Source organism: Eurytemora carolleeae, unplaced genomic scaffold (assembly GCF_000591075.1).
Source record: "Eurytemora carolleeae unplaced genomic scaffold, Eaff_2.0 scaffold76, whole genome shotgun sequence".
Lineage (NCBI taxonomy): Eukaryota > Metazoa > Arthropoda > Copepoda > Calanoida > Temoridae > Eurytemora > Eurytemora carolleeae.
The window spans coordinates 21,645-88,147 of NW_019396128.1; the positions used below are offsets into that span (position 1 = coordinate 21,645).

General features: G+C 33.4%; 3 protein-coding genes and 1 long non-coding RNA gene across 4 annotated transcripts; 2 read left to right on the top strand and 2 right to left on the bottom strand.

The window, feature by feature from the left end:
* Positions 1-9,360: 9,360 nt before the first annotated feature.
* LOC111695770 (U1 small nuclear ribonucleoprotein 70 kDa-like) lies at positions 9,361-9,891 on the bottom strand. The gene has a single exon (XM_023465208.1). The coding sequence runs from the start codon at positions 9,854-9,856 to the stop codon at positions 9,446-9,448; it is 411 nt and encodes a 136-aa protein (XP_023320976.1). The 5' UTR covers positions 9,857-9,891; the 3' UTR covers positions 9,361-9,445.
* A 39-nt stretch (positions 9,892-9,930) lies between these two features.
* LOC111695787 (uncharacterized) lies at positions 9,931-35,079 on the top strand. Its single transcript, XM_023465228.1, has 30 exons — positions 9,931-10,251; positions 10,389-10,603; positions 10,947-11,383; positions 11,507-11,581; positions 12,208-12,434; positions 13,578-13,815; positions 13,981-14,119; positions 15,934-16,162; positions 16,479-16,601; positions 16,960-17,043; positions 17,758-17,823; positions 18,518-18,616; positions 18,791-18,855; positions 19,253-19,300; positions 19,427-19,527; positions 20,269-20,359; positions 20,918-20,987; positions 21,700-21,805; positions 22,241-22,379; positions 24,294-24,401; positions 24,978-25,034; positions 25,468-25,601; positions 26,458-26,563; positions 28,406-28,462; positions 28,659-28,744; positions 29,144-29,364; positions 30,369-30,518; positions 31,408-31,530; positions 31,893-31,948; positions 34,121-35,079. The coding sequence occupies exons 1-30, from the start codon at positions 9,931-9,933 to the stop codon at positions 34,287-34,289; spliced, it is 4,140 nt and encodes a 1,379-aa protein (XP_023320996.1). The 3' UTR covers positions 34,290-35,079.
* A 721-nt stretch (positions 35,080-35,800) lies between these two features.
* On the top strand, positions 35,801-36,653 carry LOC111695771 (uncharacterized). The gene is made up of 2 exons (XR_002763936.1): positions 35,801-35,842; positions 36,486-36,653. It is a non-coding gene; the product is annotated as an uncharacterized LOC111695771 (long non-coding RNA).
* Positions 36,654-48,893: 12,240 nt separating this feature from the next.
* Positions 48,894-59,840, bottom strand: LOC111695788 (WD repeat-containing protein 60). The gene is made up of 11 exons (XM_023465229.1): positions 58,871-59,840; positions 58,109-58,188; positions 57,521-57,599; positions 57,231-57,365; positions 57,088-57,104; positions 56,936-57,023; positions 56,172-56,431; positions 55,048-55,737; positions 53,471-53,551; positions 51,085-51,150; positions 48,894-49,062 (listed from the first exon to the last, which is right to left on the bottom strand). Exons 1-11 carry the CDS (start codon positions 59,774-59,776, stop codon positions 48,963-48,965), a joined length of 2,502 nt encoding a protein of 833 aa, XP_023320997.1. The 5' UTR covers positions 59,777-59,840; the 3' UTR covers positions 48,894-48,962.
* Positions 59,841-66,503: the final 6,663 nt, after the last annotated feature.

A 66,503-nucleotide genomic window follows, 5' to 3' on the forward strand; every position in this document is an offset into this window, starting at 1 on the left:
GGGGGGGGGGGGGGGGGGGGGGGTTTAAATATATACACCCCTGTTAAAGCTACAGGCAAGTAATCAGCTCTCCCTCATCCATTCTTATTATATTTTCTTCTATTTTAGAACATCCCCGCAACAGATCCCAGACCTGTTCTAAAGCTGGCAAACTTCGCTGTTGACCCAGGGAGTGCAGGGAGCGGTCAACCCACCCTGAAACTAGCAAACTTTGCTGTTGATCCATCAACCAATCAGGAACACGGTAAACTAGAACTTCACGCGATCATTTTAAGAGAAGCATGTCCGATTTTCAAGGGTACCATTTTAACCGTTTATTATATGATCAATAATGTGGAAGATAGCGTCGTTCTTCTAGCTTGAAAAGTTTTAATTTTTACAATTTCCTCTTTTTTTTCTGTAGCTTAAATCCGAAAGTCATTTTTTAAGAGAAATCGCTTATGAAAATGATCAATTTTTACATTAAAAAAACATAGTTACTCAGTATACATTACTTCTTGATGATTAAAAGCTCTCAAGAGTACATTTAGTAATCGGATATGCCTATCCACAAATGAAGGGTCACTTGAAATTATCTAATATCTATACACCTTGTAAACAGTTCCTTTAAAGGGACTGTAAGCGTAAATTCAAGTGATCCTACATGCAAAGATGGCAATTCCAAAAATTAAATGTTAAACGTAGGATAATTTTCCAAACCGTTTCAGTGTCAACTTCTTATTGTTGTCAGTTGTCAGTTGTCAGTTGTCAGAGTCAGGTCTTTATTTTAGTTTTATACATGTCAAAATTGAGAGTTTGATTGATTACCTCCGGTGGCATATGATCTTCAATTCCCTTTTTCTGTCTAAGAAAATAAACTCTTTTGTCTCTAGGACCAAATTCTGAAGAGAGTTCAAGCTGGCATTCTCAAGATGGATCCCAGCAGGGGCACCACCAGGACCTCCAGCAGGGGCACTACCAGGATCCCCAGCAGGGGCACTACCAGGAACCCCAACAGGGGGGACAACTTTTCAATCAGGGGAGCAATCAATTCCAGGGGCAAACTCAATACTCTCAGGGCACAAATTCTTACCCAGGACAGTTTCCCCAGGGGCATCAGCAGTTCCCTCAGGGGCACAGTCAGGGGCAGCAGTTCTCCAGGGGGTCCTCACAGTTTCCGCGCCCCTTTCCACCCCACGCTCAGGGACAGGTAGAATTTTGCAACGTTTTTCAAAATATGCAATATATTATTTATGATTTTTGACATGTTGTTGTTAAAAGATAAATCGATTTATTGATTCAATAAACGATTAATTGATTGAATTAACGATTGATTGATCAGTTGATTGTTTGAATGATTAATTTATTGATTGATTAAGTGATTAAATATAACAGGTTGGTCCTATGGGCGGGAGTAGACCTCTGCCACACCCCCTCTCCAGATCCGCTTCTCCTCATACAGGGGGCGGAGCACTATCTCCCAGGGTAGCTGGGGGCTCACACTCCCCTGCTATATCAGGGGGCGTTCCCTCCCCTCACATTCAGCAGGCCACTCCCCCTCCGCAACAGTCTAGTCTAGCGTGCTTTGGACATTTTGAAAGAGAATTAGAATATCGATACTGTTTCAGGTAAAAACTATGTTGAAATCGTTTTCTTCATAATTTCGTGGATTTTTACGAATAAATCTCCGCCATTTTCAAATCAGACAACATGAAAATTCATTCTCGCAATGTTAAATTTTTATATTTTTTTTCTCCAAAAATTAGATTTGATCCATATCTTGATAAAAAAAATTGGCTTAAATTCTTTCTTCAACAGTGGTCGGCGTTTTTATTAAAATTTTTGTTAGCAAGCTTTTTCTGAATTACAAGTTTACAAGTAAACAAGGAGAAGCTGTTATTTGATTGCTTTACTTTGTTATCATAATATGTTTATCCGATATCCATGCTGTTTAATAGCTTGAAAGCTAAATTAATATCGAAAGTCGTCTTTATTGTATTGATATTTTCGACGACGAATGTATAATAATAAAAGTTATTCTGGCCAAAAAAAAATCTTTGATGAATCTTGGTCGCTGAAATTTTGTAATACCAATCTATGAAACTATTAAGCAAGTTCTATGCATTGCAGAAGATTTCTATCCAATCTATGCAAAAATTACCTTAACACAGATCTTGGTAGAAATTTATTTTCCATTGCAAATGATTGTCAATTGTTTTTTACAGGAGGGGGCAATGATTTTTTATCAAATAAATTAAAAGTATCAGAGCATTTTGAAAGATCATAAAAATGTTGAAAATCAGTTAATATATATAAATACAGGGGTGTACATTTTCCCCAAAAAATCATTCCCCCTCTTTTGAAATTCATTTTTTTCCAGAAGTTATGTATATTTTTTAGGGGTTTGAATAATGAAAATTAATAATTTTTTAGGGGGAAAATAAATTAGTTGCTAAATCAATCAATCAAATAGAATGAAAAAAGTCGCCTTTTAGTGAACACTGTATACAATATTTTATTTTTTATTCCAAATCATCATAAATCAATTCTGAAAAATATAAACCACTGAAATATATATAATTGTATACTTGTAGGACATCTGACTGCCGTGTATTTAACGGATACGTAATATTTTCATCTCTTGACAATGTTTATGTCAAGCTTTTTGTACACGAGACAGGACTACAGGTAGTAATTCATTTATTGTTCATTTATTCATTTATTCATTTATTCATTTATTCATTTATTCATTTATTCATTTATTCATTTATTCATTTATTCATTTATTCATTTATTCATTTATTCATTTATTCATTTATTCATTTATTCATTTATTCATTTATTCATTTATTCATTTATTCATTTATTAATTTATTCATTTATTCATTAGTATTTAGTCATGCAGTCATGCAGTCATGCAGTCATGCAGTCATGCAGTCATGCAGTCATGCAGTCATGTAGTCATGTAGTCATTTAGCCTTGTGTGATCAGCCTTGTGTTTAGCCTTGTCAGCCTTGTGTTCAGTCTTTCATTCGTTTATCACCCATTTATTCTTTCTTTCATCCTCTCATTATTCCGTTTATTCGCTCTTTTATCATTTATAATTTATAATTTCATTCTTTTATTTATCTTATCTTTCATAATTTCATCCTTTTATTTATCTTATCTTTCATAGTTTCAAACTTTTATTTATCTTATCTTTCATAGTTTCATCCTTTTATCTATCTTATCTTTCATAGTTTCATCCTTTTATTTATCTTATCTTTCATAGTTTCAAACTTTTATTTATCTTATCATTCATAGTTTCATCCTTTTATCTATCTTATCTTTCATAGTTTCATCCTTTTATTTACCTTATCTTTCATAGTTTCATCCATTTATTTATCTTATCTTTCATAGTTTCAAACTTTTATTTTTCTTATCATTCATAGTTTCATCCTTTTATCTATCTTATCTTTCAGAATTTCATCCTTTTATTTATCTTATCTTTCATAGTTTTATCCTTTTATTTTTCTTATCTTTCCTAGTTTTATCCATTTATTTATCTTATCATTCATAGTTTCATTCTTTCATTTATCTTATCTTTCATAGTTTCATCCTTTTATTTATCTTATCTTTCATAGTTTCATCCATTTATTTATCTTATCTTTCATAGTTTCATCCATTTATTTATCTTATCTTTCATAGTTTCATCCATTTATTTATCTTATCTTTCATAGTTTCATCCTTTTATTTATCCTTCCTTTCATTCTTACTTTCTTTCATTCTCGCAATCTTTTATCCTTTCATTTATCCTTTCATATTCCTTTCATTCATTCTTTCATTCTTTCATTTATCCTTTCATATTCCTTTCATTCATTCTTTCATTTATCCTTTCATCCTTTTATCATCCTTTCATTGATTGATTTAACTTATTGTATTGCAGGGTTTGCCCCGGAATCCATTAACCTGGCAGAGTGTATACTTGAAGTTTGAAAGTGAACAGCAGAGTACTTGGTGTTTTCTTACATTTAGAGTTCAAAACCAAGACAAAACAACAAACCAGATTACTGTACAGGTAGCAGGACGTTTAGAAGGACGTAGTCTCGCGCAATTTGAAATAATTTAACGTAATTTGAAATAATTTAACGTAATTTGAAATAATTTAAAGTAGTTTGAAGTAATTTGAAATAATTCAAAGTAATTTGACGTTATTTGAAATAATTCAAAGTAATTTGACGTAATTTGAAATAATTCAAAGTAATTTGACGTTATTTAAAGTAATTCAATGTAATTCAAAGTAATTTGACGTTTATTTGAAATAATTCAAAGTAATTTGACGTAATCTGAAATAACTCAAAGTAATTCGACGTAATTGGAAATAATTCAAAGTAATTTGACGTAATTCAAAGTAATTTGGCGTATATTGGATGTAATTTGCAAGTAATTGCAAGTAATTTTAATGAACGCTTTATGCATAATAAACTCGATGACTGTAGAGGTAAGAAAACGTCGGATCATTCCATCCTTTTAAGCTGAGTTCTTCAGTGACCGTAAAATAAAAGTGGGATTTGAAAAATGTAATTGATTTGGGATGATGTTCAGTGATATACAGAATGTTATGCATCCATTAAGAGAATATCTGCACGATGGTATGTGGTGCCCTGAAGGCAGTCTGGGGGTTCCACTTTGGGTTCCATTCCAGATTTAAATTTGATTGATTGAAACACGGAATGATATTGTTTCAGCGAAACGAAACAAAAAAACTGTTGAAAATGAAGACGATGTTAAATAAATTTTATTTTAATTTGATGTTGATATAATCCTAATAGTTTTACCAGTAGTTGAAATCAATATATTTGGTAAAATTGTCTTTTGACTACAATGCAAAATTGTCGATAACAATCGTAAGCTATTTCCGCATTTTTATGGACCTACGTACACTGTACAAGGTACATAAACTTTATAATAATAAATTTTGTATTTAGGCTGAAGTACCCTCGGACTATCATCATTTTTCAACTCTTATTCAAAGGTGAAATGTTTTTATCAATCAATCAATTAATTCCAATTTTTCAATTTTGAATTTTACTGGCCAACATTGTAACCTTTCTGGTCACTCCTTATCAAATATGAAACCCTTTATCCTTGAATCCTGTTAAGTAAACTCCTGAACTTACAGGAAACTTAATGAGAGATACTTCATCAATAAGTTCAATACACTAACCAAGGGTTAGAATAAGAAGAAATAGTTTAAACCTAATATCTACATATATTACTAATTTTTTTCTTTTTATTAAAAATATGAAAAATTGTTTAAATATTCTTGTGTTCTGTTCAAAGTTTGATAATTTTTTCATTATATAATTGGATTGAAACATTTCTCTTAAGAGGCGAAATTGTATTTAGTTTTATAATTTTTTAATTTCATTTCTATTTGTTTAGAAAACTGATGTTTGTTTTGTCACAAACCCGGCTCAACAATCTAAACCAGGGAGACCATCATTATAAATATACTTTTTACCTTACTGTTTAATTTACTAATATTTTTGTAAATCCGTATTTTAAAGTATGTCTCAATCTTTCCAAATTTTTGGGCGTATTTGCCGATCTTTGAAAAAACCTCCTAATTTATTAGATTTGGTATTAAAATTTCAAGAAATGTCCCCCTCCCCTACCGGAAATATGAATATGAAAAATGAATATAATAACAAATTTGACTGATATTTTTATATTTTACCCTTTAAAATATGTTTTTAATATGTAATAAATGTATGATCTAATGGTAGGAGTGCATTAACCTTTTCCAATCAGAGCTCTCCCCTTCGTTTTATCATGTTCAGAAACCTCAAAAATTTCTCAGGTATGCATTTTATTAAAAATTCACCTTTTCAACTTTTTTGTAAAGAAAGGGTACACATTACACAAAGGATAGACAATTAAATCGTTAAACTCGGTTATTAGTTCAGCTTTTTTGAATTGCCGGATTTTGATGCTGGTAGTCAATTGAAATATGATTTTTGTAGTTTCAACTATGGTTTCTAGCGACTAAAGCAAACTTTCGAGGACTTTTGATCGAAAACGAATTTTGCGGAATCCTGCGTGCTGTTCTTGTTCGGAATTTTTTCCTTGCAATTTTATCATTTTTGTATTTTCGCACAATGTTTGCGCGGAATTTTCGCATTTTTTGCGTACAACGATTTCACTGGAAACCTTAGTTAAACTCAATGTAATGTTTTAGATTTTTTTTTAACAATGGTCGCATTTCCAATTCTAGCTTTATAAAGCTTGAATTCATTTTTTTTGTTTTAGAACAAATATCAACAACTTGGGAAACGAATGTATAAATCCGAATATATCTCAAGAGAACCGTCAGACCGCGGTCAAATGGATCAACGGTCAGCTGAGTAAACATACAAACAGGAGCTTACCAGGTACAGATTATAACAGATTTTTTCTAGATTTGTTTCCCCTCGTTTTTTGTTGTTGTTTATCTGATCATAAATATCTAACAAGGTCAAGGGATTAAATCCTTTAATAAATAAATGATAATCGTTATCTATAATTGTGTTTTTTTTTATAAAGGTATTTTAGTCAATTAGGCAATTAAGTCTGAAAATGGATAATACAACTTAAAGTTACATTTTGTGGTTTTGTTGTTACTTGATTTGAATTTATATTTTTAATATTTTTTTGTCAGGTCGAAGCAGTCATATTGAAAACCAAGTGTATGAACGGTTTTCACGGAATGGACAATTCCTTTTCCGGTTTATTCATCAATACTACGCGGAAATCCGGAAACAGATTGCCGCGTTTATCAATCAGGGAACAATATAACACATCGCGCATTTTTTATAGATTAGCATTACAGTTAGAGTCGCAAAGAGCCACAAATATTTGAATTATTGGATCCACAGTCTGGACTAGGTCAGAATAAAGCAATGGCAGGTAAGTGATCGTTTCCTTATTTTGAATTGTTTATAGCAAAGTTAAACTTTTTTCAGAATTATTTTCACAATTGATTTAGTAAAAACTTCTATTCAGGAATGCTGGGGAATCATCAACCGCAGAATAATGCCCCTGGAGGTTTACTACGGAGTAATTCCCCTGGGGTACAGCGCCCCCCTCCCCTAGGGATGCATGGTGGGAATACAAACGCGATGTTGAACGCTGGGAAGCTTCAGGGACTTCCCAAACTACCTCCAGGTAGAATATTTCTAGAAGGAGGGGGGGGGGGGGTGAGGATTCTGGTTTAGTCAATGTTGAGCGATAAGCATTAAATGTTAAACTTTTAGGATTAAGCGTATAGTTTTAAGCGTTTATGTGTATAAGTGTTAAGTGTAAAGGGGTTATTTTTAGCATCCCAACTAAACAGTAAAATAAAAGCACAGATTTCTTCGTTTAGCGTTCAGCCTTCAGCCTTTAGCAATCTACGTTTAGCATTTATGATGTTCATTGAGCGTTAAGCGTTGAGCATTTAGCATTCAGCGTTTTTAGAATTGCATCAGTTGATCAAGTTTCAGTGCAACATGTAGACGAAATATTAAGAATAAGATTGGTAAATTTGGCATAATTTACATGAATTTGAAATATGATTTATTTATTTATTTAAAGAGAATCGCTGGGGTTGTTCCTTGCCCCAGGCAATCCCACCCCTCAGCACTCCCCCTAATGATACGTGTAATCCTCACGCCTGAGGGAATCTGGTTAGTCCGCTTAAGGCATGTACTATTTTTGAACCCTGGATGCAAGCGTACCCGGTTGAAGGGATATCAGAACCCTTAGTGTTCTGTAGCCCCAGGCCACCATCCTTGGCCCCCCCTAAACTCTTGGTTTAGTATGATCTTTAGCATGGTACATGATCACCTTATCCATTTATCTTTCCAGGCTATATTAAAACCCTGCCTTTATTACATTTAATGTTACTCCGGGTCCCTCTCATACCACAATCACTTGTTTACAGTAATGAATTTTAGGAATAACAATTCAACCTCAGAGTAAACCTGATCCCCCAACCTCTGATCTCGGCGGAGTAACAATTAAAACAGAGAGGACGGATCCTCAGGATACACCTAGATCTGTAGTCAAGGTGAGTGAAACCATGGAGATATGGTTTAAAATAGAAAAATTAAATTTTCTTGTTAAATGGATGGTGCAATTGCTTCAATAATTATAACATACAATTTTTTCGTCTTGTTCAAGAACAGTTCATGAAAATTGGTTTCACTCCTCCAGTGGGAGGGGGGATGTTATTTTACGTTGCTTTTTGTTATTAATCTATTCTTTATTATTACTATTATTATCTTATTATTTTGATTTTAAAGGTTGAACGTTCTGATCCTGACTCCTTTTCCTCCTCCTCTCCTAGTATCAGCTCACAGATGAGCTCAACTCAAAGCAGCAGAGTTTCATTGTTCAACAACGGTCAGATTTCCATTACAAGTCTTCGTTCAGAACAGCAGCCCGCCCCACAGCAGCAGCCAGTTCAACAACAGCAGAATCCGTTGCTCCGTCAACAGCTTCAGCTACAACAGCAAAGACAGCAACAACAAATTTTGCAGCAGCAGAACTCTGGGTTCGCTCCTCAAGTTGGCAGTAGCAATTATCATCAGCAGCAGCAGATGCAGGAGCAGCAGTATATTCAGCTACAGCAGCAGCAGCGCCAACAGCAGATAAATTCACATTATCAACAGCAGCAGCAGATTAAGCAACAAGCAGAGCAGCAGCGTAGGATTAGGGAGCATCAGGAGCGGGAGAAACAAATGAAAGAGCAGCAAATTCGTGCACAACAAGAACGCTTGCGTGCACAGCAGCAAGAGGCAATGAAGCGGATGCAAGCAGAACAGGAACGCAGAAAACAGGAACAATTGATTGCTCAGAGGAAAAAACAGCAAGAAGAAGCAATGATCTTGAAACAGCAACAGCAAATGGCATTTGTTCGGCAGAAGATGGAGCGTGAACGTCAGATTCTTCTTCAACGTCAACAACTTCAGCAACAGCAGTTTCAGGAGAGAGAAAACCAGCGCCTTCGCCAGGTATAAATCATATTACTATCAGAACTTCTTTAAGCAATAAGAAATTCAAATCCCAACCCTTGTCCGAGGTGAAGTTTAATGAAAGTATAGTTTAAATTTTTGGTTATGAACTGTAAAGACTAACATGAACCTTTGCTCTCAAACTTGAACTCTGTAGCACAAAAAATTGGTTTTGAGTCTTGGTAGTACAATTACTATTTGATATTCAGTAAATCTTGTCCCAGGGAATATTGTAAAAGATAAATTTCATTTCCTTCCCCAGATAACAACAGATCTTATGCTGGTATTAACAATAATTCCAGACCTAATTATTTTACTGCTCTCTGATGCCCTTGATTATTTTCAAATCCTCAAAGCAATCACTTCCCAAATGCATTGTTTCATTGTTCTGAGCATTTTCCTTTCCTAACTCATCTTGTACCTTTCCCTACTCATCTGGTTCCTTTCCTTACTCATCTTGTTCTTTTCCCTACTCTATTGTTCCTTTCCCTACTCATCTTGTTCCTTTCCCTACTCATCTTGTTCCTTTCCTTACTCATCTTGTCCCTTTCTTTACTCATCTTGTTCCTTCCCTTACTCATCTTGTTCCTTTCCTTACTCATCTTGTTCCTTTCCTTACTCATCTTGTTCCTTTCCCTATTTATCTTGTTCCTTTCCCTACTCATCTTGTTTCTTTCCTTTCTCATCTTGTTCCTTTCCTTACTCATCTTGTTCCTTTCCTTACTCATCTTGTTCCTTTCCTTACTCATCTTGTTCCTTTCCTTATTCATCTTGTTCTTTTCCTTACTCATCTTGTTCCTTTCCTTACTCATCTTGTTCCTTCCTACTCGTCTTGTTCCTGTTCTCCTTCTTTTTCCATTCATTTTCCTTTCTTCCCAAACCTTGTTTTTTGATTAATCTCTATCGTATAATCTAGGAACACGAAAACTATGAAAAAATGGTGATGGCACAACGCCAACAAGAGCAGTTATTACAACAACAAAAACAGCAGATGCAACAACTTGTTGACCCGGTGGAAGAAAAGTACGCTGATACTCTTCAACAACAACAGCTTCAGCAGCAACAATTACAACAGCAGCAACTTCAACAGCAACAGCTTCAGCAGCAACAGCTTCAGCAACAACAGTTGAGGCAGCAACAGATGCAAGCAGAGCATGCTCGTCAACAACAGATTCAACTTCAGCAGCAGCAACAACAACAGCAGCAGTTAAGACAGCAGCAGCTCCAACATCATTCTAGCATAGAACAACAACACGAAGTGAAGTATGCAGATGTCTTGCAACAACAGCATCAACAACAACNCAACAACAACAACAACAACAACAACAACAACAACAACAACAACAACAACAACAACAACAACAACAACAACAACAACAACAACAACAACAAGAGCAACAAGAGCAACAAGAGCAACAACAACAACAACAACATCAGCAGCAACAACATCATCAACAGCAGCAGCAACAACATCAATATGAAACACAAGTGACACCTCAAGAGCAGAAATATGCTGATGTACTTAAGCAACAACAAGAAGAACAACAACAGCAAGAGCAAGAACAGCAACATCCGGCAGTAACGTCAGAGGAGGAAAATCTGTATTACCGGTTAGTTTTTTTCTTCATTTATTTAATTCATTATTTCAGTTTTTAAAAACCTTGAAATTACAAGATTGTAACTATTTGTAAATTTCATTTTTTATCAGTAATTGTTGAAAATATCTACCAAAAATCTAAGAGTTCATTATGATATTTTGTCTAAGAATGTAATTTCTTTTCCGCAAAATTATTAAAAAATCTAGTGAACCATGGTAATCTGAAGTAAAACTGTGCACAGTTAAATAATTAGTGCACATTGCAAAATAGTTCTATTATGATGTGCATATTGTACAATGTACTGTACATACAATATACAAGGTGTCACAGCTAAGGCTGTATAAAACTTTTGTAGGTACACCCAGCAGCTGTATCAGCAGCCTGCTGAAAATGAGCAGCTCCCTGCTGCCGAGCAGAGCAGTTGTATGTATCAGAGCAGCAGTGGGGCGGAGCTTAAGTACTCCCAGATATTGGAGCAGCGTGGAGAAGCAGTACAACCTGAACCTACCAATCCAGAACCTGAATCGACCCAGGAGACTAAATTTTCACATCTACCGGAGTTCCAACGCCTCTCAACTGAACACTCCGCTGTCCAGCAACAACCAAGCGTAGAGGAGCCTGCAGTTGAGCAACAGCCTGAGGAGGAAACTCACACAGCGGCTGTCAACGTCAAAGAAGAGAGGGCGGAACGGCAAAGCTGTCAGTTTGCCAACCAACCCCAGTTAACAGTTTCAGTGGCTCACAGGGAATCTTCAGACTCGACAAACGAAGAACCACCGTCGTCTACAGCAGGCAAATATTTCTTTTTTGAAGGATAACAGTCAGTATGGTTTGTTAAAATTATTTCTTTTCACCTCAAGTTACAAACAAGAATTTATGTCTTGAAGAAAAAATTTTACTTTTGAAATCATTCAGATGTGCGGATCAAGAGAGAAAAGTTGGACGAGGATTCAGGATCTATTGCCGATATTCCTACTCCAAGATCTTTAGGTAATCACTTCGGAATGCTTTGCGACAACCTTCCATTCAGGGAACAAAAGTTCCAAACCGTGATTTGGTCCAGACCTGACACTGAGTGTCAGGTTTGGAACATAAAGAACAATTACAATATTTCGTCCCCTGCAATTAAACACTACGATAGTAAAAAGAAAATCTTCAAATCCTTAACTCAAAATTTAAACATTGCTTTGATTCAAAATCCAAATTTAAATATTTAATTTGTCTTATCCCTACATTTGATAGATTCCAAATTTCACCGCGTAAAATCAAATATTTTTATTTATTATTTATTTATTATTTTGGAATGTGGATGGGAGTGGGAGTTCCTTCATGATCTGTTTTCATATCTATTTAAAATTAGGCCTATAAAACTGTAAAGAAAGAAGACGACAGTTTGATGATAAATTATAGTAAATAAACAAGAAACATCGCAATTGTTTAATTGATGCACAGCCACATTGATGCATAACCTATATTGGTAAAACTATTTACAACAGCATGCAGTACAACATTTACTTAAATGCGTCTTCCTACTCTACAGATTTATGGTTCTCACAGTATCGCATTTGACCCTGAAAAAAATGGCAGAAAACAATTTACTTATTCCTTTGTGTCAGGTATTGTGTCTAACCTACAGTTGGGAATACAAGCTCCTGCTCCGAACCTGATGAGGTCTGCCCCTCCTCCCCTGTCCAGGGGCCCACCCCAGCTTCATGGACCACCTCAGCTGACCGGCCAACCCCGCCTCTCAGGACCACCACGGCTACAAGGCCCGCCCAGTCTATCTAGAGGTCCAGCCAACCTCACGAGATTTAGTGCTCCGCCCTCTTTCAATTTGCCTCAGGTGCCCATCTTATATACTCAGTGTACTGTAAACTGTACATTGTACCATGTACTCTGTACAGTGTAAATGTAAAGTGCACCCAGTACACAGTACACTGATGTAGTGTATAGAGAGTGTATCGTCATGAAACCTAGTTTTGTAAATCTGGTTTCATGAATGTGGTCAAATACCAATATTTTGTTAAGAAATATTATTTTTAATGGTTTCTTAACATTCGCTTGTTGTTTTCCAATCTCTTGAATTAAAGTCTGTCCAAATGCATAGACCCCAAAAAGGAAACTTTCTCACTCTGTGAGTATATACTGGAAAAAGGAAATTTACATTTGTTGAAAACATGATTTAGGTTTATATCTTAATATATTATGCGTAGGAAGAAAGTGTAATAATCAAAATTATTGTTTTAATATTGATTATTACACTTTCTTCCTACGCATAATAATATTATACCACATTCTTGGAGGATTTGAATGTATTCCCAGAATTAATATGTTAATTCTTATTTTAAATTGATCTATCTATTTATCAAGTTCCCGGTGTATAATTCTTGATATTGTCACTTAGGTCGTGGATCTATCTATCTATCAAGTTCGCGGTGAATAATTCTTGATATTGTCACTTGGTTCGTGGAATATCATAATTATTACACAAAATGGGTGACAATAACAAGAAATACGTAGTAAATCCGATAAGAATGTGGTATAATAGAAATTAAACTCCCAAAATTTGTTTGGAAATCCAGGGAGTAAGGAATAGAAGGGAGATATAACCATATGATTATACATGCTTTGCAGACGGGTACTTCATTTGAGTAAGAAACATTTGTCTGATGTACAATTACCGCGTATACAATAACCTATTCTGAATATTTCTTATACATATTGAGTACCGTCGGCAAAGCATGTATAATCATATGGTAGGGCGAACCGCGTCAGTTATATCTCCCTTCTATTCCATACTCCCTGTGGAAATCTTATTATCTTCAAATCTATCAATGAGTTTAGAAGGATTCACGCCAAAGATTGTTTCTTAGAAGATATTTTCTATAAAATTCCAAATATTTAAAGGGACCAGTTGTAAATCCTTTATGACATTCGGTAAACAAAGTATCAATCAAAATTTTGTTACCAATCCCTTGAAATTAAGATGACCGGACCTGGGACTGTGACCTCACTTCAAAGTTTACTCCAACGTCCTCCGACGTTACTGCAGTCTCGTCCTTCCTCCTTTATCAGAGGCCAGAGGCCGGGGGACCTCCCTCCCCTAGCGGCTCAACGACCTCCTCCATCCCTGTCCCGGGCTCAAGGACCTCCTGGTCTGATAGGAGGTCCTGGAGGTCCTAGACCTCCGCAACTCAGGCAGATGCAGCCACAGACAGCGCAAGGTATTGTTATTAATGAGATAGAGGGGTCAGCTAAAACTATATTAAGAAAAAACATGTATTTGAAAAATGATGTCAATCAGAAAATTATAATTACTCTTCCCTAAAATTCTGATTCTGAAAATTCGTAAACTTCAGCTGCAACCGGCAACATTAATATTTGCATAGGAGGACCACCTGTACTCAGAGATCCTCGTACCGGAGCCCAGCTGAGGTTTCAGCCTCCGAAAGGTTGGGCGTCTGGAGGCTCCTCTCCTTCCCCTGGAGGTCAGATGAAACCAACCCGACCTCCGTCTTATCCTTTAAGGTATTCAAATCCGGGAAAATATGTTAATGTGACTGTTGTAAGCTTAATTTCAAGTAAACCTATGTGCAAAGATGACAATCCCCGAGGGAAAATAGTACGATTAAAAGCTTTGATGTCCGATCAAGAATGAAATAGATGTTCTTCTTCTTCTCAAATACTTTATTAGTATTAGAAAATGATCATGAAAGATCCCCAATGTGAGATCCCCAGACCGCCGTCCGAGTAAGGGTCTCAGTCAGGTGCTGATTCCCCCACCACTTCAATCTGGCACAAAACTTATAAATTTATAAAATTATTTAGTAGCTTGGTCGGCCTCTATATTTTCAGCTAAGATAACGAACTTGATGATTATATATCCAATGTAAGAAAAACGAGAGATAAGAATTTTAAGAAATCCGCGAAAATTATGAATAAGGCCATAAATGCATAAAGCTAAAATGCATAAAATGAAAGAAAAACGAGAGATATAACTTTTAAGAAATCCGCAAAAATTATGGATAAGGCCATAAATGCATAAAGCTAAAATGCCTAATATGTATTAGATGTTAATTTTATAAATTTGAAAACTAACTATTTTCAATTGTGGTTTCTCTACTTCTACAAAAGTGACTTGCACAATTCTACTGCATGAATTTATAAAGGAATCATCAGAATTTAACATTTTTAAACCTGTAAATACGGCACTATGATGATTTCAAGGGTATGGTTTTGAATCGGGCAATGCCATCTTAATCCATGTAGGGTCACTTGAAATTACGCTAACTATCGCTTTATGCTGGTTTACGTATTTTATACAATCTCAGGATCAAGCATTCATCTCAATCTCAGGATCAAGCATTGATCTCCATCTTATGCATTGATGATCATTCTTAAATTCCTCTCAAAAAACCAGTGATGGTCATTCCCTACAAGGAAAACTTTCATAGAGGGATCAAATTCAGGGCATTGATCCTTAGAATTTAGAAGTGCCTATATTGCATAACGAGATCAAGCGTTGAAACTGAAATTTTTGCTTTCACACTCCATTTATACATAAAAAAATAAACATTTTCAAATCAAAACTTTGAAGTTATCAGCTAATATTTAACCCTATTCCCGCTGGGGGGGGGTCAATTTGACCCCCTCCCCTGTAGTATTTTTTACATAACTCAAAAAGTATTGGTCTGAGGCTGTTGAAATTTTCTGACTTTTCTTACATACCCATAGCCCTCCCTTTAGGCCTAAAACAGGGCTTTAATACTAACTGCCTGAGTCCTCAGGCACACTGCCTGAATGACTGCTTTTTCCTGTAACAAACTAAATCTTTGTTTTGACCTACTTTCACTTGTCAGATTTTGATAAAATTTAGCTTTTTGGAAAGCCTTTGACAAAAGAAAACAAATTGCACAAGTTTTGCGAGAAAAAAAATTGCAAATTTTTTGCAAACAACCTGTCAAAGGAAATTTGCACATTTTTAGTTTTTCTTGATTAAAAATCATGTTATTTAAAATTTTGCAAAAAATTTTGCATATTTGAAATGGCATGGTCAAGGGCTTTTCAAAAATGTATGATTTTTCATTTTTTTGACAAATTTTTTTTGGCACACATTTTTACTATTTAACTGGATTTTGCAGATTCTAAAAGTAGAGCACAAGAGCTTTCTAATGATGTATCATTTGTCATATTTGGACATCAAACATGGGATTTAGAGGGGGGGGGGTAAATTGACCCCCCCCCCCAGCGTATCCTGGTTTTCAAGTACCCCAGCAGGGATAGGGTTGAAATAGCTGAAATGTCAAGACAAATGTCGAAAGACGAAACAAACTTTTTTTAAGATTTCCTGGAGTCGCTCCTGGTCGCTACCTTCCTATTGCTCCAAACCTCAACACCCATTTCGTGCCTAACTCCTCTGGTATCCTGGTCCCTATGCAGTCCGCCCCCCTTCACCCCGCCCTCAGGACCCTGGGCCCGCCCTCTCCAGGACAGATGAGAAAGGTTCTCCTCTGCCCAACATGCAAAATTCGGTTCCCGGTTCCGCAGCCGGATCCAGAAATCAATTTCAAGGTTAGCTGTTTTATTTAAGATCCGGTTTTTTTTAAATATGAAATATTGCTTAAAACCCGGATCCTTTTTTAAAATCAAAATCCTCCATAACTAGAGTTCTTTCTGAACAAACAAAAGAGTGAAATTTTGATCTAGTTTTTATTTTAAATGATCTCAAAAAGTAAGAATGATTATTTAAAGAAACCTGTACTAACCTGACCCTAAATAAATGAAAAATTAACAGCTGTCGTAGGTCGGATATTACAGTAGGTCTTAAGTCTAGTAGAGGGGGATATTGCTTATAGACGATGTAACATTACCATTAATATGTATTTAGGGAAACTTCTGCTGCCACGTGCTGTTAAAGCATCTAAGAGCAGAGGTAGAGGCTGACATGGGTTGCGACGATCTAGAGATTTGTCCAGCTGATGATTGCGAATATAATATTGTACAACTCAAGGAAACCAAAACAATAACAATTACCATATTTTCTACGTGTTAAAAGACAATCACTAATATCCTGGGATTGAATTTATTGAACTTGAACTGCCTATAACGGGTTTAAATTTAAATCACTGATTTAAATTCTTCCTTAATCTTTACCTTTGAATCGGTGGTTCAAATTTGAACCGGTAGTTAGTAGTTCAATTAATCTCTCGGGAAATCATTTTTCAATATTTGTTAATATTGTCAGTGGTCTTCAATTTTTGGAGCGACAAATACTTGTTAAACCTGAAACACGTTGCTTAATAGTGGAGAAAATTTAGAAGAAGAAAAAAATCAAGTTCTGAATTTGATTTGATATTGTTTGGTATTAGGAGGACGGTGTTCCGGATTCGGAAACATTCTTAATTAAGCATTATATTGAGAAACATCTGGAGACTCTTCAACACCTTTTACAGGTAATTAATATGCAGATTGATTTGATTGATTGATTGATTGATTGATTGATTGATTAGTTGATTGACAGACAAAAAACATAGAGATATCTTTTACAGGTTTAACCGAAGAATAGATTGATTGATTGATCATATGATTTATTTAGTGTTTTGATTGATTGATTAAATAATATTATTATTAATGGATTGATTGTTTGAATGATTGTATTTGATCGAGTATTAGGTTAAAAGATTTAGGATGCCTTTATTTACTTATTAGTAAGTATTGATTGATTAATTGATTGGTTGGTTGGTTGGTTGATTCATTGATTTCTATGAGCACCCTCCTGAGTCCTGATTTAAAACTGTTACAGTAGGTAAACCTAATTTTATTGATTGATAAACTGATTAACTTGATTAAATAACTAATTTATTTATTTATTGTGTGTCTAGGATAAATATAACATAATTGTTTGATTTATTTGTTATTTGTGGTGGATTGATTGAATGATTGCCTGACTGAATAATAGCATGAGTGATTTATTGATTGAATTGTTATTTGCTGTCGATTGATTTACTGAAAGCTACCAAACTTGATTGATTGATTGATTTTAAATTTTTGGTTAATTGACTTCTTGATATTGTTGGCGAGATTGATTGATTAAATAATTAATTAATTTTGGTTGATTGATTGATTAAATTGAATGAATTTGATCGATTGATTGATTAATTGACTAGGACCACCCTCTTTACTCTCCTGAATCTTGTTTGAAAACTGTTCCAGTAGTTAAACCTAACTCCCAGGTAAGAACTTTAAATGAAACTCTTTTTCATGAAGATTGTTGAATTTTCTCCGAGGTATTTAATGTTCAATATTCATTTATCAAACTATTTTCAAATGAAAATCAAAAAACTTTCAAAATTTTTGTTTGTTAAAATGTAATTTTTGTAGAAGAATGCATCTTTCTGCGGGGTGTTCATTTTTCAGATATTCTTTCTAAGACAATGCAACTTCTGAAATGTTTTTCTCTGAAACGGATTTTTCAAATTTCACGACGTTTTCCTCTATTTTTATCATTTTTGTGATTTATCGAAAAATCTTATTTTTGAAAAAGAAGGAATTTTATCTGCCTTTTTTTGTTTCCAAGTGATAAAACTTTCAAAACTGTTATCAACAACTCTCCCATCTAATGGAACCCATCAATTTATTGCTTAAACGCATTTTTACCTTTGATGTAAAATTGTTGTTATTTATTCAAGGGAGAAACGACGAAATCTCAAGTGGCCCCCCCCCCCCTTCCCCAATTAAAAAGTTGCATGTACGATTTAATCCAAGCAACAACTGAAACGTGTTGGATTCTGCATAATTCCGCAAGGCATTTTTGAATAAAATTTTAGAGAGTAAAACAATAATATCTCCATACTTTATGTCCAGACGATGTTTTAAAGGGTACCATTGAAAATGACTAATTAACTTAAAAGATTGTTATTGTTGTAGATGCCTGGTCTAGCTCCTAAACAAGCTGGGATGCCAAACAACAAACTCAAACCAATCTTTCGTGATAAATTTTATAAGTTCTCTAAAACAGTTGCCAAGGAATGGTTTATTTGAACTTTGATTTAAACGAAAACTTATACCCCCCCCCCCCCCCCCNATTTAAAGTTTTACACTTTCGCCCTTTTATCACTCAGATTCTGTCATACCTTTCAAATTAACTTCGCCCCGCACCATGTTATGTTGGCCAAAAAGTGAATAAATCTACCAAACCAGTGTGAGGACCCTTCGGTTTGTGATCCTTCACTTGTAGTCGTCTTCCTTACCCAGTGGACATCCAGGTATTCAATCAATTAATCATGTAAATTTAGTCGTCTTCATTACTCAGTGGACTTCCATGTATCCAATCAATTAATCATGTAAATTTAGTCGTCTTCATTACTCAGTGGACTTCCAGGTTTTCAATCAATTAATCATATAAAAGCCGTCTTTCTTTCAAAGTGGACTTCAAGGTCTTTCATCAACTTATTATCAATATATTCATTGTCTTCTTCATTTTGTGATCAAATGATAAATCATTTGCATTTGAGCAAAACCATTCTTAATTCTTTCTAGAATCTGAGTAAATTTGCTTGTCTTTATTTTATTGTTTTATGACTTTTTGTAATACTTCAATATACTACTTAAATTTAATTATTAAAACAGAAAAATAATAATCTAATTTTGTTTTTATTTCAGAAGAAACTACAGTATTGCAGGAATCCGAACCCTTGTGCATTGGATCAGGAAAACAACAAAATTAATAATTTTATTTTAGTAAAATTTAATATTGAAGAAAAAGTGTCAAAATTATATCTAAATATACAGTATACACCCCTGATCTGATTTGATTTGACATGTTGTTGTTGTTAGTGAGGTGCACGAGGAAATAGACGGGAAATCCTTGTACCATCATCCCAAGCTCAGGGAGTTCATCAGCCTCATGGAGAACAGGCTCGCCAGGGGGGAAACAGGTACAATGGGGTGGGGTGAAGTACTGATGTTTTATAGACACTTTTTTATAGACATATTGTTTTAATGACCTTTTGGGGTTTTTTGACATTAAGTGCTCAACAAAGATGCTAATTATTCGACACAGCAAAATTGTATTCTCGATAAGTTTGCTATTATTACATCATGAGAATTGTTTTCTCTGGTCAAGACGAATTTTTAAAACAAAAATGAATTCCTAATATCTTTAATCAGAGAAAATTTTTGGCATAATGTAGATTTAGCAAACTTGATTAGTATGGAATATTGAAAAAGGATTCACATCCCAGATTCTTGTTGAGCCTCTTAATAGTCTAAAAACTTTAGACCTCAAAGCGATGTCCATCTGTAGGTAGAAAGGGTAGGGGATGCAGATACATGGGGGGGAGGGTAACAAGAGAATAATAATCAAAATTGATTAAGTTCCTGAGGGCCGGGTGTAGAGACTAGAGAGAAGGACTTAAACTCATAATAACTCAGTCTGTCCATTCCTAAGTTCCCAGCTGTTTGTTGATTGATTAAATTGATTGATTGATTGATGGATTGACTAACTGATTGGTTGATATATTGTTTGATTGATAAACTGGTTGATTGATTAATCGATAAACTGATTGATTAATTGATAACCTGATTGAGTAATTGATAAACTGATTGATTAGTTGATAAACTGATTGATTGATTGATTGATTGATAAACTGATTGATTATTTGATTGATTTCCATCAGGTTCCGGCCCCGTTCTTGAGCAATCGCTGCCGGTCAAATCCTACTATTCACCAGTCATATCTACCTCCTCCGACCTCAGTAAAGCTACGAGGTATAAACACTAAAAGGGACTGTTTTTTTTTTTTTTTCAAATGACTTTCCATTTTTTAAAAGGGCCGTGCCCGGTTTACAACAGTGTCGTTTATGTTTTCTGGCTTGAATACTGATCAATTCTCAAGAAATCCGCAAGTCACTTGTTGTTCGTTTGTAATAGAGAAACCATAATTGAAAATAACGATTTTTTAAAGAGAAATTGTGGATAAATCATTCATTCCTGTTCAGACAAAGTTATAAGGTTACCATTGTGAATCTGACATGCCACTCTATAAACGAAGGGTCTCTTGAAACTTCGTCCGTCAACCCTTAACCAGGACAAGAAATTTACGGACACTTGATTAGGCCTAAATCTGACACACATTGTCAAATTTGGGACGTAAGCGCGGTTTATGAACTGTCTTCCCCTATAAAGAACAGCTGGGATACACATAAAAATGGAAACAAAGAGAAGCTGTCAATTACTTGTAAACTTGTTTTTTGAAAAAAGCTAAAAATCAAAACCTCAAAAATTCCTCTTTATTGTATTGATATAAACGCTGACCACTGTATTCAGATGCCGGTTCTGCAATGAGAAGTTTAAACATTCTACCAAGCTGTTGTATCATATGCTACATCTACACAAGGTAATAATAATATTTTAAATTGATGGTTTTCCAAATTTATCAAGTACAGTCATAATCAGAGACCCAGAAAGACTCTGGCAATTTGAAATGCTTAAGAAAGTCAGACTACATTTATGACAGGATTAGGGATATTTTATTATTGTTTCATCAATCATATTTGTAAAATTAGATTTAAAGTCGTCTGATTAATTCTAAATGTCCAATTTACAACAATAACCATTGACTGATCAAGGATGTGAATCGGAGATGCCACTCAATAAATGGAGGGTCACTTAAAGGGAATGTTCCCAAAAAAGGGTGTATAGGCCGATATCGAATTGAATTTGACATTTATTGCTACTTATTTTACTTTTTTGTTCCGTATACAAGCAGAAAATAGTAAAAACGTTTTATACCCAAGAGAGGAGCCTCCATATAAATTTTCAGTGTTGGAGTACACAGATCGTTAATAATTCAATTAGATAAAAAATTAATCATTCAGATATTACGACCTATTATATCGAGCAGTCGTATACACTACAGTTGATATTTCATAATATTGTAAGGTTTTTTTAGGATGTACTTAAACGACGCATTTTTGGCCGCTATGTGTCTCCTATGGTAAATTCCTGAAATTTCTAGAGCAGAGACACCTAACGGCCAAATATTCGTCGTTTACGGTTGAAAGTAATGAATGGTTTGTTGGTTAAATATAACCTTATATACATTTTAGGCAAATCCAGTGCATTTCATTTGTAAATATTTGCGCTCTAAGCCGGTTAACTGTTCCACCTGTTCCCTGCCGTGTATGAGCCCAGTCATTTTCGCACTTCACAAAGGAACCATGAATATTAAACACTAGGCTTATCTTCGCTTTTAACTGAAAACTGTTGCTCTTTGTCCATTTTTTTGCGGATTTTGTAAAATCGACTTTTTTTAAGTCGATTTTGTAAAATCGACTTTTGGTGGATTTTGTAAAATCGACTTTTGGTGGATTTTGTAAAATCGTTTTTTTAAGGCAATTTTGTAAATATAATTCTTATTATTAAGCAGAATGGGGGGAAATTGTGTAAAATATAATAATATTTCACCTTTTTGTGAATTGTTATTTAGGTGACACTTAAATAATTATTCCAGAGATATGAAACTTCAGGTGTCCCTCATATTGACGATTGTCTGGTTTTGTGTACACTGTACGATGCAGAGAAACTCACAGATTTTGCATTATTTCAATATTTTCGAAAATGAAAATCAATATGTTTGGTTTGGAGTAGATCAGCATGAGCTTGGGATAAAGTGTGACACCTGCTCTAAGGAGTACAGCTCCGTTGTGGAGTACTATAGTGAGGATATGTGCGGGGACAATGCTATTCCTAAGAATGTCAAGATGTATGTCAATAACACTATAGCAAGGTAAGAATAGGAGTATGTCAATAACACTTATAGCAAAGAAAGATTATGAGTATGTCAATAACACTATAGCAAGGTAAGAATATGAGTATGTCAATAACACTAAAACAAGGTAAGAATAGGAGTATGTCAATAACACTATAACAAGGTAAGAATAGGAGTATGTCAACTCAATAACACTATTGCAAGGTAAGAATAGGAGTTGTCAATAACACCATAACAAGGTAAGAATAGGAGTATGTCAATAACACTATAACAAGGTAAGAATAAGAGTATGTAAATAACACTATAGCAAGGTAAGAATAGGAGTATGTCAATAACACTATAACAAGGTAAGAACTATTGAGGTTTAATGCAAAAGCATAACCAATGATAATAGAGATTTTGCAGGCACTACGATACTTTTAGGCCATTTCTCTATGGCAAGCATGTTCATTAAGTATTTGAAATTCCATTTAATAAACTTGAAAGCTGTTAGCAAACCCTCTCATTTTTTTAATTTGATCTAAGAAGATTTAAGATTAATTGTAGTTTTTAAAAAGTATAATATTTTTATTATTTCTTGGACCATTTGGGGGGATTTCGAGTAGGATTTCCAAGAATGAGAAAGGTTTTTACTTTGTACTTAGTTGGGCAGGATACTGGAGGGAAGGCACACAGCCCCTGTTTTTCGTCCGAACCGCATATGACGTCAAAAGTTTAACTTCTTGGCAGTGTGCTCATTTGGTTGATACCGCACTATTTTTTTCGTCCAGCATTTTTTAAAATTTTATCCTGTTTAAACAAGAACATCTAACATTTGCGGTTCGGACGAATATTAGGTACGGTGTGTGCCTTCCCCTCATGGTAATTCTGTTGAATAATAATGGATGAGACGGGGAAATTGTCAAATTGCAGTTCATCCCTGTAGACAGTGTAGTTTCGACATTTTTATTCTTATCTCCAGAAATCCTGTGGAGTCATCCTTGAGAGTAGTTTATTTTTTACATGTTTACATCTGCAGTTGACATGCACTGCAATCCAAGGTGTGCATGCTCTCACGCAAAAATCGAGCAGTATTTTGCCAATTGCTCCTTTTAAACTTAGAAACAAGGCTGTTGCAATTTTAAAATGTGTATGCCCAGGGCTGCAAAAAGTCTGTGAGATAAAACCAAATGCCAGGGCTTTTCGAGGCTGTCTACAAATTTGATGACTAACTTTCAAAATTTCGTCTAGATCTCAGTACAAGTTTTTAACTCCGATTTCATGTCAGTAATTCTATTTTATTGATCGCTCCTGTTTTATCTTACTATTCATCTTATCTTCATTATTTTTTCATTAAAACAAGGTCTGTATTTGATGATACAGTGGAATCCATAAAACTGTGGAATAGGAAGACGACTATATATATTATTTCAATTAGTCCAATAAACATAAAACGCATTAATTTGCTCTGTCTATTCCAGAGTTTGTCGGGTCTCACTTTATAAACTTGTTTTGTTTTTCTTTCTTTTTCTCACATAAAGTTAATTTTCTGTTACATAATTTGAAACGTAAAATCTGTAAATTTCGAAATTTTTTCATTTGATTGTAAAGTGAAATAAAAAAATTTCTCACTCCAATGAGATATTTGTAGTTTGTGCTCAAAGCTTCCTCCGCCTTTGAAATTAATTTATTTTTGCCAAGTAATGTTTTCGGGTTTGAAAATGGTATTCAGTGCAGCGCACATAAATCTTAAAAACAAGTTAAAAATAACTAGATGAAATTGCATATATTTATATATATGTATATTCGTACTGTGTCGTAATCCATTTTTAGAATCTTAGTAATAAGGAATAGATTTTTTTATTCTGAAAAATATTCACCTCTGAATCCCTAGGTGGTGAAAGGGCGTTCCTAAATGATTGATTGATTGATTGATTGATTGAATTTCTTTAGACTGGAGAAGCTGGAAGAGGATGCTGAGATAATTGGGGAGAATTTCTCTCTTCACTACACTAAATATGCTAAACGACCTCTTATGAACGATCTTCCCATGGATTACAGGTAAACACCTAATATTTTCCGGGCGATAAAGTGACTTTATCGCCCTACAAAAGGGCGAAAAAGTAACTTTATTACCCTGCCATAAAAGTTTCAAACTTTACCCTGTATATTTTTTGTTGAAGGATGGGTGATAAGGTTATTTTATCACCTTGTTGATGTAGGGTGGAATTAACTTTATCACCCTACAGCAGGGTGGTAAAGTAACTTTATCGACCTGCTAATAAATAGCTAGAGAAAAAAATCACAGCAAAAACTTGTTCGCACTTAATAATAACAATTACAATAGATAATTTTTTAATCTCGGAACAATTAATCCTTATCCTTAAAGGGACTGTAAGCAAAATTTCAAGTGACCCTCCATGAAAAGATGGCAATGCCTGATATACAGCAGTTTCCTTGAAAGCTTGATCAAGTATGAGTTAGATATTTATTCTCCAAAGTTTTTCATCCTTATTCATACTTTTAACTCAAAAGTTTATTTATTTAAACCAATTTAGCGAATAAAACCCTAAAAAACTACTTTCTAAAGAGAATGGGGGAGATTTTTTAGGAAAATAAACAACCCCTGTTTTTTAGATCTCAGAAACGGAATTCTCCCGAGAAACCAAGAAGAAGAAAATATAAACCCTCGCGGTAAGTTGGTTTTAGTATTTTTTAGATTTTTTTTGCTTGAAAATAAGTAAGCCATAGCTTGATAATTGCTTCACTTGTAGTTTTTGAGTGTCTTACACCTAGTGTTTATTAATCGTTTTGGATCGTTAAAAGAAATAAATCAATAAAACTTCCATGATTTAAAACTGTATAATGTTGAAGTTTTTTTTAAACTTTGCAATATCTTTATCCTAAACAAAATTTAAATGGAAAAGCGATTCAAAAACGATCGTTATAACACATTCGTTTCGGATCGTTTTTGGGTCGTTTGTATTGAATATATTTTCTGCCAGGGTCCAAATGTGACAAGGTTAAAGAAAAGCAAATGTTTAGAATTCAAAATTTAGGAAACATTTGCTGCTCTGACATTATGCAAAATTTGAAAGAAATTGTAATTATTTATTTCCCTGTTTAGGGGTCGGGAGAGTAGATTGGAAAGTGATTATATCCCTGAAACTGTTGAAGAATGGGTTCTAAATATCCCAACTATGCTGGATGCCAGGGTTGCAATATCTATGAATGATAAGGATCTAGCAGACGATGCATTAGGTAACATTTATATACAGTGACAGTCCTGCCATTTCCAAAATGTGGTCTGCCTTTTTTGTGCCTTCGCAAGATTTTAATGAATTCGTCCAGAATGAAACATTTTCATGTTTTCAATTAATTGATTGAAATTTTCGCCAAACTCTTGATGGCAGACCACATTTTGGAAATGACCGGATTTTAAATTAAAATTAAATTAAATTAAAAAGTCTCATTCTAATATTTTCTAAAATTTATCAAAATTCATCAAATATTGAATGAAGTGTAACAAAAAAATGTCAGCCAATTACTTAAGTTTTGAAGTGATAACATATAAGTTTTATAAAATTTACTGCTGATTTCCACTATAATTTTGTTGTGGTTTTTTATTCTTTCTCATTAATTTTTATGAAATTTTCATGTTAAAAACATTTCACTTTAAAAAAAAAATGGTTTTGCGAATTTTTTTCAATGTTCCGAAATTATTTTTAGATTTTTTAAATCAAATTTAATTTTTTTTTACGCCTAAAATCCGAACAAAACATAATTTTTGAACATTTTGTCCAAAACATCTATAATGCCTGGGTTTTTTTAAATTACCCTGTATATATATTTGATTTGTGTATATGTTTATGTTAACTATAGCTGGCCAAACGACTGGACCAAATTGGTTTAAAAATTCTCTCATGTATATACATTTCAATATACATTATACAATATACATATAAAAAAATGGAATTTTTATATTTTTTTCAAACATCTATTTTTTTATTTAAAAATAGAATTTTTAATCAAAATTCGAAATTCTTTTGTACAACGCCTCGGACACTTCATCTAGTCACTTATAATTTTTAATAAACTAATATATTTATTATTTCAGATGTTCAGTACGATGTAACCTACTCTACCCCTGAACCTGGGCTTGAAACGGAGCCTGCTGCTAAACGGATAAAACTAGAGGACAACGAAGACCCTTCATCATATAAGTAAGTTTTTCCAAGACATTATTTGACCCAAATATTTTCTTGATTTTACTATTGTTTAAAATTTGAAATTAAAGGTTAAACTATTAAGCACTTTTTTGTTCTTGGATCCGGATCTAAGGATCTAAAATTTTGAGGATCCTATGATTCTTAATCTTCATTCTTACCCCCTCCTCAATACATCATCACTTTATACTAAACTCTTTTAATTTTTCAACCNCCCCTCGAACTCAATGACAGCATGACATGCGATGGCCGAAGAATACTGAAATTTGTTAAATGATTCGGCTAGTTTTTCTAAGTGAACATAGAATTTTTTTCTCAGCTCTTATTACATATTTTATTAGCTTAGGAACCCAACTTTGCCAGGAGTCAAATTTATGATTTTCATATTAAGTGGGTTTTTCTGCACGTAATCAAAATATCCGGCAAATCGGTCAAGATGACGAACAATGATTACAATTTATAAAATAAAAAGATATTTTTATTATGTGTTGAACAATTGCCTTGTCTAACTTTTTAGTTTTTTTTTGTTATTTTGTTCCGAAACAATTTCATAACAGCTAAGACTTTGGATCATATTGTGAACTTAGAAGTAGTGATGTATTTTCTCTATTTTCAATTTTGGAGTGTGGGTGTAGGACGTCCCTAAAAGATTGATTTGACTTGATTTGATTTGAAGCGCAAGAACCCAGCTTTGCCTGGAAACTAAATGTTTTTTTTATAAAAGTCGACCCATGGTCTACGAGTTCCCCAATCAAAATTTGAGGCAAATTGGTCCTTGTTCACGAGTTCTGATCGAAAATACTAACAAACAAACAAAAATCACTACTTAATATATAAAAATAGTGGTTAAGTTTTGGATGCCTCAAATTTTGATCAGGGAACTAGTAATGTTCTGGCTTGATTTAAACATTCTAATTTGAGTGGAATGACTTCTTTAGAGGAAGTTTAGTTTTCAGAGCTTAAAACTTTAGAACTGTGGAGATCAATGCTTTGGTCTCCTCATGGCTCTTTTTGTTAATTTCAAGAAAATGTATAAAATTCAATCAATCAGAGTGTTGATTGCAGAGTCGAGAAATTTTGAACTTTTGCGCGCGCATTTAAAGAGAGAACTCGCAGTGGTTGCAATCAAGCCGGGAAATAAACAAAACAAAAAAGAGGATTAAAGCATAAAATCATAAATGTCGACAGTGACTTAGATTCAAAAATAATAATTAGGATATTTAATACAAGAGTTTTCAGCTTGGACAAATTAGGTTCCTAAGCTAATTAATTATAATCCCAGAGTCCGAATTTAATAAATTTGAGCCGCGTCTCAAATCCGTCAAAACACGGTATTAATTGAGCGCCGGCATAAATCTTGAAACATTGAATACAATATTTAATAAAACCATCCTTATTTTACCCGCGTCTCAAATTTAAGCCTCGGCTCGAATTCTTTAAATTCGGCCTAAGGAGTAGTTTGTTGTTTAAATGGTTTCCTTAAGAGCTGTTAAAATTGTCGAAGCTTATTTTTGTAGCTGCTAAAAATAAATAGAAAAATTACCTGTAGCTGCATGAAGAGGAAAATGATGTACGACAAGAAAAAAACCTGGATAGTACAGTAAAGATGATCTGAAATCTTTAAGCATGATTATTCCATGGTTAAATAATGTCCAATGCCTTAATGACTTTTTAATGATTTAAGGAAACTAGTTCACTGTTCAAGGGAATCTTAAATAAAAAAAAACAGTCTAAATCCCGCACAGTTGCTCTTCAGTAACCCTGGATTCGAAATTAAACAAAACAAAAATATCTTGTTAATTATATTCGTTTGTCATTTTTTAATTGATTATTGTGCAGGTGCAAATTTTGCGAGGAAGAATTTCGAGCAGCATGGAGTCTTAATGTACATTACAGGTGATTTATTTTATAGTGAACACGCCAATTTCCTTGTTGATGTTTGAACCTAAAAATCCTTATTTACAGAAGTTATTTTTGTTTTAAAGGGCATTTTACAGGATAAATAACATCCATGATTGTAATACTTTTTTTTAAAGACTTTTCTATAAAATGAATATATAAAAGGAAATATAACATTTAAAAATTATTTTAGGACGAAACACACTGAGAAGCGACATACGTGTGACACCTGTTCAAAACCTTTTGCTACAATGACAGATTTAGAACAGCATGCTTTAGGAACACCGACATTCAAACTTTCTAACTAAAAGTTTACGGAAAATCCACGAAATTTACAAGAAAACCGGTTTATCCGGTGTCGCGAATCTCTATACCCCTAAAAACAATTTCATAATATTATTTAAAAACATTGGCATAACAATGAAAGTTAAAAAATTGCACAAGTAACTGCCACGCAGTTTATTCTAAAATTATTTTTATGAGAGGAAAACACACAAAAAGTTTTTTTTTATTTATTTATGTGTTTATTCCAATGAAAATACTTTAATAAACATATTTAAGTGTTTTATATTTAAACATTGGTTTTAATGCCTAACATTGCTGTTGGATTGGGTAAAATTGCGAGTAAAAATGTGGGACAAAAATTGAATGAAAAATTGAACGTGCGTGGATTTCTAGTGCACAAAATGAAACGGGACGATGGTATATCACCAAAACCATCCCTGAGTCATGTATACAAACCTAGTCCTAAATCACGGCGGGCTCGGCCCAACCTTGAAATCTATAGAAGTCCCTCAAAGAGTCCCAGGAAGCCTGGGCCCGGATCTAGGGTCCCCAGGCATAGAAGTCCATCCCCTAGTCCCTCTCCTGGTCCACCACCTATATCCTATATATGCGAGGTAAGGAAATAATCTTTAGCTTCTGGCAAATTGAACTTAAAGGGACTGTATGCGTAATTTCAAGTGACCCTCCATGCAAAGATGGCAATGCCCGATTTACAACGGTACCCTTGAAACCGTTGTCTAATCAATAATGTGGAAGATATTGTCGTTTCTCGAGCTTTAAAAGTAATAAACATTCATATCTAATAAATTCTTACTCAGACAAAGCTTGAAGGGTTGTAAATCGGTCATTGCCATCTTTGCATGGAAGGTCTATTGAAATTATGCTTCCAGTCCCTTAGCATTGGGATTGTATGGGATTTTCGTTGTAATATCAAGTGACCCTTCATTTACAGAGTGGAATACCCGATTCGCCCCTTTAAACCTTAATCTGATCTAATCGTTGTTTTTATAACCTAAAATGTGTTTAATTCTAACAATTTTCTCAATTGCTTCTAAAGCAGGAATTCGCAAGTAAATTTTTAGAGAAACCACTAGTGAAAATAATCGATTTTCAACGAGATTTTTAAATCGGAAATGTCACGCGATAAATTTCAATTACATCGCATTAATCTAACATTATTTTCAACAAAATTCGACTCTATCGAATTATAACAATGTTAATTCTTTAAAATATATAAATAAAATGGCGTTTATTTGACAACATTTTTATCATGAAGAAGAACACATTAAAAACAGCGGTCTCAAAACGACGATAATTGAATTGAATTTAATAGAATTGAATTCTTCAAAAACGTCTCAAATTGACATGCATTTAGTAAAATCATAAAAAAATTTTAATGCGTAGTGTGCGTTGTACGCAAATAAATTCAACCAAATATGCGTTAAAAGATGTAACTTTCTAAAAAATTTGTTTAAAAATGCCATTATTAAAGAAAATTAATCAATATTAACAAAGTAGGTAATATGATGACTTAAATTTAACAAAATCCATCTATTTATTATATTGTGACTAATACCCCAACCCCGTCCAAAAAACGCAATTTTTTAACAATGTGCAGGACTGTGACGAATGTGAGCCTGGGTGTACGCATATGACGCACAGCGTAAAGCTGAGGACTGGAAGCTGGATGACCCATATGTCCGAGTCCGGTCATCTGCGGACTCGAAGCTCCGCGGAAATACGGATGCAAACTGATTGCAGGATTCAGGTTAAGAGTTTTACATTTAAATAGTTCCGGATTAATTTTCCGAATCAATTTTTAAATTGTCCGGATCTAAGGTGCTTTAGATTTGATTTCCGTTCACGCTAAGTAATGCCGTGCGATTCATGATTAAATTTTTTATCTTTGCTAATTAAGGTAATTAACTATATTTTGACTTCGAGATTACCTTGTTCGACTACTGAATTAATCTCATCTCTGAACATACAAATAATCTCATCTGACCATACAGTCATCCTACTTTGACTACATCCAAGTAGAGGACCTGTAACGCAGGGATGACCTCCTGTTACCTCTATGTAAAGCCTGAGTTAGGAATGAACCTCTTACATCTAAGATGTCCTTTGAAACCTCAACGATGACTTATGCCCTCTGAAGACCTCGAAGATCTGACTTTCGAGATTACCCCCAGAAGACCTCCTGTCACCCCTAGATAAAACCTCCCATGAACCCCTATTTACAACCTTCAATGGTCCCCTAGATGACCTCCTGTTACCACCAGATGCCCTCCTGTCACCCTATTGATACCCTTTTGTGATACCTCCTTGATGCCTGCCTGTGAACCCTAGATATGACCTCCTGCGACCCTTAGATGACCTCTTGTGTGACCCCTCGAAATTCTCGCCTCTGATCCCGTCTGGACCCCTAGATATTACCTCCTGCGACTTCTAGATGAACTCCTGTTTGAACCCCCCCTAGATAGTCCTTCCTTTGACCTCCTTAACACCTAAATGACCTTCTGCGACACCTACATTAACTTATGAGTGACCTTCTTAATGTTCTTGTGTAACCCCCGGATGACCTGTACTAATTTAGTAGTGCATTACACTTTTAAACAAAGTTATGTACTTTTTTCCTAAACTATAATATATTGTAGTTAATGACCCTGACCTATAGCCCTGTTTATGGTAATAAAATCAGAAAACTTTGGAAGATATTGGCTAAAGCTGATCAACTAACAGGAAACAGTTATGAATTCAACTCGCCAACTAAATGCAAGGTTAGTCAGCTTACTGTGAACATTTCACATGTACACTTAAAAATACTTTTTAACTTTTACGTACATGTACACTGTAACAGGCACGTGATTGTACAAATACCTTTTGATTTTATTGTAAATGTAAAAATATGCAACTGTATAAATACCTTTTACTTATAACTAGCTTGAGAATCCAACGTACGCATTGCCCAGTGTACTCATAGTTACCCTGCCGTTTACCTGCACTTGGTCGTAAATTACGATTTTAGCTTTTTTCTAAAAAAAGTGGACCCACTCAACGTGGAATCTCAAAAACTAACTAAGAACATTCCCTTGGGTCTCCAAAGTTTCCCAATCAAAGATGTAAAGATATAATTGTTCAGGTACGAGATTGCAAAGAAATGTCTGCGACCGCGATGGATATGTTTAGACATGTTAGGTAAGCTTATAAGCTAAAATTAAACTAAATAAAGTACATAAAACCCGACATAATCAATAGTCATATTTAATCAATTACATTTTTAGTAGAATTAATATTATTAAATTATTTTCTATTTGCTCTTCTTTTGTCCGCACTTTCTTGACAATTTAGAATGATTTTTGATGACTAACGGTAAAAATAGGAAAATTGGATATCGATCGATCGATCGATCACAAGGCAAGTTTTTCATATCTTGATACTTTTGACCCAATTATTTATTTATTTTCCCCAATTTTACGAATTGAACCATAAAAATAGGTTTTATGCTACGCACAAACTTACCTAACTTTGTGGGAGAAAATAAATATTTTTTAAGAAACTTGTCAACCTTACATCTCCAACAAGTTGCCAAAGTTATCGGGGTTAAGTCAGATTAATGATTGCATGTTAAACGTTTGTGCGTCCTCAATATTACCTTCTTTCTAGTGCGTCCTTCATTAGTATCTCTATGCTTGGCCAAATAATTGCTTTCTCCATTTATTTCTTGAAAACTGTGTCAGCATAATTTAGTTTTTCTACTTTTTAGAAGTCAACAGTTTAATAGTTGTTTGACTGAGTTTAAATTGACAAAATAGAATTCAGTTAACATCCCCCCCCCTATCCTCTGTGGGGAACTGTACTAGTAAGATCTAACTTCAAGAACTCCACCACCACCACTTCAGGGTTTCTGCCAGAGCAAATTTAGGTCAGTTTACCTGACCTAACTGACCTGCCACTTTCAGATTTGGAAAACAACTGCAAATTTTGAGCAAAAACGTGCCAATTTGAGGAAGAATAATCTACCCATTTAGAGAACAAATCTGTCAATTTAGGGGAAAAGTCTCCCTAGGAACAGAAGAAAAGGAAATTTTAGTCAAAAGTGCTAATCGAGATATTCAGTTGGTAACATTCTTCTTATTTCATGAATAAATGTGCCATAACGTGTGCCTAATGTCTTGGTACATAAAATCGGCCACAAATAAAATCTCAATTCATAAAATCTGCCACACAAATTATAAATGAGAGGTTAAAATCTGCAACACAAATTATGTTAACATAACAAATGCCATAAGATATACTTGACACATAAAATCTGCCACAAATGCAATTAAAGCGCAGAAAATCTGCCACAAACATAATCTAAATGCAGAAAATCTGCCACACAAAATAGGAATGAGCTTAAAATCTGCCACGTAAATTATGTTATATCATAACAAATACCACAAGTTATACCCTGATACATAACTCCTGCCACAAATGCAATTATAGTTTAAAATCCATAAAAGATGTCACAAAAATATTTCACTCAAAGAAATGCTTTTAGTAATATCTTGGCACATGCAATCAGATAACACAAAAAGTATCCAAATGCAAACACATGGAAATGCCAGGAATAAAATTTGCCACAATTGCAATCAAATCTCATAAACTATGCCGTAAAGAGATCATTTTATTGCATGATATCTTCAGAAGAGGGGGGGAAGACATTATCAAAGATAAAAAGGAAACTTTTTGTTATCATGCAAATACAAAATATCGTCTCAATAGCTTGTAAGAGAATGAAGACATGTTTCAACATATCTATCAGTGTGTAAACAGTTGATATCAGTTTTTTAACCTTGATTCATAAATCTTAACATCTTCTGAGGTTTTTTAGGCAAAAAAAATTGGATTGATTATAAAAATATTTTGCTAACCTTAATATTTCGGCCACTTTATCAAAATCTGTCCCATTTTCTTTTAACCTAACTTCCCACCAAAAAAAACTTATTAATTTGGTTAGTTGAACGTCCCTAGAACGTCCCAACATGCAAAGTTGGTAATGCTCGATTTACAACGGTACCCTTGAAAGCTTTGTCTGATTAAGTATGAATTAGATCAATTTTTTTTGTTTGGTCAAACTGTTTGATCAGATTAAGGTATTAATTGGGTATCGATGTAATTTGGGCATTGCCATTGTTCATGGAGGGTCACTTGAAATTACGCTTTCAGTCACTTTGTTTACGATAAAGAAATCTAGCGTAATTTTCTATCTATCATTGGGTATTTAGTTAGCCGCCCCCCCCCCCTCAAAAATATCAAGGTTTTTTCTAGGAACAGATTCCTGAAAGGTTTTGTGAAAATACTTAAATACATTATTTGTGTGTTCAGGGAGCAGCACCTAACCACGATAAAGAAGCTAAAGATCAAGATCGGAGCTCCGCCGGAAACCAAACGCTCCGGCCGGCGGCCGGGACCAAGATCAAGGACGATTCGGTCCTCATCCAACCCTTTCCCATTCCAGTGCGGGTCTGCTACAGAGGAATCTGAGAATTCATAAAACCCTTCTCACGGGTTTTGAATCCCTCTGTATTGTTACAAATCTGTTAACTACAGGGCGACCCATAAAACTTTTGAAAAGGAAGACGATTTTCAGACTTAACGATGACCAAGTAGTCCAATTCACATAAAACAAAGCAATTGTGCTGATTACAAACCCATTTTTTTTCAAGCCACTTGTAAAGCTTTTTGATTTTGATTTCATATTCATTTATTCATATTTTTATTCAGCTACCAAGGACTAGATAATACTAATAAAAAATCACAATTTACTATGTAGTTTGGACCCACCTAACCAGAGTAGATTGTTTTTAAGATAGTTTAAATGTCGTCTTCCGGTTCGACAGTTTTATTAGTCTCGCTGTACGAGAATATGCCAGTATTTGAAAAGAACTGATAACCCAACTTGCTTTAAACTAAATTTTACGGTTCCTTTAACGGAAGTTTTACCAAAAACCAATCTCAAAATTGTTGTTTAACTTTAGATCTAGAACATATTCGTAGTATTGTAGAGAGTGAAGGGGTTCATATTTTCCTAGACCAGTTTTTAATTCAACATAATGTGCCCCTCCCACCCCTCCCCCATTATAAAACGTAATTTAAAGTAACTTTTGATATAAAAACATCCACGCCCTAATCACAACGGTATCCTTTACGCCTTAAACTGGGTAACAGTGAGAAAAACACCTATCTTGAAAATAATGATTAATTCTGTAATTTTCCTTCGTTGTCTCTGCTGCTAAAATGAAAATCCGCACGTCACCTTATAAAGAAAAATACTAACTTTCAGATTATAAAAGAAGAATATCTCCATCACTTTCGCTCAGAATATCGGTTAAAGAGGAGCGTTGTGAATGAGACAGTTACTCTTCAAAAGGAAGGGCACATGAAATTTGAATTTAAGATTTGAGACGGAGAAGGGCCGGGGGGGGGGAGGGGAGGATCTATAGGAAAAAAATGCACCCCCAGATTCTAGTGTGTACTATGCATTCATACAATAATATTCTTTGTCATTTTAAAACTCTAGATTTTATCCAAATTAAAGTTTTTTATTATTCTTGAAATGAAATCCTATGCTAAAATTATTATGCAATTAGTTACTAGTTCCCAAATTTGATCATTTTTAAAACCTTGACCAAATTGTTGTTCTTAATTTCTGCGTAATTTGCCTTTTTCATCTAGTTTTTACAATAGGGACAGTCCAACTCTTTGAAAATAAATACCTTAGACCTCATTTTTCCTTTTTTCTCCTCACAAAGCATTTCCTCCGACTGAGATAGTCACAATGAGAATCCATGTTAAAATAATGATATATCTTCAAATTGGTGAACAGTCTCTTTTTTAATTCCCAGTATTTCTAGTTTAGGATTTTTTTCTATTCCACCGTAAACCTCAAACCAGAAAACTAATTCTGTGTTAAACCATTAATTACTGAACATTATAGTATTTTGCAAATTTATGAAATACTGATGAAAATCAATATTTTGTTTGGCAAGGGAGTTNAGTTTTAGAATTTTTTTCCCAATTTATTTTAAAACTAGCTGAACTGCTGAGGTAAAAAAAATAGATTTAAAAAAAACGATTTTTGAAGAAACAAATCTTATCTTTGAGAAAAATACCATTTCTATTTTTTTGCTTATGTCACCCCTGGGCTACCCTTGAGTTTACTCAATAAAAATTTGCCCATTCGGTCCAGCCGTTTGATTACATAGAATAAGTTTTGCATTATTTGAATACATCAAACCTGAATGGTTATTGGTCAGAAAATAGCTTCGCTAGATAAATATAGTTTTAGCATTAACAAAAAGGCTTACATGTTTTTGCGAGAATGATATAATTATCAAAATAGGTCATTTTAAACTAATGTATTAAATAGTACTCATTTTTGGGGGTGATTTGGACCTTAGCTGTAGAGTTTTTTAACTAGACATGTTTTACAATTAAATTTAATCAACTTCTTATTATTTAGATACGCAAATTAGAACCACTTTTAATTTGATTTTTAATTCTAGACATTTTTACATAAATTGGCATTTTCTTATTTGGTCGCATGATGTATTTTTTCTAAACGAGGGGGGGCGGTAGCTGCACTTAAACAGCCCCTGTGTCGCCATTGACATCACAGTGTGCTTCCGAGCCCCCATCCGAATTACATCAATTTATTATCATTACTGTGACGTTAATTGCGCCTCGGCAGGAATTAAGGCGAGGTTGCCTTTTCTCAATCGACCTGCTTCATGTACTTTTTGATTTTTGTTTTTATTATTATTATTATTATTATTATTATGTACCATCTCGTAGAATTGTTGGTTCAAGTGTACAAACAAATGTGTTAAAATTATATGAATAAAACCCTTTATATGTATTTGCATTTTTTTCAGAAAGTAAGTGATCATATTACAGTGTGACTCATAAAACCGTGGAATAGTAAGGCAGTTTGGGACAATCTATGGGTCTGCTGTGTCGAAAAGTATTTGTGTTGGTGGTCTATAATGCAGAGTTACCAACAAAAGATGAGACATCAGAGACTACTGTATGTAATCTGTTCTTATATTCATTATTCAGTGTTTCTTGCAAACCAAATCGGGCGAATTTATGTGTTTAATGATTAAATAAACCATTAAAATACTAAATTGAATACAGAAACCAAAATCAAGCTTCAAATGTCATATTACAAGAGGTTTTTTAGTAACCTTATATGTTACCCAAATGGGTCAAGTAAATTTTATTATTTGCGCAGAGGGCCCGGGGGGGGGGAGGTTACAACAATTACGTAGTACGCACCCTTGGCTCCCCGTAAACAAAGGTAACCTCAAGGTCTCTTCACCCAAGCCTCAAGTAATCACGTGACCTCGTAACCTCGGGAATAAATTCCTTTTAATAATGGAAGTTATTTATGATTTTCTTATCTTTGTTAACCCTATTCGTGCTGGGGGGTGGGGGGGGGGGTCAATTTGATGATTTCCAATGATGTATCATTTGTTATATTTAGACATCAAACATGGGATTCAATTTGATCCCCCCCCCCTAAGCGTCCCCTGGTTTTAAAGTACCCAGCAGGGATAGGGTCAAATTTTAACTGTTTGATCTTAGACATGTTTTTGGAGATTTACCAAACAAGATTTAAAAACTGAAGAGATAAAGCATATTATTTTTAATTAAAAATAACTTTTTCTTTAATATTTTCCAAGATCTTCCATTAAGACCTTTAAAGGACCTGTAAACGTAATTTTAAGTGACCCTCCATGAAAATATGACGATGCCCCATTCACAACAGTACCCATAAAAGCGTTGAGATGATCTATGAAGTATTAATGATTATAATTTTAATAACTTCTTGTTCTATATTGGGGTTTCTTCACAAAAGTGACTCGCGCATTTCTAAAGCAGGAATTAATATATATAAACTATTAAAAATAAAATTTGTTAAACTATAGAAAAGTACGACAGTACATATTTGATCTGATAAAGGTTTCCGTTGGCTATCGCAGGCATTGCTATCTTTGCATGTAGGGTCAATTCAAATTCAAATTACAATCCCTTTAATTCCTTCGCTGAGTGTTGGCTGAAGAAATGTTCTCCATCTCTGATTTCTAAATTTGTTTAAACTTTCCCGTTAATTCTAAATTTTGAGTGTTGAGGGTGGGTAGGCTGTACAAGGTGTGCAGACTGGTTCTCTGACCTTGAACGGAGGTTGAAAGAAGGGAAAATCCGGCAGTCTGTTCAGGGATGAATAATTTAGCAAATTTCGGGAATTTTGCAGAAAACATTTCCGCATTTTTTCTTTAATTTTTATTATTCTATTAATAACATGGTTGGCAAGAAAAAAAAAGCGTTGAGTGTTTAACCCTGTCGGAAGTACGCTAACTTCTTTTAAGTTTATTTATACAACCGTCCTCCATCTATCCATTTATCAATCCATCCATCTATCCATCCTCCAGTGTTCATCTATCATTCATACTTCATCCAATTCTGAAACTCAGTAATATATTCCTTGTCCAAAGCCTTGAATAAAGAATTGGCAGGTTCTTTACATTTAAAATAAAGATAAGCGCCGTGGTCGGTGTTTGTTAACAAGAATAGATGCATCATATTCGTTTAGTATCCGAGGAGGTTTAAAGCATTTAATTTTGATAATTTTGATAATTCACATAATATTTCCTATGACCAGAATATTTCATTGATTATTTATGTGAAATATTGATCCCATGTCGGGCTGAGACATCCTTTTTGTGTTTACTTTAGAGCCCAGAGACAGTACACTGCAGTACTAAAAATGCGTACACCTTTGAAAAAACCAAGAAATATATAGACCAGGAACCGCCATATCTAATGCGTCAAATTTGTGTACTGCAGTCGATCAAAACAAAGAATTCAGGGGCAAAACATCAATTATGAGGGGGGGGGGGTGAAATAAAGTATATTTCTATCGTAGACACGAATACTGATTACAAAACGAAAGACTATTTGTTACTTGAGAGTATATGCATTAAAGGGAGGAGAGGGAAATGATAATATCCAAGATTATATTCAAATTGTGAAACTTTATATGGTAAAATTGGGATGTTTTAATAAAAGCAAAAACAATTCCTCACTCCATGGGAATCAATGCAAAGAGGAACTGTAGACATATTTCAATGTGTAACAGGACTGCACAGTGCACACATAATTGTGTCCCTAATATATAAAGATGCATGCCTGATTAACTACGGTACCTTTAAAAACTTTTCGGGAAATGCCCATTTAATATTAGTCATTAAGAAATAAAACCTTTCAACATAAAATTCGAGAAAAATGTTATCCATATCATAATATATTTATTCTTATACACTTTTTAACATCATATTTAAAACAAGAAGACCGTCAAGCTTTTTAACTACTCCATAATTCTAAAACATAAATTGAGCAGTCTGTTTTAGTGTTCTGACATTATTTTTACTTTTTTCCTCAAAGATTACATTGAGTTTTTTCAGTCTACTGAAAAATCTAACATTTACAAAAAGTTTAATAACTTCCCGAGGCCATCGATTGCTTATTGCAGCAATAGCTGAAATTGTTTTTTCGATTGGATCTCGACCTCTATCCAGTGACTCTCCATGTATTTTTTGAAATATTTTCTCTTATTTCTCAACTTCTTCCAAAAGATCTTTAGATGGATAAACCAGGGATCCTCTTGATTTTCAGTCTATCCAATCACAGTTTGTTTTATCCTCACTGCCTCTGACAAGGCCGGGAACTTTTGTGCTGAGTTTTTTGGCAATAAATCCACAAACATATATAAGTGCTGTTTAGAGGACTTTATTTGTGCTGAATTGTCCGCACTCATAGGTTCCTGAAAACAGATAAAGTTAGCCGTTTAGGGAATAAGACTAAGAATGAGTTGCATTTTATGTTTGATAACTCTCTTTAGGATTACAAGTAATAACTATGAAAATTTAGAAAAAATTTATCATTTAAACATTGGGAGGAAGGATACTAACGTTAGAAGGAAGATTCAAATGTTGGGAGGAAGGATTAAAATCTTAAAATGAAAGATTCAAACGTTGGGAAGAAGAATGTAAGCCTTGGGAGGAAGGATGTAAAACTTGAGAGGAAGGATACAAACATCGGCAGGAAGGGTTTAAACCTTGGGAGGAAGGATGTAAACCTTGGGAGGAAGGATACAAACATCGGCAGGAAGGGTTTAAACCTTGGGAGGAAGGATGTGAAACTTGGGAGGAAGGATACAAACATCGGCAGGAAGGGATTAAACCTTGGGAGGAAGGATGTAAACAAGTTAATTATCAAAAATGATGCGTTGCCCCTGAATTCTTTGTTTTGATCTCCTCCTAGTCCCAGTCCCTGCAGTACACGGATTTGACGCATGAGATTCCTGGTCTATATATTACTTAGAAATCTTTGCTTAATAATTCATTGACTCAAATTATGTTTTCAAATAGTCCATTGAATATTTAGCACAGCAACTATGCACTGTGTAATGTAAACAGACCCATCCATTTGTAATGTATGTACAATCTGTTGAAACATATGAAATAAATTATACAATAGTAACATGGTTAAAATTCTGTTACTTTTTATTGATTCAGGGTAAGATGCAAAGAGAATAGAATATATATTAGAGGGGAATTTACTAGAAAAAAGCGTAAAACGGCCATTTTGTTGTACTGTTTCCATACTGCAGGTGTACTTCAAATATTTATGCTATATAACCTTTTGGGCCCTGGAATATCATTTTATAGAAATCTAAAATTAATATTAAAAGAAAACCAAATTATGAAATAGGCTGGTTTCATAATTGACCAATGATCATTTCACATAGACTCTATGCCTTCCACTTTACAAACGATGATTTTCCGTTATAACTATAAATCAAATGCTGTTTTTTATTCACCTAATTCATTATAAAGTTTATTTAACAGCATTAAAAAATTCGAAATTGAAATGGATAGTCTAGGAAACATACCGTATTAATGTACTCTACTGCATATAATTTGTGAACATTTACATGATTTGTACACTTTGAACTCCCTTTCAGGCTGAAATGGAACTGAAAAAATTCATACCGGGAGATTCTCTAAATTCCCCTCTAATATATATTCTATTATCTTTGGTAAGATGTGAAAAAGTATTTAAGTTAAAAGGATTGAAACTGGAGTTGTTAGTAACGATTTCCAATATGTTATAGATACCATTTACAACCAAAATTTATAGATATATCTCTTTAAAATACAACAATTTGGAGAAACTTTTTCAGATATCGAATATTCATTTCTTTGACGATATTTTCCCCGTTGGGTTAACTTACCATACAGTATACTGTATCAGTGTACATACCTTGACATAGGAATACTATAAACTATGTATACTGTATATACCCTGACATAGGAATACTATAAACTATGTTTACTGTATATACACTGATATAGGAATACTATAAACTATGTATACTTTATATACCCTGACATAGGAATACTATAAACTATGTATACTGTATATACCCTGACATAGGAATACTATAAACTATGTATACTGTATATACCCTGACATAGAAACAGATAAACTATGTATAATGTATATACCCTGACATAGGAACAGTATAAACTATGTAAACTGTACACCCTGACAGAGGAACAGTATAAACTACTATCCTTAGAGGGCGCTTCTAATGTCATCAAGTTGCACAGATGATAGATAAAACAAGTAAGATAACTTGAAGTAAAATCTCATCAAAGTGCCAATTTAAGTTTGCTAATTTATTGCATAAATTTAGTAGTGCGAGAATACTACATTATTATTAGTATTATTATTATTATTATTATTATTATTATCATTATTGTTGTTATTATTATTATTAGTTTTTAAATTTATTAATTTAATTTTAATTAATTTCTATGTTTATTCAACCTGATGATGTAAACCTTTGAATCCATCTAATAAACCCACAAGAAAGAAAGTATAGAAAAAAGTCTAAACAAGCCATGCACAACGATACTGGTTTTTTACTTGACCAGATGTGAGGACTGCTATGGAAGATTCCTCTCAAGAGAGCTTTCAGGGATCAAAACTCCCCATTTTATGGGTTTCCTTAATTCCCCTTAGCTGGGAAAAAGTATAAATTGAAGGAACCAGGGAGCAATCCCCTATACCCTTCTTCCTACAAATCTCCTTATATCTCTTTACTTTATAAATTAGCCGAAGTATGATTAAAGGATGGACGAGGAATGGACGACCAAGAAGAAAGAATGAAAAACAAGAAATATAGGAACAGTATAAACTATGTATACTGTATATACCCTGATATAGGAACAGTATAAACTATGTATACTGTACATACCCATGACATAGGAACAGTATAAACTATGTAAACTGTACACCCTGACATAGGAACAGTATAAACTATGTCAACTGTCTATGTCTTAAAATGTTTCCATCTGACATCATGTTGAAATTTAAAAATATTGAAAAATTTAATTAAAATAAATTATTAAAGTTAAAACTAGATAAAAGATCTACAACATCAGGTTCTTAAATATAAGAATTAGAAAATGAACATTTTCGGCAACTGTCAAAGTGATTTTGTAAAATCGTTATTCGAATTCTTTATGTAGAAATATTAAGAAATAAATTCCATTGTGGTAACTAATCTAAATATAAATCTAGCTTGTCTGTCTGTTTGTTTGTTTGGGTGTCTGTCTGTTTGTATCCAATAAACGTCAAAACGGCCGAACCGATCGGGCCCAAATTTTTTGTGGGACATCTAGGGACACCAGGGAAGGTTTATGAATGATTGAAATTTTAAATATTTGTCTCCATTAAAATTCGATCTTCATTAAATTTTTTAAAATTTTGAAAATCCACGAAATTTTTTGTTTTGTTTTACGATGTACACAAAGAGAACATGTTCACAATTAATTTAGAAGATGGGCGCAAAGCGCCCTCTAAGGCTAGTATTTTAAATATGTAATTTAAGCTTTTTTCCGATTAATATATTTTGCCAAACCATAATTTACTTCCTTTCTTCTGCAGATTTTGCAGAGTGCAGTTTCCATTGCAAACTGCATTTTCAAAGTGCATTCAAATAATACTTTTTATACTTTATTATTCTCCAAATTAAACTTTAGTTTTTTTAGTAACTTTAAACTTTACTTATTCAATTATCTTCTATGATTTATTCAATAGATTTAGTTTTTACTGAGACATTTTTTTTGAGTAAAATGTTGAATTCCCTTTTTTAAGTCATCTAAAGTTTTTTAATTGCCACTTTTTTCAATTTTACCCCTGTTTTCCTTCCTTAAACTTTATTATGCATTTTGCAGCGGAAAGCAGTGCACTGTGCAATACAGTGACCCCCCCCCCTTCCCCTCCATACAGTGCACCTCTCCCCAGTGCCTAGTAACCCAACTCATTTCTCTTTTATTGGTTCAAAAAGATTTTATTCCTCAGCTTATACTGCCAATCTTGGGTCCCTAGCAATAAAGGGAGACCGAGCTGCAAACTAGCCAGGAGGAGAAGACTTAAATTTATTTAACATTAAAGGGACTGTAAAGGAAAACTGAATGTGCAGTATACTAGTCATGTGATACTGACTGAGACAAGTGATCACTATACTGTACTACCATTGGTGGGGTTCTGGTGACGTATTATACAGACTTATAAATAATATTGTCAATTATACCCGTTAAAAATAAACATGAAAATTGTAAAATTAATAATAATAATAACGTTTATTGCTAAATATCTTTTAAATTTACAAAATTGTCAGAAACAAAAAAAAAACATGTATATGTAAATGAACAATATTGTTACAAATAATATTTTCTTCTATTTAGTATAGCAAAAGGATATAGTTAGCATAGCTGTTTGAATGCTATATCCTGAAATAATACACATGACGGTGTGAGACTATACAACTAGTAAGGAGAAACCCAGATCAGGAGTCGGGGGGGATCAGAGACCAGGGGTTAAAGAACAACACCCACCTTCTAAAAATGAAAGATTAGAAAGAGTAGAGCTAGGACCTATTTTTACATATTATATGAATCAGATATATCTTTTTTTAAATGCTTCTTAAAAGTATTGAAAGTTGAGATTCTCTTAAGAGTAAGACTAAGGTTATTCCATGTTTTTGGAAGAGTATAGCTAGGAAAAGAATCCAACTTCTTTTTTAATGGTACATTCAGAATATACTATTTAGAACGGTTTTCTCGACTGAAAGGAGTGAAAAAGTGTTCAAAGGAAGATGGAATATTCCCTCTATCATATTTATACATAAAACAAAGTGAATTAAATTTGACAAGATCGGGCACTTTCAAAATTTCTAATTTTTTAAAAATAGCTCCAGTATGAGCTTTAAAGGTTTCGCAAACAATATTTCTTATGCATTTTTTTTGTATCATAAAAATTGGTCTAAGTTTAGAGGAACTTACTCCCCCCCATACTTCCAGACAGTAACTAATTTGGGATTTAAATAAACTATTGTAAACATATAATTTTACTTTTTCTGGAACAATGCGTTTTATTTTTGAAATTGCAAAGTTTGTACAGGATAGTTTAGAACGAATAGCATTTATATGGTGGTCCCAAGACAAATGCTCATCTAAGTAAACACCAACAAACTTAAAATATTTTTCATCGCAATCTTTTCCTATTCTGTCTATTTTACCAGAATCTATACTGAGTTCTAGGTTGCTAAAATCTACTTTCATATCTTGGTTTCTGAATAAAATATATTTGGTTTTAGATACATTAAGAGTAAGTTTATTAGCTCTGAACCAGTCAGATATCTTAACAAGCTCAGTGTTTGCAGTTGAATATAGAATCTTTAAACTATTTGAAGAGAATTGCAGGGTTGTATTATCTGCAAACAGAATACTTAATATAATGCTGGAGACATTCGGAAGGTCATTGATTAGAATCAAGAAAAGTAAGGGTTCCAACACAGAACCCTGTGGAACTCCTGTAAGAATGTCGTCAAGGGTCGACCTGACACCATTTATGACTGTAAACTGTTTTCTATTTTGAAGATAATTTTTAAACCAAGTGTTTGCGACCCCTCGAAATCCAAAGTGCGATAGCTTGCTTAAGATTATATTATGATCACAGGTATCAAAAGCTTTCTTTAAATCAATAAAAATACCTAGGGTGTATTCAGGAACTGGTTTATTTAGAGCAGCGTATATTTTATCCAGAAAGTGCATGACAGGATGCAGGGGCGTACGAGGGCTTTTGTTTAGTTTTCTAATAATTTGCTAAAGGTTGATAATAAGGATATTGGTCGATAATTGTTAAAATTATGGGGGTCGCCTGATTTGAAGATTGGTATAACCTTAGCTGTTTTAAGTTCCACAGGGATAAAACCCGTTTTAAATGAAAGATTAAACACGTGACTCAGGGGTTTAGCTATATCTAATATTATTTCCTTTAAAAGCTTAAAAGCAATCTGGACCAGAACTAGACTTAGATTTTAAATCAGATGTAGACTTAATAATAATATCCTCTGTTATATTTGCAAAAACAAAGTTTTCTCTGCACTCTTCATTTAAATAATCAGTGAAATGTTTTTTAGAGTCAGGGATATTATTAGATAAATCTGGCCCAACTTGAGTAAACAATTTATTAAACCCTTGAGCCACATTCATTTCTCCATCTATTCTACTTCCATTATGCATAAAATAATTCGGTATGTACATTGCCTGATCCTTCTCCCTCCCTATAACTGAATTAATTGTGCTCCATGTTTTCTTAATATCATTATTGTATGTTTTAAATCTATTCTTGTAATATGAAGACCTTGAACTACGAAGTACACAAGTGTACAATTTATTGTACTCTCTGTACTTTGACTCATTTTCAGGAGTAGGTTTAGATATTTTCTTTGACAATAATCTCTCCTTTCTTTTTCTAGATATTAGTAAACCTTTCGTCATCCAGGGGTTCAAGGGAACCTTGTTTTTATTAGTGGAAACCTGTACTTCCGGAAAGGCTAAGTCTAAAGCATCATTAAGAATGGAAAAAAAAATTGTGAAAGCAAGTTTAGGACTATTTGTATCTATAACTGACTGCCATTAGTGGCCGTATTAGTGGATTGTAATCAGCTGTGGATCAGCTAAAGTGATTAGGGGAGGGGGCCTTGGGGGCCCGCAGGCCTGTGGGATCGGTGACAGATAAAGGGGCCGGGTAAAATCACGCCGGGAGTAGGAGTAAATCACATTTGATTTGAACTATTTATATGTTTTTTAACAATTTTATTTGATTTTTTGTTTGTTTAATTTTCATTTGAACTATTTTTTTTTCATTTAAAACTATATATTTTAGTTCATTTCAATTTTTTTTCATTTGAACTATATTTTATTTGAACATTTTTATGTTCATTTGAACTATTTTCATGTTCATTTGAACTATTTTTATGTCCATTTTAACTATTTCTTTTCATTTGAACTATAATTTTTAAATTCATTTGAACTATTCTTTTTTTCATTTGAACTATTTCATTTGAACTATTTTTATGTTCATTTGAACTATTTTTATGTTCATTTGAACTATTTCTTTTGTTAATTTAAACTATTTTTATGTTTATATTTGAAACATTTCTGTGTAATGTGGTTATCTAATTAATTGTCATGAACTATGTAATTTTATGGGAATTATAAAAAAAAAATTTTAAAACTGAATTGGGGTAGAAAAATAGTTCAAATGAGCAAGAAATGTGTTGATTTAAACTACAGGATATGACGTATGTCAGTAGTTCAAATGAACAATAGTTCAAACGAACAATAGTTCAAATGTACAGTTCAAACGGCAGTAGTTCAAATGAGAATCCAAATGAGAAGGGGCGTGGGCGGGGAGATGGGTTTATGCAGGAGGAAAATGGCACCCACTAGACTTCTGAAGATGGGGGGGGGGAGGATCCCTACCCCTTAAAAGGTTGAGATAAACAACTTTTTCATTTTTGAAAGTAAAGAACAATAAAAAAATTACTTTAGAAATTCACTATAGTTTATACTTTCAAAAATGTATTTTACTATATCTAGAATTTTTAAAATATAAATAATATTAAATTTGAATTACAAAATGTAACTTTTTTAGAAAACTTTCTTTTTTTGTTGGCTTTAGTTACATGTTTGAATAAATGAATAAGTTTCACTTGCAACTTGCATGGTGATTAGACTCTATAGTGTGTCTTTAAAGTTTAAAGTGTTTAGAAAGTGCTCAAGATATCTAAACCAGGCGCCTGATTGAGGGGAGATGCCCCATTAAGAAGGCTTGCCCAATGCCCCCCCTGTAATTTTTTTAAACCTACACGAGGGAGGGGGTGTAGAGGCGCCATGATCCCCGCAAAAATGACCTCCGAACCTCAGGATTTGCAGAATTACCTCCAGGCCCCGCAAAACTGGTCTCCCAGCCTCAGTGACGTCACCAAGCCTCCCGCCATTCTGTCTCCACGCCCCGCATTTTGGTCTCCGCTAAGAAAAACTATTTAAGATATGACACGAAGCTGCCCTAACCTGTTAGTATAGCATGTAATAGATATTTAGATTATTTTAATTCTTTGTTTCAATTTTTAAAAAAACAGTTCTTCAATATTTTCTAAAGAATACGATAAAATCACAAATACAAGGATTTCACAAAAACTACCTTGTTTTGTAAATTGCTGCTTATATTGTTTGATTCGTATATATGATCCTAAAATAATATAAAATTTTTCTATCTTTATACAAAACTGCAATAGTTCTTCACAATTTAAGGAATTTGTGAAATTTAGAAAAACAAAATACAAGCCTTTAATCTCAATTAAAATTCACTTTATAATACAAAATGTTAATGTATCATTCTGAACTATTTCATCATGTTGAGAATTTTTTAAAAAAAGGTTCTTGGTGGAAATAAAAGCCAAATATTTTTTATTGGAGCCAAAATGCGGGGCGAGGAGACAGAATGGCGGGAGGCTTGGTGACGTCACTGAGGCTGGGAGATCAGTTTTGCGGGGCCTGGAGGTAATTCTGCAAATCCTGAGGCTCGGAGGTAATTTTTGCGGGGATCATGGCGCCTTTGCACCCCCTCCCTCCCTACACTCTTTAGGAAAACTCAAATTCCTCTAAAACATTTTTCAATATAATCTTAGATTCTTTTTATTATTGCCCCTTTCTTTAAAAAATGCCCCCAAATTGGGATTTTTAAAATTACACTCACACATTTTTATTCAAATTGCCCCACTGCACCAGACTTAAGTTTGACCCCTTTTTTCAACATTTGTAACCCTTAGTTTTTTAGAATATTTTTAATTTGCTGAAAATATTAAGATGTTTTGCCCCCAACAATAAATAACCCTTGAAAGTTTTAAAAAAATGCCCCTTCATATATTTTAAAAATGCCTTTAAATAAAAAAGATAAGATTTCCCCAAACTAAAAAAATTGCCATCCAAAAATAAAATTTTCCCCTGAAATAAAGCTTAAGATTTTTCCCACACTAATTTGCCCCAAATATAAAGATTTTCCCCGAAATTATCCTGAATTGGTAAGGTAGTTTTTTTCCTGGCCGAGTATAATACACATTTTTCTTACCCCCCCCCCCCCAGAAATGTTAAGATAGGGGCAAAAAAAAATTTTACCTTTGCCCCCCTCTTGTTTAATGTTTAGTTGTGCTCTTGATCCAAACCACTGTTATGTAATTACAGAATTCAGATTTGTGTTCTTTTGCCAAACACTTTTATAGAGAAATCACAGTTTGAAAAAAATCAACTTTAAGCTAGATAAATAAGGAAATATCATCTCATCCCTTACCAGTCAGAGATTTAAAAGGGAACCTTTGTTAATCTAGATTTATTAATTGCAATATTTTTCCAAGAAAGATTTTAGATTTTAGGATTTACATTTTCACACCAAATCTCTGCTAATACAGCTAATTTCATTTTTATTTCATTCTCAACTTTATTTAGATATTAGATATTTAAATTAAAATAATATTAATTAACATATTTGTGATATTAAGTTAAATGATAGGGACATAATGCTCATTTCATTTTTAGATATTAAAAGAAATTTCATTAATAAATATATTTGTGATGAAAACTTTAAAAATAGAAATAAAATGCAAAAAATCCTCCAGACTTCATTTATTTATTATATATTAAAATAAATTAAATTATTTTAATTAAAATATATTTGTGATATTAAGTTAAATGATAGAAACGTAATGCAGAAACCGATCTAATTCATGTTCACAGCTCTCGTCATCCTCTGCTCGATATTCAGTTTTCAAATGCAGGATTTCAACCCTAAATATATATTTAATTACAAGGTGACTTTGAAAACAAATTTTGGGACTAAAAAATTAAATGTATCATAAAAGGGGACAATGTTAAAATATTTATTTAATATAATTTCATTTTCGAATTTTCAGGTCAAAAATATCAAAAAAAAAATGAATCGTGTTTTTTATGTAAGTCATTCTACAAATTTTAATTTATATCTTTCAATCTATCATTTGCCTCATTGACTAAGAAGTTTAATTTGAGTAGGTTGACTTTTTAAAGATTATTTTTTCCCCCAGACAAAGCTGGATTTTGATCCTATAATGTGTTTATTTTAACTTTATTATTAAGATCATATATCCATTTCATTATTGCTTTGAAAAATCATAATTGTTTATGTTGTATAGTATTTGGCATGCCTGTTTGAATCCAATAAACTTCCAAACAAAAGGCTGAGCCAATTAAGTTAGATTTTTTGTAAAACATCAAATGACTCCAAAGAAAGCTTATCAACAACATTATTTAAAGTCAGAAATTTTGGAAATCCACCAATATGAAAACAGAAAAATCTATGAAACTTTCATTGTTATTTTTTAATGTATACAAAAAAAAGGTTTGCCTTTTATAAAACATTTAATGGCAAAATTTACCGCGTTAATGTATAAATGTGAATAAACATTCATTGACTGCCATGAATTATGAATAATATTGAAAATATATATTATCTATCTATTGTGCATATTACACATCATATATTCAATATTCATACCTATAGGATATAGGATATATAGATATATGTGAGCTTATCAATATATCATATATCTATGACAGAGTTATCTTCTGTAAAAGAAAACTAGTTGAGTTTTGCGAAGAAAATAAAAAAGATATTTTTTATAATATTCTAACCAAACCAAACTCAAGAACAGCCAGCAATATCCTAACCATATCAAACTCAAGAATAGCCAGCAATATTCTAACCAAATCTAACTCAAGAATAGCCGGCAATATTCTAACCAAACCAAACTCAAGAATAGCCAGCAATAATCTAACCAAACCAAACTCAAGAATTGCCGGCAATATTGTAACCAAATCTAACTCAAGAATAGCCAGCAATATTCTAACCAAACCATACTCAAGAATAGCCGGCAATATTCTAATTAAATCTAAATCAAGAATAGCCGGCAATATTCTAACCAAACCAAACTCAAAAATAGGAATTTAGAAGGAAGAGAAAGAAAAAGAAGAAGGAAAAAAAAGAAAGAATAATAGCAAGAGAAAGGAGAAGGAAGAGAAAGAAAGAAGAAAAAGTAAAAGAACAGAGAAGAAAGAGAAAGAAAGAAGTAGAAAGAAGAGAACGAAAGTAGAATGAAGAGAAAGAAAGAAGAAGGAAGAGAAAGAAAGAAGAAGAAGAAAGAAGAAGAAGTAAAAGAAAGAAAGAAGAAGGAAGAGAAAGAAAGAAGAAGAAGGCATAGAAATAAAGAAGAAGAAAAAGAAAGAAAGAAGAAGGCTAAGAAAGAAAGGAGAAGGAAGAACAATAAAGAAGGAGAAGAGAAAGAAAGAAGAAGGAAGAGAAAGAAGAAAGAAGAAGAAAGAGAAAGAAAGAAGAAGAAAGATAAAGAAAGAAGAAGAAGTAAGAGAAAGAAAGAAGAAGAAAGAGAGAGAAAGAAAGAAGAATAAAGTGAAAGAAAGAAGAAGAAAGAGAAAGAAGGAGGAAGAGAAAGAAAGAAGAAGAAAAGAATTAGAGTTTGTTATTATTCCTTTTAAAGATTAGGAAAGATTATCAAGATTAATTATCGTTTTGTGTCAAAAATATCAAATTACAAGGAATAAATGATGGATTTGAATAATATCAAATTAGATTTAATCTGAAATAGAATTATTTCCTTGCAGCTATAAACCTTGATAAGTATAGTTTGACCTCTAAACAAACCTTGTAAAGTATAGTTTGACCACTAAACAAACCTTGTAAAGTATAGTTTGACCTCTAAACAAACTCTGTAAAGTATAGTTTGACCTCTAAACAATCCTCTAAAAATGATTTCCTACCTGCCGTCCTCTATTCCAACAGCTAACATCTGTCTTTGGCCTGGTTCTCCTGTCTCGCAGCTCAAACTAGGACAAGGAGACATGTCAAGGATTGTATAAACAGGATAGTCAAGACAAATTTAAAAATACTCATCAAGGATTGTATAACCAGGATAGTCAAGAGAAATTTAGATAGACTCATAAAGATATCTGCAAAAAGGATTGTGAATAAAGATGCTTTAAAAAAGGATGGTCAAGACAAATTTAAATAGACTTAACAAGAGTTCTGTAGAAAAAATGTTTTTCCCTAAATTTTTTGTAGAGTTTCATGAAGTAATATTGAAAATGCTTTTAAAATTCTTCATCTTTTAATCATTATCCTTAAAATTTCCTCATCATTTAAAATTTTAGCTAATATGTTTTTCCGCGCAAAAAAAATGTTATCCTTCAAGTATTCTTCTTGAATTTCAATGATTTTTATTTTCCATCCTGTCAATGTTCTTCTTGGATTTTCCGAGATTAACTCTGTCAGAAGATTAATCTGACACAGAATCTTCTTTTCAGTTTATTATTGTAGGTTCAAGGTTTAGTTTATTATTGTAGGTTTAAGGTTTAGTATTCAAGGTTTAGTTTATTGTTGTAGGTTTAAGGTTTAGTTTATTATGGTAGGTTAACGGTTTAGTTTATTATGGTAGGTTAAAGGTTTAGTTTATTATTGTAGGTTAAAGGATTAGTATTCAAGGTTTACTTTATTGTTGTAGGTTTAAGGTTTAGTTTATTATGGTAGGTTAAAGGTTTATTCTAGGTTCAAAGTTTAAATTATTATTGTGGGTTAAATGATTAGTTTATTATTGTAGGTTCAAGGTTTAGTTTATTATTGTAGGTTCAGGGTTTAGGTTATTACTGTAGGTTCAGGGTTTAGTTTATTATTGTAGGGTAAAGGTTTAGTTTATTATTGTAGGTTCAGGGTTTAACTTATTATTGTAGGTTCAGGGTTTAGCTTATTATTGAAGGTTCAGGGTTTAGTTTATTATTGTAGGTTCAGGGTTTAGTTTATTATTGTAGGTTCAGGGTTTAATTTATTATTGTAGGTTCAAGGTTTAGTTTATTATTGCAGGTTCCGGGTTTAGTTTATTATTGTAGGTTCAAGGTTTAGTTTATTATTGTAGGTTCAGGGTTTAGTTTATTATTGTAGGTTCAAGGTTTAGTTTATTATTGTAGGTTCAAGGTTTAGTTTATTATTGTAAGTTCAGGGTTTATTTTTTTAGGTTTAGGTTTTAGTTTATCATTGTTGGTTTTAAGGGGTAACGTTATGTAAGTACTCCATAGAAATCTTTTATCTAAAGGGCGAGGAGCTCCAGAGATTTTTGTATCATGTACTGCGTTCATCCCTCCCGTACCGTACTGTACAGTGTACAGTGTACACACTGTACGATTCCTTGCACACATTTCTTGATATTTATATATATATAACCTTGATTTATCAAACTTCCCATAAACTTTTAAAAAACAAAAATAACAATCCTAATCCGTTAGTTACAACATGACAGAAATACTTCAAAACAATGTGGAAATTGAAAAATGTCAATTAAAAGAAAAACATCAAAATTCTGTACATTTATAGAACTAACTGACTTTTAGAGAGCTTCGTCCCATCTTCTATTTCAACTTTAAATTGTGGCGCTATCTGCAAGCATCTTCTCTTTGTACAACATGCAGAACAATCAGGGGCGTATTCAGGGGGGGGACTATGGGGGATAAGCCACCCTGGACCAGTGAAATCTATTGATTTCAGGGGGTTTTCAGGCCCTAACAGGTGCTGAGCCCCCCTGGAAAGAAAAAAAAATATAAGCCCCCCCTGGACGAATTCACGAATACGCCTCTGAAAACAATGTTTAATGTTAAATCTTTTTCAAATTTAAAGCAGAGTTTTTAAAGATTTATTAGATGTTTAGAAAATGGAACCAGAACGATTTTTAAAAATTACCCAAACTAATTCTTAATTGAAATTAATGTTTTTAATTGAAATATAAAATGGCGGGAGTATAAGAGTGCCTGGTGGGGGAAAGGTTTGTATAAACAATCACAAAAATTAAAATCAAACAAAAAATGAACTTTCGGGATGAGATTTGTTATTGGCTGCAATTGCACTGATTATATATTTGTAATTAAAAAAGTTTCCGATTATCGCCACAATATTCAACTAGCTTGGTCAGCGTTACCCAGGGTACTCATAGTTACTCCCGCCGTTTACAAGCACTTGGTCGTAAATTACGATTTTACAAATACGAGTTACAATATTTGAGGCTTATCAATCAAAGGGTTCCTGAGTTATGATCGGACAGACAAACGGAGAGACAGACATACAAACAGAGATTACAACTTTACATAAATATAGATGTGAAACCTGAATGAATTAATAGTGTCACCAAACTGAACTGTGTGTGCAGGATAAATATCACCAGCTCCTAGATCCCATAGATGAATTCTAGAATAGATTATTATATAGGATATATATCTAGCTCCTATAGATCCCATAGATGAATTCTAGAATAGATTATAATATAGGATATATATCTAGCTCCTAGATCCTATAGATGGATTCTAGAATAGATTATAATATATGATATATATCTAGCTCCTAGATCCCATAGATGGATTCTAGAATAGATTATAACATAGGATATATATATCTAGCTCCTAGATCCCATAGATGAATTCTAGAATAGATTATAATATAGGATATAAATCTAGCTCCTAGATCCTATAGATGAATTCTAGAATAGATTATAATATAGGATATATATCTAGCTCCTAGATCCCGTAGATGGATTCTAGAATAGATTATAATATAGGATATATATCTAGCTCCTAGATCCCATAGATGAATTCTAGAATAGATTATAATATAGGATATATATCCAGCTCCTAGATCCTATAGATGAATTCTAGAATAGATTATAATATAGCATATATATATCTAGCTCCTAGATCCTATAGATGAATTCTAGAATAGATGATATTGGATATATATCTAGTTCCTAGATCCCAAAGATGAATTCTAGAATCTAGATCCTATAGATGAATTCTAGAATAGATTATAATATAGCATATATATATCTAGCTCCTAGATCCTATAGATGAATTCTAGAATAGATTATAAGATAGGATATATATCTAGCTCCTAGATCCTATAGATGAATTCTAGAATAGGTTATAATATAGGATATATAATATATATCCAGCTCCTAGATCCCATAGATGAATTCTAGAATAGATTATAATATAGGATAGATATCTAGCTCCTAGATCCTATAGATGAATTCTAGAATAGATTATAATATAGGATAGATATCTAGCTCCTTGATCCTATAGATGAATTCTAGAATAGATTATGATATAGGATATATATCTAGTTCCTAGATCCCAAAGATGAATTCTAGAATATAGATCCTGCAGATAACTTCTAGAATAGATTATAATATATCTTCCCTCTTCAGTGTTTCTTTGTTCTGAATAAAGAGGCGTCAATCAAACAGAATCATTAATTTGTTTAATGTGAACTGAATTTATGATATTAGGTAATGCAAAGAAACAAAATAAAAAATTAACCTTAAAAAATCCTTAAACGAAAGGCTTATAAAAAACCTCAATTAAATTGTTCTTTTTATTTCTATTTCTGTAAAAAGAATTTTATATAAATTGTCTCCAACAGACAAGACCTCATAATGCAATTTGTTACAGGCCACTCAATATTAGCATTTTTAAAGAAAGGATTAGAGTTTTTGGTCACAAACTCTATTTTCTAATCCCATAACTTTTCAATCCAATTTCGTAGAGCTTATTGCAAACTATGAGTTCTGTTTAATCAAATAATAGAAGTTTTACATATCAATGATTTACACCATGAGTTTTCAAAGATATAAGGATTCGTATATTTGAGTATGTGGCAAAAACTTAATTCCTTGGCTAATTTTTTTTTACCTATTCGCTGTATCTAGGAGAAAGAAGACACAAGGACGGGACGGAGACCAAATAACTTTTTGAATGGGTTCATTATCCACAGTTCCAGACCAAGTGATTAACGGTTTCTCATTAACAGTGTTATGAAGACGGATGGATCCGTCGTCTGAACCTATTATCAGATAGGATTCATCAAATGGACAGAAGGATATTGATTTACAAGCTGACAAGGTGTCAATCTCAGATTTGAAAATTCTAGGGTTGGGACGATGATCGGGTTGCGTTGATCCATGAATGATCATCCCGTCATCAGATGCTACCATGAGATGAGAACTGTCCTCTGGATCTACTCCTATATCGTATCCATGAACCTCTTGTCCTGGTTCTATCTCAGTATGGATAATGGTTGCCAGATCTATAATTGTAGTTGCCACCATCCTCACCTGTCCCCAATGCGCCAACCCCAAATTTGTCTCAAAGTCGCGCTGTGAGTCCAGCACTGTCCAAATAACCAGTTTTCCTTGATGCTCAACGGATACAACAGTGAACGCGGCATACTTTCCTCTCGCTGCTCCCTGGCCTTCGTCAGGTAAAGGTTTGACTGCGGTTACTATTGAGCTGTGTGTATCACAGTTTGTAAAGGTTGGAGCTCGCCAGAGGTCAGCCAAGGTAGCTGCTTCTTTTACTTGCTGATGAAGAACGCCAGCTTCTCTGAAAATTAAAATCATCACATTTCTTCACAAATGATATATCGAAATGGCTGAACAACAATTATAAGGATCTGTAAGCGTAATTTCTGGTGACTCTCCATATAAAGATGTCAATGCTCGATTCACAATGGTACCCTTTAGCTTTGTCTGATCAAGTATGATTTAGAAGTCCTGTTTATAAAACTGATTATTTTCATCTGTGATTTCTCTACAAAAGTGACTCGCGCATTTCTACTCTGCAGGGAAACATATTGGAATTATCATAATTAAACATGTTTAAGCCTAGAAAAACGACTAAATCTTCCACATTACACTGATCAGATAAATGTTTCAAAGTTACTGTTGGGAATTAAACATTGCTAGTATTTTAGCATGAAGAACACTTTAAATTACACTTACAGTCCCTTTAAAAGCAAAACACATAAAAGCCTGTACCTTAAATCCCAGAGAAGAACCTGGCCGTCCTCACATCCTCCAAATATCAAGGAGGATTTATCAAACTGGAAACAGGCCGAGGTTACCAGGGAGGTTGATGAGAGAAGGAATAAGGGTTGGGAAGGCTGGGATATGTTCCAGATTGTGATAAAGGTTCTGATATCTGATGTATCTCTAGCTCCATGTACTACTAGGAGTGTGGTTGGATGATCAGGAGAGAATTCAACCAGATCTATAGGCCTACCAGCCAATTCATCAATCTGTAACAATGGACAATGATAAATTAAGATGTTATAAAGGAATTAAGTCTTTTCCAACAAACTCGAATTTTCTAATCCCTATATCTTTGCAACCCATTACTGTAGACCTTAGATATTTCAAACTATGAATTCTGTTGGATCAAATTAACTAAGTTTGAAATATCAAAGGTTTACACCATCAGGTTGCGAAGATATAAGAATTAGAAAATTTGAGATCTGGGAATTGTTTTTGGTCTTTCTTGATGGATCGATTAGAACAGTTGTAGAACATTGCATAGCTGAAAGGATTAAACCCTAATTTTCTAATCATTCTTTGTTTCTTTGCCCCTGATCTCGTAGACCTTTGCCCCTGATCTCGTAGACCTTTAATATTTTAAACTTTGACTGAGTTCTTCTAGATCAAATAGGCCCAGGTTTAAAATATCAAAAGTTTACACCATCAGGTTGCACAAAATATATGGAATTGGGTCAAGTAATCACTTCGTTTATCTAAAAGCAATATACCTCTTGTATTTTCAGCACACTGATACTTTCTGCAAAATCAATATCTCTCTGTGGAAGGTCTTCAAATACAGCTCCTTCTCTTCTTGCCCTTAACATATCTTTTGAAAGAAAAAAAAACATATGTTTTGAATCTTCACATTTGACTTTCTGACTTGGACAAGTATTTAAACTGATTTGGAAAACTATTATTATTATTATTATTATTATTATTACTATTATAACAGACATCTGCCCATGTTTTTCTTGTGAGGGGGGGGGGAGTTGCCCCCGTGAACCCCCCATTTTCTCAACTCACCTGTTTCCCTCCCCCACACCCTAGAAGGTTTTCACGGATAAGATCTGAGTCCTCAAGATCGGAGGTTATTGTCAGGTTCGGAGGCTTCTGAGTCCACTTCTCCTCCTCAATAATATGCTCCGTCTGAACCTCAACCTGAAAATATTTTTTAAAAATTTTATTTTTTATTTTAATTATAGCCAAATATTCGGCAGCGTGTATTCCAACCTGGGTTCACTGACGCGTGTGGCAATTCAGAACCAATAGATTGCAATTTTTTATAATTGACGTCATTTTGTTGTTCTTCTTACCTCTAAATTATCCTCCCCAGTCTGAGAGAAAGCTTGTAAAGAATTATTTTTTCCAAATGTTTTCATAAATGCTTCATATCTGAATAAATGAAAAAAAACGTCAGTTTAGTTGAAAAGTGTTCACAAGAAATGAATAGGATAAATGAAGAACCTAAATTCTAAATTGAATTATTATTATTATATCAGTTTGTTCTAATTTGATATCTACTGAGTTTTTATATTAACTGAGTTTTTGCCACAAAATAAAATTTTCTAATCTCTAAGTCTTTGCACCCTGGTGGCGTACCTAAAGTACCTGATATGTAGTAGATCCAGGTTTGACAGTCTCTAAAGTACCTTATAGGTGGTAGGACCAGGTTTTATAAGTCTCTATAAAGAACCTGATGAGTGGTAGATCCAGGTTTTATTAGTCCCTAAAGTACCTGATAGGTAGTAGATCCAGGTTTAAAAGTCTCTAAAGTACTTGATAGGTGGTAGATCCAGGTTTTATAAGTCTCTAAAGTACTTGATAAGAGGTAGGACCAGGTTTTATAAGTCTCTAAAGTACCTGCCAGGACGTAGGTTTAGGTTACAAAGTCTCTAAAGTACCTAATAGGAGGTAAGTCCAAGTGATCAAAGTTAACCACATCCAACCTAATCATACTCAGCAGCTCCTCACCCCTGGTCCTACACAAAAAATTATAAATAAGAAAAATATCTTGTTTCAAATAGGGTTTCCATTCGCAAAACTTTTGCGCAATTTTTGCGGAACGAAACGCAATATTTTTCTTTCTTTGCGCATCAATTTTGCGCGAAAAAACAACAATTTGCGTGTATTCAATGATTTAACCAAGGGAACAAACAAGTTTACAGTTGCAAGGAATCATGACTTTAAGAAATCAGACAGTATAAATTCCGCACAATCGGCCCTGGAGTCTCATTCTTTGTGGGTAACCCTTTAATTCAGATATAAGAACCCATTGAAATTGGCCTAGTACATTCAGCAGTAAAGTGTAAGTTGTAGATTAGGAAAATATTTAGATTTTTTGTTCAATTCTGAAAAAGTCCCTCATTCAACAATCTACGAGGAATAGTTTTAGAGAAATCACAAAAAAGTATAAATTTTTAGCTAACAAATTAAAGGTATTTAACTTTGCCTTGAACAGGCCCAGGTTAAAGGGTTCTGTTCTAAATCCCACGCTCTAAATTGAACTGGTCACACCCCTTTTCTTAGTTTTCTAAAGGATTCCTGATTAGATAGAATATATAATTATTCTATAAACATTTTAAAAAGAGTACTTTTCTTGTCATAAGAGATTGAATAAAAATTAAATTGATCTTGAGAGATTTTCAAAGATTTTTGTTGTTTACCTTGGAAGAGTTTTCTCTTTTCATCGCTTCCTTCACCTCTTCCATTTCTTTAATTCTCAATCCTCGTTTTTGTTTGGTTTCTAGGTCATATACACCAGAATCCATCTTCTTCTCTTGTCGTTCCTCATCAACCTGACCTTCCTCCTCCTCCTCATCTTCGTCATCAATTTCGTCTTCGTTGTCATCTTCAAAATCATCGTCATAATCCTCAAAATCATCATCTGCATAATCAAAATCTTCTTCAGGGTTTGCATCAAAATCTTCGAGTTCTTCATCTCGAAAATGTTGCGAAGTTTCATCCTGAACCACCATCGATAAATTTAAGCCCTTCTCTTCGGAAATATCGTCCATTTCTTCAAGAATGGCCGGAGCAGACTTTTCTTCGATAATCAGATCTGGTTTCTCGTTGGATATTTTTGTTCGACTGGAAATTCTAGATTTCTTTTCTTTCTCGTCATTTGTGGATAAATCATTCTTATCTTTCTTTCCCGTTTTACTCCGTACACTTGTCTTACTTTCGCGGGCTTTTGGTGATTCTTTTATACTTGCTTTCTTTTTCTCTTCTGCTTTTCCTTTTCTTCTTTCAGCATCACTTTCTACTTTCTTTGCACCTCTCTTTTCCTTTTCATTCCTCTTCTCCTTTTCCTTTTTAGCTTCAGCCTCTTTATCAGTTTTTCTCTTTTTATCACTTTCTCTTTCTTTTCTTTGATCTACGCTTTTTTCTTTCTCTTTTTCTTTCTTTTTCTCCGCATCTTTATCCCGCTCCCTTCTTGGTTTATCTTCGTGAGTTTTATCCTCTCCACTTTTCTCTCTCTTCTTCCTCTTGTCCTCCTCCCCTCTCCCTGCTCTAGTTGATCTGCTGGAAGATCTTTTCTCCTTTACAGTTTCCGTCCTGCCAGTATCCATGAGTACCCGGAGCTAAACCGAACCTGAAACTCTTTAAATAATTTGGTTTCCCAGGTATTCCAGGTATACATACTATACACAGGGCTTTCTCAACCTTGTAATATTAATCTAAGCTTTCCCCTTGCATTACGTTTAAACCATTCTACTATAGGTATTAACAAGAGCTTTCCTTTACGATATTTATAGAAATATTTATAAATATATTTGTATAAACTCTGTGGCGCAACTAGGAGTACCAGGGATGGGTGTTTAACCTNTAAGAAACAAAGTTAAAAAATGTTAGGTAAGATGTAATTTCCAGTTACCCTCCCGATTCACAAGAGTACCTTAAAAGTTTTGTCCATTCATGATTGATGAAGTATGAATTAGATACTTTTTATTTATTTCACAAAACCATGATATCGCAAGGATACGTAAAAAAAGTCCACAATCATAAAACACGTTGACCGAAAGATAGAAAAGGATGATAAAACATGTTGCAACTTATTCAAATGGAACTTGTTCAACAGATATTCATGAAACATGCAGAAACTATGTACAAATCCATGAAGCATGCTGCAACTAATATTAATTTGTGGCGCTCCTGGATTCCCGGAATGCAGTACACAGCATATTCCATACTTCACATGTTATTGTTTAGATTATGATATACTGCATCTACTATAAATACTGTTTTTGATAAATATATATTCAGTCAGTTTATTTGATCCTATTCATTTGGTCTTATTCATTTGGTCTTATTCCTTTCGTCGCTACACATTAAACATTCTTCTTCTTCAAACTTTTTTAAAAACACAAAAACAGAATTACATGATTAGAATGAAAAATAAATATATCTAATATTCATAAAACATGTTGCAACTAATATCCATGAAACATGATTCAACTAATATCCATGAAACATGTTGCAACTAATATCCATGAAACATGTTGAAACTAATATCCATGAAGCATGCTGAAACTAATGTCCATGAAACATGTTGCAACTAATATCCATGAAACATGTTTCAACTAATATCCATTAAGCACGTTGCAACTAAAATCAATAAAACATGTTGCAACTAATATCCATGAAGCATACTGCAACTAATATATGTATACATGAAACATGTCGCAACTAGTATCTATGAACCTTGAACTAATATCTATTAACCATGCTGCAACTAATATCCATGAAAAGTGTTGCAAATAATATCTATGAAGCATGTTGCAAATATATTAAACATTCTTTTTCTTTAAACTTTTATTAATATCTTAAAAACAGAATTGAAAGATTAAAATGTAGAAATAAATCTAATATCCATAAAGATTAGTCCAAAACAGTATTCTCCCGTTGTACTCCGCATTGTTCTCCATTTCAAAACCAGTTGTTTTAAATATATTTTGTTTCAATTATAAGCAGTACAGTGGACATGAAATGAGTCTTTGCAAGAAACTCTGATTCGCTAAAACTTATATCTTAGCAGAGCTTTGATATTTCAAACAATTGCTTTCACACTTGTCATATCTTAAACTGAACAGGACAAAAATAATTTGCTGTTTTTAAGTTTGAGGGGAATCCCCCACCACTAAAATATACATATTATTGCAATGCTGTAACCTAATTTTCTCTTTTAAGTTCACAGAATTTAGTTTGAAGGAGAGGTGAAGTAGTACTTAAGTAAGCAATTATAAGTTGATTGGACTGTATGTGTACCTTTAAAGTATCTTATACTTCTTGTGCGACTTTTACCTGATATCCAAGAAGCTAAATGTTCTGAATTTACAGTTCAAACTTTGCCCCCCCCCCTAGGAGCTCCTAGGGGGGGGGGGGCAAAGTAAAGAATTTCAAAAAGGAAAATTACAATATAAAAGAATGGATACAAATTTTCAATAACAGACAATTTCGTAAAATGAATAACATAACCCATAAAAAAGTAGTCCTGATCGTCAAGAAGCCAAATATTTTGAATTTAAAGTTCAAATTTTGCCCCCCCCCCTAGGAGCTCCTGGGGGGGCAAACATTTTTTGCCCCCCCCTAGATTTAATTCTGTATACGCCCTATGGATCAAATAGCTAAGTTTGAAATATCCAAAGTTTACTCAGGGGGGATCCAGCTCTATGAAAAGGGGGGGGTCAAACTCCCCAAAAACTGTGCTGGTGGGGGGAAGCACCGAGCGAAACTTGCGAGAAAAGAAGGGATTCACCCCCCGCAATTTTTTTTAAGGAATTAGCTTTTAGAGTGAGCAATTTTAGCACTCAAAATAGCAAATTACTCTTAAAATATGTTAAAATATTGCTACCTTGAAACTTTTCAAATTTCTTGTTCGGACTTAAAATATATTGAATATTGGGCAAGCTATGGTAAAAAAAAAGTTTTCTCCATCTAAATTTTTAGTACTTTAGAACAATAAAGTTTCTAAAATACCATGTATTGAATATCTAATTAATAGTAAATTTTCATCCGCTAATTTCATCAGCTAATCCGGTGCGATATTGGAATTCTTTGAATAATGATGTTTCATAATTTTATTAAAAGCATAGAAATACCTCGGCTAAATAAAAGCCTCCGTTTTAAATGGCTCTATTTACTTTGTACTACAGGGTGTCCCCTATCATATTAGACTATTAACAGGCTCGTTTTATCTGGAAGATGACACTAACATATCGTATTTACAGACAAACTTTGAAACACTGAAACTTGTATGTATATCTAGCAGACAACGAAAAAAAAAAAAATCATGGGAACCCTAAAGCGGGACATATTCATCTGTGGTCAACACGTTTACAAACAGAAACAAGATCCTGGTGACCAATTAACTGTTTTTCTAAAAATTGCAGAACCAAAAGAAGAAAGGCTGACAATTTTTTTGACTAAACATTAAAAAAAGAGGGAGAACCCTCCAGATTTCTCATCTGTTAACAACCTCCTTCAAGTTTTGTAACCATTACATTGCCCGTGCATTTTCATATTTATAGCTTTTTTCAGGTTGAATACATCACTCAGGAAATGGAACCAAGCTGACGACCATTGATGGAGTTTGAGAAGCAGAAGGTGGCTATTGAGATACCAGCTGGAGCCAGGCATCATGATGCTGGAGATTTGAGACTTCAAATAGGTAAGATTTCTGCAAATTTTTAATTTAATTTAATTTTATACCAAATATATTTTTTTAGCATGCCAGTTGATAGGACCCTTTCATAAGAAGAAAGATTTCAAGTTGCTTCAAGAATACAGAGATCAAGTTCGAAAACAAGGCGGAGTCAATTTGGATCGGACAAGATTCTCCTTCAGTCCAGCTTTCTTTTCCCAAACCTCATAATTTAAGTTTAAAATCAAAACAATACTAATACATTGCTACAGAAGTAACAAAAATTGTAATTATTGAAACAATATTTCACATTACTACAAAAGTAATAAGAAATGTAATTATTGAGACTGGTTTACATTTCTACAGAAGTAACAAAAAGTGTTATTATTGAAACTGGTTTACATTCCCACAACAGTAAAAAAAAATCTAAATACAGGGGACATTAGTTCCAAAACCAACACTTGGCCCATTTCTATCACTGAGTGTTAGAAATGGGCACAAATTGAAAGACTGGGTTTTTGGGATCCCGGCCTATATCCAGAGTAAAAGTCAAGAATAAAAACTATAAACAACATTTTATTAAACATTACGAGAACAACAATTCCCAATTTTAAACTTTTTAAAATCAAAATTATAATAGGAGTTCTTTTATATTAAAGTTCTTGACTCAACAGTGTTCAAGACAATGTCAGGTTTTCCATTTTTGAACATATCCTGAATTTGAATCATTGTTCCGTTTTCAGACAAAACCCACTTTCCCGTTTTTGAGTATCAAATTTCATTATTTTTCATAATTATCTTATGAAGATTAAATTTACCAGGGGTCAATATAATTCCATAAATTGATTATTTGTCCCATCCCAAGTTATTTTTTGTCCCTGAAAAACATAATTTTCTTTCCCAACAGTCTAATTTGTCCTAAAATCAAAAACAAAATTTAATTCCACTAGTCATTCCTTTCATGACCTGGATTTTTATTTAAAGTTTAGTCCCATTATTTTCATTTTTTGTCCCAAAATTCCATTTTCCAACCCAAACTCCAGAAAATTATGCTGGATATTAATTTCATTTTCTATCTCAAAAATTCATTTTTAATCCACAAGACTTCCATTGTTTGTCCCAAAAAATTCATTTTCTCTCCTATAACCTTTACAAATATTTTTAATTCCTCTAGTCCTTTCTTTATATGCTGATTGTTAACTTTATTTTCCATCCCAAATATTTCATTTTCCAGCCAAAAAAATTGTATTTTCTGTCCCAATTGTTTATATCTTTGTCCCAAATTCCAATTTTTAGTCCTGAAACTCTCATTTTCTGTCCAAAAACTTTTTTTCTGTCCCAACATTTTAATTTTCTATCCCAAAACTTCCATTTTCAGTACCTACACTTTCATTTTATGTCCCAAAACTCAGAGAAATATTTCAAATTCCACTAGTAATATTTTGTATACTAGAAGATTACTTTAAGTTCCAAAATTCATTTTTCAGCCTAACTTCTGATTTTTAGCCCCAATCTTTCATTTTCTGTCCTAAATTAATAAGATATATTTCAAAGTCCACCAGTCACAACGCTCATTTACTGTAATATTCCGCGAAATAGTTTTTATCTTATTTCGGTTCCACCCTAACTGACATATGATAACAACTATTACGGAGAGTCTGCGCATGACGCGGCATTGAAAATAGGCGCTATCTCAACCCTTTGTTTCATTTACCGGTTATCTTTTGACCTGTAAACTTCAAATTTAGTGATACGAAGGTAATTTTTTTTGAAATCCTTATTTAATAAAAGTTAGCTTGAGCAATGGCGTTATTATTTTCATCAGGCTCTATTGTTTTTGACAGATTGACGAGAGCTAGTTGAATATGACAGGGAATAGTTAGTTATAATGCTAGAGACCAGGACAAGAAAAATGATTTCTAATATTGGATTTTTTATTAGTCCCTAAATTCGTCATATTTTAGAATGAATAGTGACACTCCAGGACCATCCATTTTTATAATTGAACACTTTTCCACATCGTTGATGAGATAACAGTTTAATTATTGTAAATAGTATGCCCCTGTTGAAATAGAAGATCACATGGAATTTCAACCATAGTCCCTTTAAGTGGGTTTTTATCATGAAAAAAAACCCAAAAAAAAAAAAAACACAGCTTAATAAAAATATAATGTTACAAGGTCTATTTTTTAATCCTTGACATATACTGTATGTTACAAGAATCTTCAATGTTCACCAATATTGATCAATTTCCATTTATTGACAACATTAATTTCCCTTGCATGCTTTGAAGCATGTTTATCATATAAAAGATTTTATAAATATAGTATATCATATCCAAGGTTGTCATGCAAGGAAAGTTATGTGTACTCTGCGTACATATTGAAACCAGTTCTCTCTGGACGGAATTTGTAAACAAGAATAGATGCATCAGTGTTTGTTTAGTATCCGAGGAGGTTAAAAGCATTTAATTTTGGTTATTTTGATAATTCACATAATAGTTTCCTATGACCAGAATATTTCATTGATTTTTTATGTGAAAGATGGATCCCATGTCAGGCTTCGACATCCGTCTTGTGTTTACATTACCGGCCAGAGACAGTACACTGCAGTACAAAAGATGCGTACACCTCTGAAATAACTTTCCTTGCATTATAACCTTGATCATATCATACTGGCTTGGAAACCAGGCTTTGCCCGGAAATCAAACCTTTGCTTTTTCAGCTAACCCTTTGCCAGGAAACTAAATCTTTTCTATCTAACTCAATTAAACAATCCATTGAACAAAGAGCTAAGAATATTTTTTTCCATGATTCTACCAAGTTTTTCAATCAAAATTTTAGTCAAATAGGTCAAGAGGGAAAACAAATATATATATACTAGCTTGGGAACCCCGGTTTGTATGGAAACTGAAATTCCACTAAAAGTCAAAGCACTTATTTTAAAAATGTACACCAAGCTAAAAACATTCACATGGTTTTACTTAATCAAAAATTTGAATCTAAAAATAAATATGATCGGCATAAAAAAAAAAAAAATTTAAAAAAATATAGACACCAAAACAAAGATTACTGTTTTATATAAATAGAGGATAGATACTTTTTTATGTATAAATACTTAAAGATTTTGAAAATTATTAAATATAAAATTGATATTTTATTTTATAGGAATCAGGAAAAACAAGATGAAGGAATCAGGAGAAAACAAGATAGAGGAATCAGGAGAAAACAAGATGGAGGAATCAGAAGAAAACCAGATGAAGGAATCAGAAAAAAACCAGATAGAGGAAACAGGAGAAACAAGATGAAGGAATCAGGAGTAAGCTAGATGGGGGAATCAGGAGTAAAATAGATGGAGGAATCAGGACTAAGCTAGATGGAGGAATCGGGAGAAACAAGATGGAGGAATCGGGAGAAAGCAAGATGGACGAATTAGGAGAAACAAGATGGAGGAATGAGGAAGAAACAGAGTGGAGGAAGCTAAAACAATGCATTGGCAAACCAAAGTAAGACAAAAAAAACGAATTATATGTCTAAACAAAAAAATAGATTACAAAAAAGTATAAAATTAAAAGTATAACTATAATTTCTTAACAATACATGAACATGGTCGGAAATACAATTCAGCTGAACTGCCTAAAGAGGGGGGGGGGGGAA

Coding starts and splice junctions, on each gene's coding strand:
- LOC111695770 (XM_023465208.1), bottom strand. CDS start 9,856: ATGAATGGAAAAAGAAGGAGAACAGGAACAAGACGAGTAGGAAGGAAC.
- LOC111695787 (XM_023465228.1), top strand. CDS start 9,931: ATGGTGATGGCACAACGCCAACAAGAGCAGTTATTACAACAACAAAAA. Junction 10,252..10,388: donor GCATAGAACAACAACACGAA/GTGAAGTATGCA, acceptor CAACAACAAGAG/CAACAAGAGCAACAAGAGCA. Junction 31,531..31,892: donor ACTCGCCAACTAAATGCAAG/GTTAGTCAGCTT, acceptor ATAATTGTTCAG/GTACGAGATTGCAAAGAAAT.
- LOC111695788 (XM_023465229.1), bottom strand. CDS start 59,776: ATGGATACTGGCAGGACGGAAACTGTAAAGGAGAAAAGATCTTCCAGC. Junction 57,600..58,108: donor TTGGACTTACCTCCTATTAG/GTACTTTAGAGA, acceptor TCATTTATTCAG/ATATGAAGCATTTATGAAAA. Junction 49,063..51,084: donor GTTGGAATAGAGGACGGCAG/GTAGGAAATCAT, acceptor ATATATATTTAG/GGTTGAAATCCTGCATTTGA.